This window comes from Peromyscus eremicus, chromosome 2 (genome assembly GCF_949786415.1).
Source record: "Peromyscus eremicus chromosome 2, PerEre_H2_v1, whole genome shotgun sequence".
Lineage (NCBI taxonomy): Eukaryota > Metazoa > Chordata > Mammalia > Rodentia > Cricetidae > Peromyscus > Peromyscus eremicus.
Window position 1 is genome coordinate 121747338 of NC_081417.1, and position 60019 is coordinate 121807356.

At 48.4% G+C, this 60019-nt stretch overlaps 2 protein-coding genes across 5 annotated transcripts; one reads left to right on the plus strand and one right to left on the minus strand.

Moving 5' to 3' along the window:
• Positions 1-622: 622 nt before the first annotated feature.
• Positions 623-16577, minus strand: Dio1 (iodothyronine deiodinase 1). Its single transcript, XM_059254644.1, has 4 exons — positions 16241-16577; positions 6871-7014; positions 3425-3624; positions 623-715 (listed from the first exon to the last, which is right to left on the minus strand). The coding sequence occupies exons 1-4, from the start codon at positions 16575-16577 to the stop codon at positions 623-625; spliced, it is 774 nt and encodes a 257-aa protein (XP_059110627.1).
• Positions 12206-48558, plus strand: Yipf1 (Yip1 domain family member 1). Of its 4 annotated transcripts, XM_059254642.1 has the most exons (10): positions 22472-22586; positions 22811-22879; positions 23841-23920; positions 28179-28342; positions 31383-31463; positions 31704-31791; positions 38209-38325; positions 41862-42028; positions 42366-42548; positions 48253-48555. In XM_059254642.1, the coding sequence occupies exons 3-10, from the start codon at positions 23890-23892 to the stop codon at positions 48340-48342; spliced, it is 921 nt and encodes a 306-aa protein (XP_059110625.1). In that variant the 5' UTR covers positions 22472-22586; positions 22811-22879; positions 23841-23889; the 3' UTR covers positions 48343-48555. The 4 variants fall into 4 exon arrangements, with proteins under 4 accessions (XP_059110626.1, XP_059110624.1, XP_059110625.1 ...); XM_059254643.1 differs by lacking the exons at positions 22472-22586; positions 22811-22879 and adding an exon at positions 12206-12316; XM_059254641.1 differs by lacking the exon at positions 22811-22879 and having other exon boundaries at positions 22460-22586; positions 48253-48554.
• Positions 48559-60019: the final 11461 nt, after the last annotated feature.

Sequence of the window (60019 nt, forward strand, 5' to 3'; positions counted from 1 at the left end):
AATTAGATATGTGTTGCTATGGAAACACCTATCGCTAACAATACCAATTGATTTCAATCTTTTGGCTAGAAAAGGGTCTCTGTGGTCTTTGGTTCCTACTTTCTCTGCCTTTAATTCATCATCTCTCATTAACAAGTAGAAATACATCCTCTGCTTGGTACTTAAAAAAAAAACTGTTCAGCATTTTAAATGACTGATTCTATGAGTGGCAAATTTGGTCAGCTGGATTGACTGAATGTAAAGGACGCTGTATCACAGCTCTTGACGTCATCAGAAGAGCCACTACACTTCAGAAGTCTTCCCAGGGAGCTTGAGTGCCCTCCCGGCAGGAGATGTTGTACACTGGGTTGTACTCAGTGTTGTACACTGGGTTGGTCTCTGCTGTGGGAGCAGAGCGGAGCTGGACATTCACTCTTCCTAACAGCTCAGTATTGCTTTATTTTCTGGTTGTAACAATTTGTGCTGGTTTTTGTGCTGTGACCTGCATTGCCTCCCTGGGATTTATTTGTTTAGATCAGAAAAATCTGAGCTGGTAATTCAGCTGGGAACACAGGTCAAAGATAAAAGACATCTGGACTGGGGTGAGGGAGCACCAAGCTTGGGGAGCCCTCTCGTTGGTTCTCTAGAGCTGAGCCATGTGTCCAGGTGAAGGGCAAAGCTTTTCCAGGACAGCGCGGACTTCCTCTGGATTGTAGTTCCAAGGGCCAGGTTTACCCTGCAAGAGAGATGAGTCAGATGTCATCGGTCCCACCCTACAACGCATGTCGCGTCTGGGGCTTGTCTGAGAGATCTGGGCTAATGATATCTACATGGGAATTGTCAGTGCAGGCAGATGCAGCCTTGAGGTAGGTCATGCCACTCAGGGAAATTGTGGAGAGTGCCACCAACATTTAACATGAATAGTGGGCAGGGAGTTAGGAGGGAGGCCAGAGGCAAAATGACAGAGGTTTAGGAGAAGGGGACCAAACCATAAGTTCTTACATCAGCCTTGACACTGAGTTCTTTCCATTCTATAGAATGACTCTGGCTCTCCAGACCCACTGTCCTTGCTCAGGCCTCTTCATCCCAATTTGGGAAACCACAGTACTTTCTGTGCTCGGTCCCTGTTCTCTTTGTCCTCTCTCCACAGACACCAGTGATTTTTCTAAAGTGCAGTTCTGATCAGATCATGCCTCATCTGTTCAAAACCTTCCTGTGGCTCTTCTTGGCCTTCAGAGTAAGATGAAATTCCCTGGTCCAGAACCAGATCCTGGCCATCTAAATGATTAATTCCCTTCCTCCTCATGCCTTACCCTAATGTGCCTCACACCTTACCCACCTGCTTCCTATATTCTCAGCCAACTTCCCTCCTCACAATGGCTTGCCTGAGTCCTTGCAGCTCAAGGCACAAGCCGGCCAGATCCTCGGAAAAGCCTGTCCTTCCCCAGAAGCTGGAAACCTGAAGTCTGAGAGCTAGATCAATTCTGACACCCACGCTCTTTCATTTGTATGGTGTCCTCAACAGCTCCGGTGTTCTGACAGCAGAATCGAATTGTTGGGGATTCAGAGACGTGGCTCATAAAGTAAAATATTTACTCTCTGACTCATCAACAGAAAAGCTTCCTTGACCCCTGCTCTGGAATCGTCCAGCACTTGGCTCAACCTTACCCCCTCCCCTCCCCCCTCGCTCTCTTCCTGTTCTCTATATGGAGCAAGTACTCATGGGGTCCAAAAGGAGGTATGAGAACCCCTGAAGCTGGGGTTATAGGTGGTTGTGAGCTGCCCGAACTGAACTCAGGTCCCCTGGAAGAGCAGAACAAGCTTTTAACTGCTGAACCATCTCTCCAGCTGTAACCTTGGTTTTTGAGACAGGGTCTCTCTCTGGTCTGGGGCTTACCAATTAGGTTAGACTTCCGGCCACAGAGCCCCAGGGATCTATCCGCCTGTCAGCAACCTTGGCATCAGTAATGATATCTGTGTGCTGGGATTAAAGGCATTTGGCGCTGCGCCGCCCCAGTAATGATGTCTGTATAAGAGCTGTCAATCCAGGATGGTTCCCATCTGTTTCCAATCCCTAGCACTGGAATTCCAAGGGCATGCCCTTGGGCTCAGCTTTTTCACGTGGGTTCTGGGTACCAAATTCAGGTCCCTGTGCCTGTGTGGCAAGCTCTTTAATGGCTGATCCATCTTTCCATCTCTCCTGCTCTTCTTTGTATCTTTCTTAGCCTCGACTATGGATGCTTTTGACATAAGTCAGGGGTCATTTTAAGTACATTCTCTATTTCTTGTACCTGCACAGGGCCTAACCCAGATTAGGGACTCAGTGCCCAGCTTGCCTCAATAGTGCCATTAAAAGATGAGGTCTCAGGGAGAAGGGAAGATGGGTCTTCAACTGTGACCCTTGCCCCCTGGGGCTCCGTCTGTAGGTTATTCTTTGTTTTACTGGCAGGGGGTAAAGCTAGCTTGTCATCTATGTGGCTAGGCATCCATAGTCCGTTCTCAAGGTTTGAAATCCCTTCAGAACCACACAATTTAGCTTCTACCCTCTGGGTAGGCTAATGGTGTCTGATGGGTCATGGCTATGATTACTTTCTTTATCCTAACCAGGCAGAAACCTTGAGGGGAAATGGTTGCTATGAGGCTGGCCTGACTCAGTTTCCAAGTCATTTTCCTGCCTCATTTCTAGCTTCTGTCACTCGGTCCTTCTTAGCAGTGACAGCTCCAGAGCCTTCCTCTTCTGCTTGCCTGGTGACCTTGGGCAAGCTCTCCCTTCTCTGAGCATCATGAAGAAAATGGAAACATTTTCCAACTCAGCTCAGTGGGTAAATGTGCCTGTTGCCAAGCCAGATGACCTGAGTTTGATTGTCAAGACTCACCTGGTGAAAAGAGAAACTGACCCCCACCAGTTACACTCTGACCCCCCACACACACTCACAGTGGCATGCATGTGCCTTCCTTCACACATGTGAGATCAATAAAAAATGTAATTAAAAAATTAAAAATAAAGGCTGGGCATGGTGGTACATGCCTTTAATCCCAGCACTTGGGAGGCAGAGGCAGGCGGATTTCTGTGAGTTCAAGGCCAGCCTGGTCTATAGAGTGAGTTCCAGGACAGCTGAAGTTATGTAGAGAGACCTTGTCTCAAAAACAAACAAGCAATAAAAGCTAAACAAGAAGAGATAAGGACTAGGCCAAACTCTGGATGCCGAGGCAGCCAGGAGATTGCAGCTCTAGTCAAATGCATGTGCGTGGACACGCTTCACTCTGCACTGGGTGGAGACCAATCTCATTTTGCAGAAGAGAAAACCAGAAGGTTATGAGGTGAAAGGACTCGCCCAGGTTACATGGTGAGAAGTAATGGAATACAGCGCTCCCTGGGCTGACATCCCCTTCTGCCCCCGTGACACCAACTCCATGCCCTTTCCCAGACCTCCCAGGTCACCACCTTGTAGCAGATCCTGCCCTCCTGTATAACATAGAGCCTCTCAGGCAGAGCTGCGTAGAGCTGGCTGCTCTGGTTCTGCATTGTGTCCGCCACCACAGGGCACTGGGGACTCCTGTCCAGCAGCCGGTGTGCAGCCTGCAGGCGGTCCTGGAGGCTTCGGTGCTGCCGGATGTCCACGTTGTTCTTGAAAGCCCAGCCATCTGCAGGAGGAAGGGTAGGCTGCAGCCCCACAGATGCGACATGCAGTTCCCATGGTCTAAGTCCCACCCACTTTTAACAGAAAGCTCCACATAGCAGTGCCCCTGTTAGAAACTGGCCAAGTCTCCTGTCAGAGGTGAAACGCAAGGACACATGGGGTCACCAGAACTCAAGTGCTACCTGGGATACTGACTGGCAGGGCAGGCCTCGGGTCTTCAATGAGACATAGTTGGACAAAGTGTTAGTGATTGTTAGCCTATGTTTGAGCCACTGGGGGCTTTGCTAGAGGAAGAGTCTCTCTAGGGGTCAGTGGGCGTGTAGCCCGCACCCAGGATGTCAAGGTTGCTGGTGCCTCAACTGCATGTAGGGGCAAAGGTCAGAGCAGTGGTTGTCCAGGTGTGTGGTGTGTGTGTGTGTGTGTGTGTGTGTGTGTGTGTGTGTGTGTGTGTCTCCCCACCACCACCCCCCTTCCCCAGGAGCTTCTTAGTCACCGGAATTCCCAGCCCTGCTCTAGGCCATAGAGGAACAGGCTCTGAGCTGTGTGTTTTCACAGCCTTCTCTATGATTCTAACGTGCAAGACAGTTGAAGGACTTCTACTCTGAGTGACTGAGCAATGGTGGTGCATGCCTTTAGTCCCAGCACTCTGTAGGCAGAGGCAGGCAGATCTCTGTGAGTTTGAGGCCAGCCTGATCTACAGAGTGAGTTCCAGGACAGCCAGGGCTACACAATGAAACCCTGTCTCGAAAGACCACCACCATCAACAATAACAACAATAATACTACTGTGGAAACTAGACAACCTCCCTCCCCTATTTCTCACCATGGTGTTCTTTCCAATATATAAATCTGTTGATGGTTGTTTTTTACCCTCCACCCAGCTCCCAAATAAATCTCACATGGAGGCTTTTTCTTAATTATAAATGTCCAGCCTTAGCTCGGCTTGTTGCTAACCAGCTTTACTTAACTTATCCTGGCTATCTTTGGCCTCAGAGGCTTTTATCTTTCTCTATTCATGTACACCTTTTCTTTCCTTCTTACTCCGTGTCTGGCTGTGTAGCTGCGTGGCTGAGTGGCTGGCCCTAAAGTCCTCCTTCCTCTCTCATTCCTTCTTTTCCCCCCAGATTTCTCCTTCTATATATCTTCTCTACCTGCCTGTCCCGCCTATCCTTTCTCCTGCCTTGACATTGGCCGTGTAGCTCTTCAATAGACCATCAGGTGTTTTAGACAGGCAAAGTAACACAGGCTTCACAGAGTTAGACAAAGGCAACGTAAACAAAAGTAATATATCTTAAAATAATATTCCTAACACATATCTGCCTTTGTCACTCTCCTGCCTAGATCTTTTGATGGGCCCCTATCACCCTCCAGCTCGATCCTGGGCTCCTTAATGCCTTTCAGCTCTAGATGTGAGCGCCTACAGGAAGGAGGAGCTGTGTGTGTCTTGTTTCACTCTTGCTGGGTCCAGCATGAGCTTGAGCAGAGACCCAGTGCTGGCTGAGTATGGCTGAGTGATTCTGCAAGGCAGCGGCTGTTGCTCTACTCTGAGGCAGAGAAACAAGTCTGAAAGTTGACTGAGGTTATATGACCAGCACATGCTAGAGCGGGAACTACACCCAGACTTTGCCTCAGACCCCTGAGCCCCTAGGATTGGTGGACTCTGGCTCTGCACACTTTCTTTCTGAAGTTCATGTCCAGTTCTGTCTGTCTCACAAAAACAAGCATGTCAGAGCAGGAGGTGGGGAGGAAGAACTGTCTGCTGGCGGGGAGCAAGACAAGGGTGACAGGGACAGGACAGCGCCAGGGAGCTTTTCCCCAGTGGCTCAGGTGGACAGGTCTGGGTTCTGGAAAGGGTGAGACTTGCTGGGCCTGACTTCAGGAAAAGCGCAGCAGGCATCAGAACCAGGCGTTGATGCTGGGGGTGATCGCGCCCCCTACTACAGCTAGAACTTGTTCTTTTGGAAATGAATTGCTGTGGGATGTTCTGTATGGCAAATGTATTGCTAATTAGTCAATAAATAAAACACTGATTGGCCATTGGCTAGGCAGGAAGTGTAGGCGGGACAAGGAGGAGAATAAAACTGGGAAGTGGAAGGCTGAGTCAGAGAGACACTGCCAGCCGCCACGATGAGAAACAGCACGTTAAGATGCCGGTAAGCCACGAGCCATGTGGCAAGGTATAGATTAATGGAAATGGATTAATTTAAGCTGTAAGAACAGTTAGCAAGAAGCCTGCCACGGCCATACAGTTTGTAACCAGTATAAGTCTCTGTGTTTACTTGGTCGGGTCTGAGCGGCTGTGGGACTGGCAGGTGAGAGAGATTTATCCTGACTGTGGGCCAGGCAGGAAAACTCCAGCTACAATGAATGCCGTCCTCTAGGTCAGCTCCTCCAAGTGTGGTCCCTGGGCCAGCTGCCCCAGCTCTACCTGACCACACCCTGGTACCCAATAGGGTCTCCAGGTAACCTTACGGAAGTTTGAGAAGTGCCACCCTAGGATCTAATCAGCTCTGGCTAAGCTCCAGCTGTCATCTTGGAGACCGTCAACGCCCTGTCTCTTCTCAGCTAGGGAGATTACAGATCTCAGTGGCTGCCCAGGACCTACCTCTCACAGGGATTCACTGTGCCTTGTGCTTGAGCTCCTGCTGCCCAAGCTGTTCCTAAAAATATATATATTCTGGAAAAGTTAAAATATGCATAAAACTACAGAGAAGCGCATGCTCGTACCCATGCACTTATTACCCCACGACATCTTAAGTTGTCCCCCAAATGTGAATGAGGAGAAGCTTCCTTGAGTAAGAGCTGTCCTATAGCAGTGTGTTCCTCTGAGTGTGGTCCTGAAACTCAACCCAGATCTGTGAAAGCATCTGCTTCAGCAAGGCCCCCAGGAGCATGGCAGCTGTGTTCCAGACAGGCCCTAATGTCCCTTTGATCTTAGGATATATCTGAATATAGCTATAGGGCAGCAGCCATTTTCATTTGAGACTCCTCACGTCTCAACGCCTTGAAAATGGGCTCAAACCAGCTGCCCTCCCTTGAACCTCCGCTTATCTATGTTCCTCTTCAGACTTCTGCTCTGCGTGCCCTGGCTGCAGCAGATGTGGAGAGAGAGGCAGAGGCAAAGCCAGTGCAGGGCTTCCCTGGCCCTCCCTCCTCGTCTCCCCCCCACACACACACACACTATAAGATGGGCTTGGGGGATGGGAGAAAGAAGAGGGTGGGAAGAGTAGAGGCAGAGAGTCCTTTCCTACCTGTCGCGTGAGCTTCTTCGATGTAGATGATGAGGAAGTCTGCCGTGGAGGCAAAGTCGTCTACAAGTCTCTTGAATTGGTCAAATTTCAGAAGAAATGAAGGTCAGGTGCAGCTTCCAAAATTCAGCACCAGCGGCCTGTTGCCTGCAGCAAAGGGACCATCAGGAGTTACGACCTGCTCGGTTTTCTCTTGCCTGTAACGTCTTCCCTCCTGCATTCAGATCTGTTCCTTCTGTCCCTATGGGGTGCATCCTGGGCACAGTGTAGAGCCCAAGCCTAGACAGCAAGGCTAGTGGGGGCTAAGGCTGGCTTTTGCCCCCTGAGACCAGAGGTTTTGTTAGGAGTTTCGATGACCACTGTAGATGCTAGATGGTAATTAAAATAATAGAAGAATCCCTTCCCCTCAGACTGAAGTTTATAAGGTAGACAGATATCCATCCTCTATGAGATATGATTCCTAGTATTCAGAGTGGGTAGTTACCCCCCCCCTTTTTTGAGACAAGGTCTCACTATGTAGCACTGGCTACCCTAGAACTCACTATGTAGACCAGGCTGGCCTTGAACTCATAGAGATCTGCCTCCTGAGTGCACCACCATGCCTGGCAGTTCTCTCTCATTCTCAGGAAGCATCTGAAGCTTATGCACTTGCTTCAGCACCCACACACAGCAGGTCAGCAGTGGAGTTCAAATGGACACTAGCTTTGGACTTGCACATCAGTGCTCTTTCTATAAAAAGTACCTCAGTTTCCTCCTCGTGTGCAATGGACACGATGGTGCGTGCTCTGCAGGGAGCTGGAACGGTAGCTCGGTGGTTTAGAGCACTTCCTGATCTTGCACAGGTTCTGTTCTCAGCACCCACATTAGGCGGTTCACCACCACCGGCAATTCCAGTTCCAGGGATTAGGCGCCCTCTTTTGGTCTCTGAGGCACCAGGCACACAGGTGGTGCACACACATACACACAGGCACACACATACAATAAAAAAAACGAGTCTTCAGAGAACACACACTTTACAGGATCGTTATGAAGATTAAGTAAACTAATGCCAATGAGGGCTTAAGCTGGCGCCTGGCACAGACGAGATGCTCAGTAAATGTTCACGATTGCGAGGAACTGGTGTCTGCCCCTTGAGCTCTGAGGTAGTGAGACAGTGTAGAGGATATCCCAGAGGGAGCAGGGATGGGACCTGCTGCCACATGAAATCTTCAGAAACGAAGCTGGCGCTGCCAGATTTGCTAAACAGATTCCTCGTGCCTTCTGCGGTCTCTCTCAGCACCTGGCCTGGTGTTTTAGTTAGCTGCTGTTTAATGCCATGCTCCCCTAAGCCCAAAGATATTGGAAGGGTGAGAGAGGCCCCCATAGTCACCGTGCAGCTCTGGGCTTTGCGTGTATCTCCCATCTCCTCCAGACCGAAACGCTCTCAGCCAGGAGGATAGAAGCGGAGGCAGAAGCTCCCCCTCCTGCCTGCCCGGCCTTCTTCCCACTGGGCATTGCCTCTTCTATTCCTGGGTGTTCCAGGGACCTCCATGGGGTAGAGGCTGACTGACAAGGAGCCTCTCCCTCCAGGTCTCTCCCAGTCACTTGCCACATTGCACACTGTCAATGCCGGGGACAGCACCCTGCCATGTGACACTGGGGAGGGGTGCCCCCACTAGATCCCACCTTTCCTGTTCAGTGATCTTCCCTCTTCTGGGGCAGAAAGTGGCAGCAGTCACTGCGGGAGCAGGAGGGCACAGCCAGTGATAGAAGAGTGAGTCTCAGAGGACATGTCTCAGACATTCAGAAAAAGGCTGTGCTTGTGTGGGCTGAGGGTTCAGGTCCTCAGAGCTCATCCGTTATCCCACAAGGCTTAACAACTAACTGTAGTTCCAAGGATGAAAACATGGCTGGACATAGTGGTACAAGCGTGTAGTCCCAGAACTGAGGAGACTGAGGCAGGTGATGGCTGTGAGTTTGAGACAAGTCATGTAGTGAGACCCTGTCTCACAAGCCCACCCTCCTAAAGATGAAACCATGAGGAATTTCATGCCAACTTCTGCAAAATACCAACTCCCAAGCGTGAGGCCCTTCTGAGTGTGGGACCCTGTGGGAGTCCCTGGTCTTAAGCCTGCCAAGCCAGCTCTAGGCAGGAGCCTTCTTAACTCCTCAGCCAAGGCTAAGGAAAGCCCTGGGGACCTACTACTGTACCCTGAGGTTTCTATGGCTGACGCTGAAACCCTCTTGAACCCTTGTCTATTGGAGGCTGGCTGGCCCTGCACAGTGACACAGGCTATGTGAGCAACCACAGCTCCCAAGCTGCTCCTTGCCCCTGAAGGGTTCATACTCATCTCCCCATTTTGAACACGCTTCACATTCTACCTATAAGCATTTATTCAGCATTCACAAACCCAGGCTGGCCGCCACTGGCGGATGTCAGTACCGAAGGAGGCCATCAGGAATCTGATTTAGCAGGGAGACTGGCCACAAGCAAGTAAACAGTCAGTGAGCCTTGTGAAACTGTGATAGTGTTAGGAAAGAGATCAGAAAGGAATGGCCCACTGCAGACAGGTGGGGCAGGGAGAGCCTCTGGAGAGCTGCCATTCAACGTGAGAGGTGAAGGACAGGAATGAACCAGCCCTGGGGAGAGGAAGAGGGGCATCCCAGGCGAAGCGAGTCAATGGACAAAGTCCTCGAGGAGGGGACAGAGCCCAGTTTAAGGACCTGCAAGACCACTGTCTGGAACCTGCCAGGGGAGCGCCAAGGGTGGAGTTGGTACAGACGGCAATGGACCAGAGCAAGGGCATTGGGTTTTATTCTAGCTGCAGTCCTGGAGCTATAAGGCAAGGGTGGTGGGCATATGCTATGATTCTTGCCCGCCTGGTTCCTTAGTCCCTTTTCTCATTTGGAATTCTGTGTATGACTGACAAGACAGTGCCCGGCTTTGCTATGTGGAAGACAGAAGAAGCAGGTATGCCCTCTGCCCCAGCAGCTGGGGTCGGGCAGCACTCCCCATCCAGGTCTTTGATTCTGGAGCCACTGAGATAGAAGAACTCACAGCCTGGTGGCGGTATTCAGGGATGGTGATGGACGTCCCAACTACGGTGACAGCAAGATCTGGTCTAAGTGTTGATGTTAAAGACGCCCCATACCCAAGTCTCCAGAGACCTTTAGTCTTGGGGAGCCCAAGCTCCTTCTCATATGTTCCTTTGCACTCACATGAGCATGCTATGTGTGTGTGTGTGTGTGTGTGTGTGTGTGTGTGTATGTATGTGGATGTGTGTGGATGTGTGTGGATATGTGTATGTGTATGTGTGGTGTGTGTGTGTGTATATGTGTGGTGTTGTGTGTATGTGTGGTGTGTGTGTAGGTGTATGTGTATGTATGTGTGTGTATGTATGTGTGTGTATGTGTGGTATGTGTGTGTATGTATGGTATGTGTGTGTATGTGTGGTATGTGTGTGTATGTGTGGTATGTGTGTGTATGTGTGGTATGTGTGTGTATGTGTGGTTTGTGTGTGTATGTGTGGTTTATGTGTGTATGTGTGGTGTGTGTGTATGTGTGGTATGTGTGTGTATGTAGGTGTGTGTATGTGTGGTGTGTGTGTATGTTGGTATGTGTGTGTATGTGTATGTAGGTAGGTGGATAGATGCCTGTGTGGAGGTCCGAAGATGACCACTTGCAAGAGTCTATTCTTTCTTGCTACCACGTGGGTCCTGAGGATTGAACTCAGGTTGTCTGGTTTGGCTATGGATGCTTTTACCCACTGAACCATTTTGCCAGCCCACAAATTATTCTCTGACCTCCACACATGCATCATGGCATACTTGTGGAACACTTGTGCTCACACACATATATGTATATGCACACATACATATATAAATGAATTAAAATATGTAATAAAAATTTTAAAGGAGACCAGAGTGAAGTCTGTTGCTTGCAGAAATCCCTAGCTTCATGTAGCAATCATATTCACACTTGAAAGGCATGCTGGCTGTTGTGTGGAGTGGGAAGAAGGTGGGCGGGTGGGGGGGGCAGCTGGACAGAGAAGGGGAGCGTCAGCTAATGCGCAGGCAGGGGACAGGCAGAACTGAAGGACATGCTGCTAGCTGGCAGAGGGTTCCTTGGCTGGCTCCTGCTTCATGTCATCAATTACACATCTTCCTGTTCTGCACAGGATTTGAAGCAGCTTGCACATATGTTAAAATAGCAAATAATGCCGGACGATGGTGGCGCATGCCTTTAATCCCAGCACTCGGGAGGCAGAGCCAGGCGGATCTCTGGGAGTTCGAGGCCAGCCTGGGCTACAGAGGGAGATCCAGGACAGCCTGGGCTACAGAGTGAGATCCAGGACAGGCACTAAAACTACACAGAGAAACCCTGTCTCACAAAAAACCAAACCAAACAAAACAAAATAGCAAGTAGTAACCGAGGGACGAGACCATGGCCGTCTGAGAAGTGTAGAGCAGGAGGGCAAACGGGCAAGCGGCCCCAGTTGCTCTGCGCCTTTTGAAACTCAGCTTAGTTTTTGGCAATGCTGGAGATTCAATCCAAGACCTCCAACGTGCTTGGCAAGAGTTCTACCACTGGGCTGTGTCCCGGCCACTGTGCATCCATTGTAACAGACCTGTGCACTTGACTTTGCATGTTCTAGGGGACAAGTAAAAGGAGACCCCCAAGTCGTTATAATTTCCTAATATGGGGCCAGCGAGATGGCTCAGAATTCAGGGTGCTTGCTGCCAAGCCTGACGACCTCGGTTTGATTCCCAGAGCCCACATGGTGGAAGGAGAAAACCTGCTCCTTCGAGTTGTCCCCTGACCTCCACATGTACACTGTGGCGTGTGCATGGGCACATGTATACACACACACACACACACACACAAATAAATAAATGAATAAATAAATGAATGAATGAATAAATAAATAAACAAAGCCCCAGATTCTCAGCCTTCAGTGTGAGGGTAGACATGCTGGGTTCTCTGCAGACACAAAGCGCTCCTCGTCTGGTTTGCAGACTGTTTTCCTAGGCGGCCCTGGGAGGTCCCAGAGTGGGGCCTCGTCTGGTTGATTGCATGATGATTCCTCACCACATGACAGGGAGGCCCAGGCCTTAGCAGGGGAGGCTCCGTGCTTAGCAGGGGAGGCCAGTCACTGACAAGCAGCTGGTCACTGGACTGTAATGACCCTGGAGAGCCGCTCTTCAGATAAGAAAGGTGCTTTCAGGTCAGGGCCAGCTCAAACTGTTAGCCGTCTGGAATTTGCTTTTAATGGGCAAAACTTCAACAGGCCCCAGAAGGGGCAGGACCATTTGTTTACTTATCTAGACAGTGGTCGTCATGGTGATGAGTAGCCAGGGCAAAGTCTACACTTGGTGCCATGCCGACCTGGCGGTAGAGAGACGGATGGGTGCTCATGACTGGCGCCCTGTTAGTGTCCACAGGCCACAGTCCACACTGTGAGGGTGTCAGGTAAGGACTCCAAGTCAGATCTGCTGTGTTGCATACATAGGAATCCAGTTCTAGAGCGCAGCGGGACTGGGCTCATGTTTGTGACTCCTGGGCCAGCATGCAAGCCTCTGGCCCAGGCTCTCTCCATAGAGAACCCCCTTTTATCGTTACTAGGTGATGCCTCCTCTGTGCACTTGGAGAGACTGCAGATCCAAGTTTGCTCTGTGCATGTGTGTGGTGCTCAGGAGTGTGCGCATACTGTGCGTGTGTGTCCTTGTTCAGGGCTGTGCAGAGGACTGGAGATGGAAAGAATCTCTCTGAGGCCCCAGGGTCCCATTGGACAGGAAAAAGCAGGCCAGAAGTACAAGCTCTTGCCCCCCACTCCACTGAGAACTGCTGTGTGACCCTGAACGGGTTCTTTACAACTCTGGCCCTTTGCATCTGAAACAGTGACGGGGTTGTTTAGATGATATTATCTGTAAGGACTCACTCGCCTGGCCTCCCATTCCGTGCCTTGAAAATGAGTTCAACGTTCATATCCAAAGCATCCTTCAGAGTGTTTCAAAGGCCTGGAAGGTTTCTGAAGTATTATGGGATGTCTTTGTAATGAATAATTATTCGGAAAACCTTCCACAAAAGGCACAACGCTGTCAGGAGTGTGTGTACCTCCGGGCAGGAGACGGGCCGCCCTCCAGCTCTGGTCCCTGGTGACCTCAGCAGCCTCCCCTTGTACCCAGTTTCTACCCGTGGGAACTCGACGGCCCCTCCCATCTCTCCTGCTCTGTTCCCTGATTCTTGTCCTCATCTGCCCCTGGTTCCAGGGCTGCTAGACTGTCAGCTCCCCAGTGTCCTCCTGGTAGCTTTCCCCAAGTCACTCAGGCACAGGTGCCTTTTCCAGAACTGTCTTCTCTTCTCCAGAACTCCATCTCCTCTCCCATTCTCTCTGTCCCTCTGGTGTGCTGGGGCGGAGGCCAGTAACATTCATTTCTATTCACCAATGCCAGTGACTTCAGGGCACACTGGGTTAATGTGCTGATAGTCAACTCCATTTTATAAATGCAGGGTAGGAGGTCTATCTCAGCCCCTCACATCCTTTGCTCTCTGATACAGCCCCAGAGGTCAGGGACAAACTGCACACTCCTTTTCCTTTTCTTAAAAAAGGATTTGTTCGCCAGGCGGTGGTGGCGCACGCCTTTAATCCCAGCACTCGGGAGGCAGAGCCAGGCGGATCTCTGTGAGTTCGAGGCCAGCCTGGGCTACCAAGTGAGTTCCAGGAAAGGCGCAAAGCTACAGAGAAACCCTGTCTCGAAAAAACAAAAAAACAAACAAACAAAAAAAAAGGGTTTGTTTATTTATTTTTGGTGTGTGTGTGTGTGTGTGTGTGTGTGTGTGTACATGTGTCTAGGTGTCTGCAGAGACTAGAAGAAGGAGGTGGATCCCATGGAGCTAGAGCTACAGGCAGCTGTGAACTGCCCAACATGGGTGCTGGGAACCAAACTCAGGCTTTCTGGAAGAGCAACAACCATTCTCAACTGCTGAGCCCTCCCTCCAGCTCACCACTTCCCACTTTCTTTATTTTAATCAGGGTCTCATGTACAACTCTCAAGGTAGCGTGACCTTGAACTTGTGATCCTCTTGCCTCGGCTTCCCAAGTTCTAAGATTATGGGTTCCGGTCACCATGCCTGATTTGTTCTTATTTCTGTTCTGAGGATCGAACCCACAGCCTCAAGTATGCTAGGCAAGCACCCCACCACGGAGCCATGTCCCCAGCCAGTAGTTTTTGATACAGTTCTCATTATATAGCCCGGGCTGGCTCTGAACTCCAATCCTCCTGCCTCTGCTTCCCTAGTGCTGGGGCAACAGGTATTTGCCTCCATGCCTGGAAAACTGAACTCTTGTTAACTAAGAGTGGACAGGTAACTGATACAAGCAGTTCCGTGAACTGGCCCCGAGGCAGGGTGGCTTCAGGGAACTATCTTTGATGGACACGCAGCACATTGTACTGGTCCTCCAGTGTCTGGTACACAGAAGACACAGCACAAAAGCTACTGTTGCCATGTCTTATTGCCAGCGCTCGTGGGCTGTTAGCTGGAGAAATTAAGGTCCTTTTCACGTTATAATTTGAAATCATTAATGAGGAGAGAGACTTGCCCTTCCTCTCCTACATTGAACATTATCCTTCTCAGCCTACAAAAATCATATTCATTAGTTCTAAACACACTTCCTCCAGGAAGCCTTCCAAGTCTTGCAGGAAGTCAGGCCCTCCCTGACCCCTGTATTTCACAGGAACATTGAATTTGCTTGTTCTGTTCTCCTGTGCTGTGGAGCCATAAAGCCCTTGAGCCTAGGAGCAGGGTCTTGCCTGGGCTCCTGATGTCTATCTGAGAAATGGGAGGAAGAGATCTGATCTTGAGTCTGATTGGCCACTCACTCACTCACTCACTCACTCACTCAGCTCAGCTCAGCTCAGCCTCTCAGTTCTCTCCATTCCCCTTCTAGGACAAGGAGACACAGTTAGGTCAACATTTCCCAAAGGGTGGTGTTGGGAATCAGCCGAGGCTCAAAGGCTTTCCTTGAAGACAGAGGACTGTGTGGGGGTGTGGGGTGGGGCTTATTTTACAGATTTGCTTTTTTTTTTTAAGCCTCAGAGCCTCTCTGGACCTGTCACAGGCCCACTTGTCCTGTGGCATCACAGGAGCTAACACGGGATGTGGGGGTTTCCACACTGGTTTGCCTGGGGAACTCTATGTAGTGAAGCTTTTCTGAGGGGATTGGGTTCCAAAGAACATACTTTGAAAAGCACTGTTATCCCCCTGTTTTGGAGCCCAGAGGGTTAACTGAGTCAGACACAGCTCTCCCCCCCCACCCCCCACTGAGAAGCTCAGCTAATGGGGAGCAGGGAGTGGTGGGAGCTGGGTAGGAAGTAGCATTTCTTTGAGGGGAGAGAAGGCTAGGTTCAGCAGGGAGAGAGCATCTCCCTCGATATAGCGATATAGCGATCTAAGGTGGAGTCTCAGAGGATGAGGCAGGAGAGCTGGGTCCTGGTGCAGAGGGGAAAGTGGCTGGCCATACAAAGGTGTTCCAAATCATTATGTAAGCAAAGGTTCATGGAAGCCAAGCTCAGGTGGGCAAAACCTCACATTGGTCTGTTGGAGTTAGCATGAAGGAATCTTGGAAATAGCGATGGGGTGAACATTCCAAGCTTGACCAGGGAGGACAGTGAACACCAGGCCGAGCCCAGGGCTCCTCTGAATGCAGATGTGTGGTACTGCAGGGTGCTATGCTGGGTGGTCTTAGGAAAAAGTGATCTGGCAGCCTTTAAGTGGAGTCTGAAAAGGACCTCAAGTAGAGAGTTCTGTCAAGGAGAGGAGCAGTGAGGACTAAGTAGGGTTTCCAGAACCCAAACAGACCATATGGTGGATGGGGAAGAGGATGGAGGACTGAGAGATCTTCAACTGCTACCATGAGCCCACATCGGACATGGAGCACTAGAGTTGGTTGGAGCTATGGTCCCCTCCTGTGGAATTTAGAGGCTAGTGAGGGTGGCAGGTGAAACTTAGGAACCCACGCATAACTGCAAACCTTGAATGTTGATAAAGCAAATTTTAGGATGCTAGTCAGCCTAGAACAAGGGTAACCTGGGGAAGTCAGGGCTGGCTTCTTGCAGGAAGTGGCCTTGTATGTCAGACTGGAGGCTGAGAAGGATTTCATCAGATAAAGACGAGCTGCCTACATCCAGGGGCTGTAAAGCCAGAGTGGACGGCTTGTGAAATGAACCCTGGCGAGATGCCAGCTGAGAGAGAAAACCTCCGAGAATCCCACCACTTAGCAGGAGGCCAAGAAGCAACCCGAGGGATGGTAGAAAATTTGGTGTTTTCCAATTTACTTCTCCACCCCACCTGCCCCCACTGCTCCAAGCCCCTGAGCCGAAACAACCTGCTGACCTTGAATGAAATCCCAGATGTTGCACTCTTGTCCCGAGAGGCGGACCACCGTGCAGTTGGGGGCCAGCCCCCCATACTCAGCCCTGTCCTCGAGTCTCTGCCACCGGACCTTCAGGACGAACCAGAAGTACTGGATGCTGAAGAAGGTTGGGACCCAGTTGTCAGGGGAGAATCGGGGATTCCTGGCCATCCCGGTCTTTTGGCCCATGGCCAGGATGTTCTGCTTGACTCTCTCTGGGAACAGTATCATTAGCACCTTGCCCACAGCCACTTCCACGGCTACCTGCAAGAATATTCCTAGCCGCTTCAGCCATAGCCCTAGCCAGGCCAGCCCCATCTCAGCAAGGGGTAGAACTGACTCTGAGGTGGATGGAGGCGGATGGACAGAGAGGCCCCAGCCAGACAAAACTGGGCGGAGCTGGACAAAGGTGCAGGGCATAGTAGAAAGCCCTGACAAGAGGACTGTGCCAGACAGAACAGCAGGTGTTTGCTGTCAATTGGATGGAAAATTCCAAACCACAGGCACAGAGGTCTCTTCAAGTTATTATCTTCCCAAGTTCTTTGCTACCTTTTGAGAGATGCTTAGTTTCCCTCTGGGTGATTTTTTTTTTCTTTTTTAACAAACACTTGAAAAAATTCATTGAAAGGGACCTTGTTAAATCATAATGAATTCCACTATTTTGTACAATTAATATTGTACAATAGAAAATAATACAGTCATTTTTTTTTAAATAACGAAAAAAGGACCCTGTTAAAGATCTCTTGCTGCTGTGGTGGCTCACGCCTTTAATCCCAGCACTCAGGAGGCAGAGGCAGGTGGATCTCTGAGAGTTTGAAAGCAGCCTGGTCTACAGTACAAGTATCAGGACAACAAGGGATACACAGAGAAACCTTGTCTCAAAACAAACAAACAAACAAAAAGTTGAAAATGCATTTAATGCAGTCAATTTATCAAGCACAATAGTAGTATATCACTTAAAATGAAATTACACTTATATACGTGTGTGTGTGTGTGTGTGTGTGTGTGTGTGTGTATGGCAGGGGCCATGAATGCTGTAGCACATGTGTAGAGATTAGAGGATAACTTTGGTAGTCAGTTCTCGCCTACCCTGTGGGTCCTAGGGATTGAACTCAGGTCACTGGGCTAGGTGGCAAACACCTTTACCCACATGTACATCTTGGCACCACAAAGTGGAGCGTTAGAAGTTCAGCAGTGTCTTTACCCTGGGATGAGGTACCGATCCCAGCTTTTGATTTTTATTTGTGGTGCTGGTGACTGAGCTGAGGATCTCGTGCATCCTAGGTCAGTTCCACCACTTGAGCTACGCCCACAGCCCTGTCTTCTGCCCCTTTTGAAGTCAGATGTCCATTTTCTTGTTGAGTCTTAGGAGTTCTTGGAATATTTTACATAAGATTCTTTTTCAGAAATGTCTTTTGCAAATGCCCTTTCCCAGTCTAGGCTTGTCTTCTCGTTCTCTTGATAATTGTTTCTTTCCTTCTTCCTTTCTCCCTTCCTTCCTTCCTTCCTTCCTTCCTTTCTCTCTCTCTCTCTCTCTCTCTCTCTCTCTCTCTCTCTCTCTCTCTCTCTCTCTCTTTTGAATAATTGTTTTTCATTTGTTTGTGTGTTTTTTTTTTTTTTTTTTTGGTTTTTCGAGACAGGGTTTCTCTGTGTAGCTTTGTGCCTCTCCTGGAACTCACTTGGTAGCCCAGGCTGGCCTCGAACTCACAGAGATCCGCCTGGCTCTGCCTCCCGAGTGCTGGGATTAAAGGCGTGTGCCACCACTGCCCGGCTTTGTTTGTGTTTTTGAGGCAAAGTCTCCCTATGGAGCCTAGGCTGGCCTCTCTACCCTTGTTTCCCAAGTGCTGGCATTGTAGGGGTGTGCACCATACCTAGAGATTACTGTATCTTTATAGTGAATCTTAAAGTTGAATAACATTAGTCCTCTGATTTTGTTCTCCTTAATTGTTATGATGACTATTCAGAGATCTTTTTCTGCTCCACAGAAAGTCTAGAATTGATTTGTGGATACTGTATCAGCACATAACTTCTTGGATGTAGCTCTAGGGTGTATTGAATCTGTAGGTCAACCTGAGAAGAATGAAAATCTTGGCAGCTGGGTCTTCCTGTCTCTGAAGATGGAAGACACACTGATTTCTCAGCTCTTTGATGTCTTTTGGCAGAGTTTTGTAGCTCTTGTTCACATGTGTTTAGGTTTATTCTAAGTTATTTTATTTTTTGGGGTGCTAATATAAATGATATTGTGCTTTTAATTTCATTATTCAGCTATTTGCTGATCTTAATTGTCAATTGAGAGAATCTAGGATCACTTGGGGGGGTGCTCTAGGTTTTCCTGTTGAAGGTTATCTTGCTTGCACTAAATGAGGTAGGAAGACCAGCCCACTGTGGGTGGCGCCATTCCCTGGCTGGGATCCTGACTGAAAATGGAGAAATGGAACTGAGCAACAGCATGCATTCATCCTGTTCTCCTTCTTGACTGTGGTTACAGTGTGACCAACTGCCTCAAGTCCCCGAAGCTGTGACTTCCTTATCATGATGGACTGTAACCTTGAGCTGGGAGCCAAAATAAAACCTTTCTCCTTTCCAGCCATGATGTAAGTAACACACACACACACACACACACACACACACACACACACACACACCGAGAGAGAGAGAGAGAGAGAGAGAGAGAGAGAGAGAGAGAGAGAGAGGAAGAGAGAGAGAGAGTTATATCCCCAATCTGTGTGTGTGTGTGTGATCAAGTGCGTGGCTGCCATTATTGTTTTGAATAAAAAAGTCAAAGGCCGGGTGGTGGTGGCGCACGCCTTTAATCCCAGCACTCGGGAGGCAGAGCCAGGTGGATCTCTGTGAGTTCGAGGCCAGCCTGGACTACCAAGTGAGTTCCAGGAAAGGCGCAAAGCTACACAGAGAAACCCTGTCTCAAAAAAACCGAAAAGAAAAAAAAAAAGTCAAACACTTTGCTTTGCTCTCACTTTCTCTAGCGCTGGTTTCTTTATGTAAAGCTGAGTTTCTTGCTGACATCATTCTCCTTCTCTATTAAGAAGTTCTTTTGACGTTTCTTTCAATATAAACACCATGGGCAACAAATTCTCTCAATATCTGTTTGCTTGAGAAATTATTTCTTCTTTATTTCTGAGGGTTAATTTCTTTTAAATATGCTGTTCTTGTTTTCTTCCTAAGGTGTGAAAATGTCACTGTTCTGTGTGAACTGTTTTTCTTGCTCCTTTAAATATCTTTACCTTGAATTATGCCTGTAACATACGAGGTGGTGGTGGTGGTGGTGGTGGCGGTGTGTGTGTGTGTGTGTGTGTGTGTGTGTGTGTGTGTGTGTGTGTTTATGGGTGCGTGGGTGGGGGGCAGGGGTCACATGATGTTCACGTGGCGGTCAGAGGACACCTGGAGGGGACAGTTCTCTTCTTCTACCATGTGGGTCCTCAGGTCGTCGGGCTTGGTGGCAAGCACAGAGCCATCTCACCAACACTGAACTTGTCTTTTATTACACGCCATCTTAATAATAGAAAGATAGTATGTTTTCTCATTCAGCCTAGAAAAAGCATCTATGAAATTCATTTGTTTGGCAGCTGGAGAGATGGCTCAGCGGTTAAGAGCACTGGCTGCTTTTCCAGTGGTTCAGAGTTCAATTCCCAGCAACCACATGGTGGCTCACAGCCACCTGTAATGAGATCTGGTGCCCTCTTCTGGCATAGAGCACCATATACCTAAAACAAATAAATCTTAAAAAATTTTTAAAAAATTCGTTTGTTCTATTTTAAAAAGAAAATCTTAAACTAGGCACAGTGACACATACCTTTAATCCCAATACTTCAGAGGCTAAGGGAGAATTTTGAGTTTCAAGCCTGCTTGGGCCAGTCAGGATCTTAGTGACCTTTGTCCAAAAAAAAATTATATATATGTATGAAATATATATAGTCATAAATATATATCTCATATATATTTCATATATATATGAGAAAAAAGAATAAATCTATCAATACCTCAAGAAAACTAAAATCAAGACAAAGCTTCATTAACTAGAGAACTAATCTCAAAACCCTGAGTAACCTTGCTTCAGAAATTGGTCAATTTAATTGTCAATTAATAAATTCTGTCTAGGAGCTGAGGAAATGGCTCAGTCGGGAAAGTGCTTGCCTTGTAAATATAAACATAATGTAAATATAAAGTACCAGAGTTTGATCCCCAGCGCCCACACAGAGATACCAGGTGTGGTGGAAGACACTTTTAACTCTAGCATTCGAGGCAGAGACATGAGGACACCTGGGGCTCACTGACCATTGGTGAGATCCAGTCCAGTGCAAAACCCTGGCTCAAAGGAGGTAGATGAGGAGGGCTCAAGAATGACACCTGGGATTGTCCCCTGGCCTCTACACATACATGTATGCACACTTATACATGCACCATGTGCACACTTACATTTAAAAAAAAAAGTATAACTAAGGGCCAGCAAGGTGTCTCAGCAGGTACAGGCAATTGTGTGAAAGTCTGAGGACCCGAGTCTGATTCCCCAGAACCCACGTAAATGTGGAGGGAGAGACCTGACCCCACAAACTGTCCTCTGACTTCCACCCACGCACCGTGGAGTGTGCGTGCATGCACTCACCCCCAATAATAAAAAAGGATAAAACTGGGCTTTTTTGAGACTTCTTCTTACTATGTAGCCCCAATTAGCTAGAACTTGCTGTTGACCGGGCTGACCTTGAACTCACAGAGATCTGCCCGTCTCGGCCTCCCAAGTATTAGGATTAAAGGCATCATGCCCAAAAGATAAAGATTTTTTTGTTTTGTTTCTTCGTTGTTTTTTGTTTTTAGTTTGCTGCTGTTCCTAAACATCTGGAGTCCTTCAGTTCCCATGATCATCTGCTCATCATCATGTCCCTGCTTCTCAGTCTGGGGGGGCCTATGAGGGTGCAATAAGCCAAGGAAAGCAGAGGACTCTGGATTGTCTGGGATGTGCTTAGTTCTTTTGAAATAGGGTCTTCCACGTCCCTTGAAATTCTGGTAGTCCTACCTCACCTCACTGGGGCTGGGGTTCCAAACATCACCACATCTGGTGCTAGAGATTAAACCTAGTGCTTTTGCAAGCAAGATAGCACTCTCCTAAGGGAGCTGTGTGCCCGGCCTCTGCTTGAGATTTCCTATTAAATTAGCATAATAAGGGCTAGAAAAAGCAGGGAAAACTAAATCAATGGCTCAGTAGTAAGATGAGATGCCACATCTGCTGACATCGGAATGTACACAAGGACCCTTGGAGTCATCTGTCTGTGAGAAAGTAGGAGCCGTTTTCCACTGGAGCTCATCTCTTAGTCCAAAGTCTCCCAGAGCAGGACATGATGGCACACTCCTGCAATCCCAGTTATCAACGATAATTAATAAGCAGGGTATGTTAGAAGTCAAAAGGGAAGTACCCTGTGTGGTGAGGCTAAAAACACTGGTTTCCTTGTGTGGATTATGAATCAAGTGTCTGCTGTGTATGCTGCTGCAACAACTCTCTATAGACCCTTTCAGTCTGTGTTAGAGTGCTGTGAACAGCCTTGGCTGGTCCTGGCCACGCAGAGAATACAATCATTCCAGGTCTCTGTTCTCAAAGTGTTAACCGGCTGGCAAAGATATAAAAACAGTAGCAATTCAGGTGAGCATTGCCAGGGCAGAGGGCAGCCCAGGGGATTAACACGGGAGGAGAAGGTAGCTTCCTCCATGAGGACCGCGGCGGAGACGTTGACCAGGCCCAGGCAGGAGACTGGCCACAAGGTCGCTTGCCAGACCACGCCAGTGTTGCTGAGTCCTGCTGTTTTCGAGGTGGCTGTCAGACGCCTGGGTGGCACAGCTGAGGGAGGCCATCCCTAGCCATCGCCCAGGTGAACAGTGATAAAAACTCCTTTTATTCACAAGCCAGACTGCTATGGACCGTTCCTCGCTGGTTAAATTTTCCAGAGAAACCTCGAATCGGTGATCTATTTTTTTTTTCCTTTCCTCAATTATTTTTCATTGCTCTGTTTTATATTTGCGTAAGAAGAAGATATAAATAATGAGTAAAACACTCCCGAACTCCTGAGAATGCTCCCGACTTGTGCCTGTCTCTTTAAGTCCCACGAGATGGGCGGAACCCGTCTCCCAGAGTCTCCATGCGGGAAGTCTTCCAAGGCTGCGCTTGCTTTAAGAGAGGGGGCGGGGCTCTGCCCGGAGGAGGCGGAGAAATCCCCCCCCTCCCCCCGGATCTCCGGCTTCCGGGAACCGGCTGGAAGGCCACTAGTGCTGAGCATCCCAGGCCCCAACCCTCCCTGGACAGCTGGACCCTCTCCCTGCGAGGTGAGGCCGTCGGGGCTTCTGGGCCAGTTGGGGAATCTCCTGCCCGCCCGGACCACTGCTGCTCAGCGCTCCCCCTCCCCCAAGTCTGCCTGTGCATCCCCGGGTCCCTGCGCAGGGTCGCCAGCCAACACTCAAGGGCTGCTAATTGCCTGGCTCTGCACTAAGCTCCTCACGGGCACTATCTTATAGAATGATCTAGACACCATCATGAACCCATTTTACAGATGAGGAAGCTGAGGCCTCGAGGAGCGCATACACAGCAGAGAAGCAACAGAATCGGGACTCAAACCCAGGTCTGTCTGACCACAGCATCTGAGACCTAACACCGGCTGCATTGGAGTGCCTTCCCCATCACCCCTCCCAATCCTAGGCTCCCTTCCACTTGCTCCCATCTCCAGGCTTCACCTGGTCCCCAAACATTCACACAGTGAGCGACCCCTGCAGCCAGGCTCTTCTGTGTTGATATGGGGCCTCTTGTAACCCACATTGGCCTCACCAAGTAGCATAGGACAACCTTAAACTTCCTGATCCTCCTGCCTCCACCTCCTCGGTGCTGGGATTACAGGCATACACTGGATTTTGCAGGTCCTGGGTATTGAACCCAGGACTTCCAACATGCTAGGCAAAGCACTCTCTCAAATGACCTGCAACCGCAGCCGTTCCTTTATAGCAGTTTTATTAATAGCTGATGCTTAGACGTAATCCTTACATAAACTATCAATCCCCACTGAAAATAGGCAAGGGAAAGCAGTTGTGCCAGGGAGATTGCTCAGCAGGTTAAAGGCAACTGTCCCCAGGTGTGGTCAGAGTCCATCCTGAGACCCCCATGGTGGGGGGAAAGAACTGACTCCCATCGCCACACAAGACAAAGGCATGTACATACATTTTTATTTTTTTTTATTTTTTTAAATTTTTTTTTGGTTTTTTTGAGACAGGGTTTCTCTATGTAGCTTTTGCGCCTTTCCTGGAACTCACTTGGTAGCCCAGGCTGGCCTCGAACTCACAGAGATCCGCCTGGCTCTGCCTCCCGAGTGCTGGGATTAAAGGCGTGCGCCACCACCGCCCGGCCCATTTTTAATTTTTAAGACAGGATCTCACTGTGCAGAGCAGGCTGGCCTTAAACTCATCGAGATCTGCCCGCCACTAGGGTTAAATGTGTGCACCACTCACCGCAGCTGGCTATGGACTTTTCTTTTGGTATGATTTCTTGCAGATTGTTCCGTTTTCCTAAGCTTATTTATTTCTTTGTTTTAGACCTCTGGAAATTCTCTTCCTCACCCCTGGGAACAGAGCCTCTGGCTGAATGGCAGCTGCAGATGACTTGCAGTTTGAAGGTATGGCATTTGGGTGCCCACCTTTATCTTTTTTTTTTTTTTTTTTTTTGGTTTTTTTCGAGACAGGGTTTCTCTGTGTAGCTTTGCACCTTTCCTGGAACTCACTCTGTAGCCCAGGCTGGCCTCGAACTCACAGAGATCCGCCTGCCTCTGCCTCTTGAGTGCTGGGATTAAAGGCATGCACCACCACTGCCCGGCTTCCACCTTACAACCATAGCTTCTGCTGCCAAGGCAGTGGATTTCATTATTGACGCAGAGGTTCAAGGATCTTATTTCAGACATCGTGGTAAGAGGCTGTTGGCCACACCCAGGTTTTTCTAATTTGGCCAATCAGCTGCTTATATTTCTCACAGAAGTCTTCTGATTGGCAGCAGACATCATGAACTGGGCATAGCCCTTGCCTTGTGTTTTCTAAGCACTTGCTGTGTGGATACTGTTGTAAACTTCTTGGGCAAACACTGTCACAGCCATGATTCTCCATCTTGTATTTGAGCACCCGTAAGAGCTGTTCCAGAGGACCTGAGTTGGGTTCCCAGCACCATCCATATCAGCCTGTAAATCCAGTTCCAGGGGATCTGACGCCCCCTTCTGACCTCCACAGGCTCCTGCACACAGGTGGCATACCCTCACCCGGACACACATGCATACACATATATAAAAACAAGCCGGGTGGTGGTGGCGCATGCCTTTAATCCCAGCACTCGGGAGGCAGAGCCAGGTGGATCTCTGTGAGTTCGAGGCCAGCCTGGGCTACCAAGTGAGTCCCAGGAAAGGCGCAAAGCTACACAGAGAAACCCTGTCTCGAAAAACCAAAAAAAAAAAAAAAAAAACAAGTATCCGGCTGTTCTTCACCATCCCATCAGGTTCAGGGTACAGTGTCGCCTTTGACACTGTGTGGGTCTAAATTATAGTCCAGCCTTCCTCGGCTCCTTGTTTCCCACCTCACTGGGAGTGGAAGCTTGGAAACCAGACTCCACTGACTACCTCTGATCTTTTCATTGTCTTCTCTTAGCTCGTGTCCTTTCCCACTCTTCCCCTGCCACATGGGGCTTGTGACCTCATAGAGTCCCAGCTTAGGGCCTTTGTGACTTCCAGAGAGTTCACACAGCTCCTCCTTGCTTTCTTCAGACCTTGCTTCAACGAAGAGCCCTTCGTTGGCCACGCTGTCTAGACATACAGTGCGAGGAAGTGCAAGCATTGTGAACAGTGTTTGCAAAGCCCCTGCCGAGGGAGGAAGACGGTTTAACTTCCTCTCTCTCTCCAGAGAGAGAGGCTAAAGGTTGGCCTGTGTTCCAGATCACAGACGGGCCAGCAGAGCTTGTTAGCCCAAGGTGACGTGAGAGGAGGCGGTCAGCGATGAAGATGACGCTATAAAAATGGTGTGAAGGACTTTGGGTTCAGAAAAGAGCACGTGGTACTGAGGATGGCCCGGAAGGCCGTCCTGGGGAAGAATGGTAGATGACAAGGTGGAGCTCAGGAGCCTTCTGGCAGAAGTCACTCTTCTTCCATCTGGAAGCAAAAGAGCTTCAGATAGGCCAGGATGTCGGGGCGGAAAGCATTACTGTCAGAAACCACCCCACCCCAGCCTTGCTCAACAGGCTCAAATTGACCTAGCAGAGGAGAGTATGTGGAATACACACCTTACACTCCAGAGGGCGCCACCTGCTGCCAGTCCACATGTGCACACTTCTTGTCTGCTCCTGGGTCCCTCTCGCTTTGTAAGACCAGGCTGGTCTGGAACTCACAGAGATCTGTCCACCTCTGCCTCCCGAGTGCTGGGATTAAAGGTGTGTGCCACCACCTCCACCCGCCTGGCAGTAGCCTGCCTCTTAAACGTTGTTGCTTTGATTTTCTGTATTCAGAAAAGTATTGAGAATACTCCATGAAGTATTCATGTTGCTGTGGGCACTAAGAGTGAGCTGAGCTAAGAGCTCCACTCCACTGCTGGAACCTGTGAGTTACAGTGTGGGTTACAGTGATGACCACTGCTGCTTCCGCAGGCCTTCAGAAGTTCAGAGGTAAGCTAGGTGTGGTAGTACCTGCCTGCACTCAGCACTCAGGAGGCAGGGGCAGGAGGATTGCAGGTTTGAGACGAGCCTGGGCTAAAAAATTTTAGTGCTGTCCTGAATTTCATTCAGCACAGCTAATCAGAGTGTTGGGGTGTTCAGAGAAGTTTCCATCGCTGCTGGTGGAAGTTAATGAGAAAGGTTCTTCTGGACAAATTTAGCAGTATAGTCCAAGAGTCTGAAAAAGCTGGCCTAGGGCTGGGGAGATGGCTCAGATGCCATGCAAGTGTGAGAACCTCATGAAGGAAGTGGGCAGGTGTGGTGGCTATCCAGAATCCCAGCCCTAGGGAGGCAGAGACAGGATTCCGTCAGGTAAGCCAGCTAGCTGATCTAGCCTGATGTCGTGGTTTGAATAGGTATGGCTCCCATGGACTCATGTGTTTGAATGCTTGGCCCATAGGGAATGATGCTATTTGGAGATGTGGCCTTGTTGGAGTAGGTGTGGCTTTGTTGGATGACAGGTGTCATTGTGGGGGCAGGCTTTGAGGTCTCATATATGCTCAAGCTGTGGCCAGTGTGGCAGACTGTTCACTTCCTGTTGTATGCGGATCAAGATGTAGAACTCTCAGCTCCTTCTCCATGCCTGCCTGCATGTCAGCATGTTTCCAGCTATGATGATAATAGACTAAACTTCTGAATCTGTAAGCTAGCCTCAATGAAGTGTTTTCCTTTATAAAAGTTGCTATAGCTCATGGTGTCTCTTTACAGCAATAGGAAACCCTAAGTCACCCAAATTGACAAATTTTGGGTTTAGTAAGAGTGCCTGCCTCAATAAAGAAAGTGGAGAAAGATGGAGGAAGATGCCTGATGTGAACTTTAGCTCCCCATACATATGCAGATATACATGTGCAGATGATTACACACCACACACACACACACACACACACACACACACAAGATGACTTAGTGGTTGTACTGATTAGTGATCATCTTGAGACTGTAGTCCCCAAAGTCTCATATTCTCTAATTTTCCTTTCTTTTCTTTTCTTCTCTCTCTTGTTCCTTTGTTTACTTATTTTTCAGGTTAGCTTGGGAAGTAATGGATGTCACCATGGCATCTTCATTCATATATACATATATACATATGTATATATGTATATATACATATATATATATATGTTATAGTGTGTTCTTTCCTGTAGTCGTCCCCTAAAAGCTTTGTCTACACTGTCATTTCTTGTATACTTAAAAAAAAAAAACTATTATAACATAAAGTCATTGTTAGCCGGGCAGTGGTGGCACATGCTTTAATCCCAGCACTCGGGAGGCAGAGGCAGGTGGATCTCTGTGAGTCTGAGGCCCGCCTCGTCTCCAGAGTAAGTCGCAAGACAGCCAGAGCTACACAGAGAAACCCTGCCTTGAAAAAAACAAAGACAAAAGGTCATTATTTCTATATAATCGCCAGTGTACAAAACAGGTTATAGAATTGTTTGTTAGATATTAGCACACCAAATAGCAGGACCTGGCACCCTGTCGGCTGAGTATTTATTGTATGACAGAGTGATCATCACTGGCAAAAATCTTGCTGTGCAAAGAAAGGAAGTCAACCAGGATCTCCTAGTGTTTGCCTTTGTGTGATGGAGCTGAGTGATCTGCTTTGTTTCCATTTTTCCAGACAGGGTTTCTCTGTATAAAAGTCCTGGCTGTCCTGGAACTCACTGTGTAGCCCAGACTGGCCTTGAACTCACAGAGTTCTGCCTGCTTCTGCCCAAGTGCTGGGATTAAAGGTATGCGCCACCGCCTCCCGGCTATAAGCTGAGTGATTTTTTATTCTATTATTTCCACTTTGTTTTGGTCCTCATGGTTTCTATGGTGATTATATAGGACTTAGTTGAGTCGGAGATGTTCAGGTGGATCGGGTACCCTACTGAAGACTTAGATAATACTCCCCACCCCTCCTTCACTGTGTTGTATGCTCAGGTGGATCTTGAACGAAACCCTCCAGCTTCAGCCTCCCTAGTGCTGAGCTTGTTTTCAAAGCCTCCTCGGCTTTGGTTCAGCTCCTCTGATAAAGTTCATGGCGGAGCTGAGATAGTCAAGAAGCATGAGGGCTGGAAGCCAGGTCCTTAGGCATGCTGGTCGTGTGCTCTACCACTGAGCTCCATCCTCAGCACCAGGGCTTCCCCCGGTGGCAAGCACCCAGCTGCCAGTGTGGGAAGGTCTCCAGGCCTTTGCGCTTTGCTTCGTTTCAGAATTTGGCGATGGAACCACTTTGCTAGCCGCAAACCCAGATGCTACCACGATAAGCATTGAGGATCCCGACGAGACTTCCAAACACCCAGCCAGACCCCGAGGAAGCTCGGGGAGAGAAGAGGATGATGAGCTGCTGGGGAACAATGACTCTGACGAGACCGAGGTTCGAGCTTGCCTTTCAGTTTTTTCCTTTTCCTGGCTCAGAGCTTAGCGTCCATGTGTTTACTTGTTATTTGTTGTGTTCCTGGTTCAGTGCCAGGCAGTGGTGACACAAAGGTGTGTGACCTGTGACATCCTCTTGGGGGAGACAGACAGGTAAACAGACCATCACCTGTGGGAAGCACTTGTGGGTGTGTGGGTCAGGGGAGCAGAGGAGGGTTAGGGAAGGCTTTCCGGGGTCAGTGACACTTTGTCTAAGAGGGAAGGTGTTGGGGGGAAGAAGATAGGCAGAGGGGATGGAGGCAAGGGGAAGGGTCTTAGTAAAGTCACGGAGGTGTGGAAGAGCGTGGTGCAGCCAGGAACAACCTCTGTCCTCTGCATTGGAGCGAAGGATGTGTGAAGGCTGGAGGTGAGGCTACAGACAGGCCAGGACCCAGTGAGTTTACATCCATCCGTCCATTCACAGTGAGTTCCCATACATTCTGAACATCATCGGGAGCCAGTGGACAATTTAGACCATGTATCTGGGTAAGTTTAAAGATAGCTTGTATTTGGTGGCCTTAAATATAAGTTGGAGGAAGACAGAGTAGAGTGCAGCCAGCCAGAGCCAAGCAAAATGGTCTTGACTGGAATCAGTGGGAGTGCAGTAAGCAGGGTTTGGGAGACGGTGTGGGTGAAGGAGAGACGTGGAGGCCTCCCTCCGATTGGGTGTGTGAGGGGAACAGTATTTCTTCAGCGTTCAGCGTGTTGAATTGTGCCCACAACCCACGAGAGGAACACTTTCTCAGTGTGTAGTAGTGGCTTCACTGCGGCTCTGGGGCACCATCGGCAGCCCCGTGGGTCCTTTGTCACAAGTGGGATGGAAACCAGCAGACTAACCCTGCAGTGAGGGGAAGGTGAGTCTGTTCTAGAAAAGCCATCCAGAAGACTGCAGAGCAGGCATTGGAGAAGTGGGCCGCAGGCTGCCCCGCTGGGAGAGTGGCCAGGAGCCAGGGGGTACATCTCACTCGGAGGGAAGGTTTGGAGTGTCTGTGTTCTCTAGGAAAGGACAGAAACTCAGTGCAGCTCCACAGCTCCGCTCATGGCTCAGCATGTGCTCGTGTGTGTGTGTGTGTGTGTGTGTGTGTGTGTGTGTGTGTGTGTTACAGCTCCCACTGACGTTTTACATCAGCCATGCAGTGAAGCTCAGGGAAGCCTGCGTGGTTGTATGTCCCCGAAATCGAGGCACTCCAGAGGATGAGGCAGGATGGTTAGGAGTTCAAGGCCAGCTTGGGCTACATAGTGAGACTCTATCTCAAATAAAAAGAGAACAAAACTGTAAAAGTCTAAGGACGGTCCTGTCTGTGGTCAGAGTGAGTGGCATATTCGTGGTCACTAGTCTTAACCCGTTTGCCCATAGCTTCCAGTTATTTCTCTTTGCTCGTTTGCAGGCTGCTTGTGGTTCCCTGTCTCACACTTTCCTTAGAGGTTTCCATGTCTAATTAGGGCGCCAGGAGCAGGCCTTGGCCTCTCGTCCCTCTTGTTGGACTGGGCTGGACTCAGCCCTTGAATGTTAGGTTTAGGTGGGATCCTTGTAACCTAGGAAACACAAACTGGGCCAAAAATGTTTACAGAGGCCAGGACTGAAGATGGGTTACCAACAAAATTACAGTTGTGAAAGGGCCAGCCTGACGGGATAGGAACCAAGTTCAGGGAACAGGGCAGTTTTCACTGCTGACCCAGTGGCCTTTGGGTATGTGACATAGTACCTAAAAAGAACCAAGTAGTCTAGAGAGAGGTGGCTCAGTGGTTAGAACACTTGCTGCTCTGCCAGAGGACTAGAGTTTGGTTCCTAGCACCCCTATCAGGGGACCCCAAACTACCTATAACTGCAACTTGAGGGGATCCAGCACCTTCTGGTCTCTGTGGGTACCTGCATGCCTGTGTGTGAACACACAGATACATACACATAAATAAAAACAGAATTTAAAAATCCGAAACGTTAACTGTTACTAAATGCAAAGCAATAGTTTAAGAAAATCTGTTCCTTTTTCAAAAAAGGTGTATTTATTTTTACTTTATGTGCCAGTATGTGTTTGTGCACCAAATGATTGCAATGCCCGAGGATGCCAGAAGATGGCACTGCATCCCCTGGGGCTGGAATTAGGGGCAGTTGTGAGCCATCATGGGAATGCTGGGAATTGAACCCAGGTCCTCTGCAAAGGTAGCAAGTCCTCATAACCTCAGAGCCATCTTTCCAGCCCCCCAAAAATCTATTCATTTAAACATTCAGGATAGATTTTAGTTTTATGCCAGTGTATTAAGTTTTAATCTTGGAAAATAGTTTTCAACAACCTTTAATTAAAAAAAAATGAATTTTTATGCTTATTGGTATTCTGTCTACCTATGTATACCTGGTGCCCAAAAAGGCCAGGATAGGTGGAGGTGGGCTCTGAGGTCTCATATATGCTCAAGCCACACGCAGTGAGACAGTTCATTTCCTGTTGCCTGCGAATCAAGATGTAGAACTCTCAGCTCCTTCTTCAGCACCATGTCTGCCTGTGTGCCACGATGTCCCACCATGATGGTAATGGACTGAACCTCTGAAACTGTAAGCTACTCCAGTTAAATGCTGTCCTCTATAAGAGTTGCCATGAGCCGGGCGGTGGTGGCACACGCCTTTAATCCCAGCACTCAGGAGGCAGAGGCGGGCAGATCTCTGTGAGTTCGAGGCCAGCCTGGGCTACAGAGTGAGTTCCAGGAAAGGCGCAAAGCTACACAGAGAAACCCTGTCTCAAAAAAACAAAAAACAAACAAACAAAAAAAAAAGTTGCCATGGTCATGGTGTCTCTTCACATCAGTAGAAACCCTAACTAAGTCACATGGGATCCGATGTCCTCTTTTGGTGTGCAGGTATACGTGCAGATTATATATACTCACATATATATGAAATATATGTATATACATATGAAATATAAATATATATGTATGTAAATAGTTAAAAGAAAAGGTAGAAGAAATTGGGAGTGTTTGGAGTTGACCTTGTTTCTTTTTCCCTCTGACAGTTACTGGCCGGCCAGAAGAAAAGCTCTCCCTTCTGGACGTTTGAATACTATCAGACATTCTTTGATGTGGACACTTACCAGGTCTGTGAACGGGCTTCGCTCTTTATTTTCTGTAAGGGGGACTTGTTTCTTCTGACGGAGCAAGCATCCTGTGAGAGCCTCTGTAATGGACGTGGTCTTCCCAAAGCACAGAGGCTTACTGCGTGTGAAAACTCTGCTACAAAAGCTCAAATAACCAACTTCCAGTTTTGGAGTAGTTGAATAGCTTAAATCCTAAGGAAAATTAACCTTCAGTGGAATTCCTGCTGTGTTGCCTTGCAGGTCTTTGACAGAATAAAAGGGTCTCTGCTGCCGGTTCCTGGGAAGAATTTTGTGAGGCTCTATGTCCGCAGCAACCCAGATCTCTACGGTATGTACAGTGCCTTTGGCTTCTCTGCCCCATCCTGGTAAGTTCCAGTAAACGGGAGGGTTGTCTGGACAGTTAGAGAATTTCACTGTTAGTAAGGTGTACAACGTTTTTAGTTGACTCTCTGAGATTTAGGGACAATCTTTGCAAAGAATTTGGTAGGGGAGGGGTACGGAATTTCATGTTACGTTGTGTCCTGCAGCTGCAGTTATTAGTCGTCCTTTGGAAGGCTCCAGGTGACGTCAGTGTCAGCTTGAGGAGGATGAAGCTTTCTGAGTGCTGTTGATTTTCCTCCACGGAGGACTGGGTGGTGTAGGGCGAGTGTGGAGTAGGTTTTTGTGGTTGTTTGACCGCACTCCACAGTCTCGGGCATTTGAACACTTGGTCCCCAGCTGGTGGTGCTGTTTGGGTAGAATTAAGAGGTATGGCTTTGCTGGAGGAAGTATGTCACTGGGGGCAGGCCTTAAGGTTTCAAAAGCCACATGCCATTTCCAGTTATGGTCCAACATGCGCGCTCTCAGCTGTTCTGCCTGCCAGCTGCTGCCACGCTTCACCACTGTGATGGCCATGGACTGTAAGCCCCGGCGAACCTTCTCTGAGTTGCCTTGGTCACGTGTTTTACCACAGCCATAGAGAAGTGACTGATCCAGTTCTTATACTTTGTCACTCATGTACTGAGTTCCTTCTCAGCTACCAGGGGGCCGAGGGGGGGGGCGGCGGCGTGTGTGTGGGGGGATGGCTTTCCATTGAGAGTCTAAAACAGAGATGGGCTAAGGAACGGTTGTGACCCCTGACTCCTTGGCTATCTGAGGAAAACGCAGAGGCTCACCCAGGGCTCCTGAGGAAAGGGCTGCACACCATGGCCTTTTGTATTTGAGGGGAGATGAGGCAAGCTGGCGACATTCTTCTTTCCTTGGACTCCCTGTGCTGGGCTGTCCATTCTGAAGGCAGCTCTTCTCCTTCAGTTAGTCTTTTCTGGAAATGTCCTCACGGTCGCCCAGAGGTGCGTTCCCTAGGTGAGTCTAAATCTAGTCAAAGTAACAATCAAGACCAGGCCGGCAAGATGGCTCATGGGTAAAAGTACGTGCTGTGCAAGGCTGATGACCTTGGTTTGATCTTGAAAACCCAGTGGAGGAAGGAATCAGCTCACAAAAGTTGTCATTTGACCTCATGTGTGTCCTTATTTGGGGCACTCCAGCCTGTATGTGAAGACTCAAAGTTGACATTAGGAGTCTTTCTAGGTTGCTTTTCACTTTGTTCTTTGAGGCAAACGGATCTCTGTAGTTCTTAGAGTGAGCTCTGTAAGCATCAACATGGATAGATGTCAGAATAATGACAAATGAAGAGGAAGCTGCTGAAGGCTATGAATGCTGTTTTGATATCATTGACAGTTGTGCACACTCCCATAGATGAGACCAGAGGTCAGTATGGGTGTCTTCCTCAGTTTCTCTTCACTTAATTATTTGAGGCAGGGTTACTGAGGCTGGAGCTTGTTGACCTGGCTAGACTGGCTGGTCATGGTCCCAGTCACCCTCCTGCCCATGTTTCCCCAGCACCCACTGGTCCCATTCCCCCTCTTACCCTGTCTCCCCAGAATCTATTAGTCCCAGGCCCCCTCTTACACAGTCTCCCCAGTACTGGGTTACAAGTGTGCATGGTTGTATTTGGCCTTTCACATGAGGGTAGGAGATGAAATTCAGATCCTTATGCTTTTACGTCAGATTCTTACCAAGCCATTTCCTCAGCCCTATTAAAAAGATATTTTTAAAGCAGTATATGCACATACACCTGTTCGTTTTATTATTCTTTGCTGTTTTCTCTGTTACAAATATTTCACAATATAAAATCAATCATATAATAATACATTAAATATTATCAACACTCTATTAATATACTATATATTAAAACATTGTATATAATAAAATTAATATATAATAATTTTAGAAATGCCCTTCATTATAAATTTAACCCAAATTTAGGTTTCATTCCACTTTCACCATGTCAGAGTTGGGATTTGGGAGGAGAAGGGGAGAGAGAAGGCAAAATGAAGGAACCTGGAAGAAGCTAGAGTGAGTGTATGCTGCATGACACTGGATCAGGTAGCTGGAAAAAAGGTTACTGAGCCTTGATCATCATGGGCCTTCTCTATCAGCCTGAGGGATTTAGATTTTGTTCTTAAGCAGTTGGGGGTTCATTCAAAGCCTGCAATGAGGAGAGAAGGAGTATAAAAATACGTCAGAAGACAGTTTAAAGCTAGGACAGGTTTCTTGCTTCTGTCCGAGGGTGAGTGCGTGCATCGGAGTTAAACAGGCAGAGTGGTAAGCAGGTATCCGTGGCCTTTTAGGCCTGAAGTGTCTGTGTTATTAGCTTAGGGCTCGGAACTGCCAAAGAATGGCAGGCAAGGCATCCATGGGTACAGTGGACTCCTTGTCCCTAGGATCTGATCTGTGATTCAACCCACCAGAGCTCAGGAGTAAGTTTGGGAAATGCTGCATCTGTGCTAACACACACAGGTCTTGGTCATCATCTCCAAATGGTCCAGTAGATGACCTCACACAGCACTGGCACTGCATTAGGTATTACAGGTAATCTGAAGGCGATGGAAGTGTGTGGGCGGCTGTGTGGAGATGATATGCAAACAGTCTATCAGTTTATACAAAAGGACTTGAGCATCCCATGATGTGCGTGTCCTTCAGCACCCGGGAGCCAATCCCTTACTCACACAGAGGGGTGGCTGCATAATTGCCTCCCACACCAGGTTTCCTCTTGCTGAAAGATAAATCCCTCTCTCAAACAGGACTCCTCGGGCCCTCCATGGTCTGGCCTTGTCCGTCTGCAACCTCTGGTTGTCCCCTTGACCTTGACAGTCTTTCCTTGAATTTGGCCTTTGTGCATGCTCTTCCCTGGCCCTGATTCAGCAGTCTTTTCTACCTCTTCACTTGAAACTCCTGCTCTTCTTTAGATCCAGCTGGGACAGGCCTGGCTCTAGGTTTGGCACCCTTCTGGTGTGTCCCCGGCAGACTCCTAAGACTAGATGTTGTACAGTACCTCGGTGTGGTTCCTGATGTACTGCAGGCAGGGACTATGTCCCTATCGCACATTGCTGTGTGCCAAGCGCCTAGCCCAGGGCCTAGCAGTAGTGTGTGTATTTAGTAAATACTGGCAGAGAGCATGCTGTGTATGTTCTGTGCTTTCAAGTCATATGACACTATACTGTTGGCCACTTGTGCTCTTATGCTTGGATGGCCTGGCAAAACTTTATTGTTATTGTTATTATTATTTTATTGTATGTGTATGGGTGTTTTGCCTGTGTATACATTGTGCATCACGTGCCTGCCTGGTGCCTGTGGAGGCCAGAGCATCAAGTCCCCTGGAACTAAAATTACAGACACTTGTGGGTGCTGAGATGGAACCTTGGTCCACTGGAAGAGCAGCCAGTGTTCTTAACCACTGAGCCATCTCTCCAGCCCTAGCAAAGCTTTTTGGTAGTGGAGGTTTCGTATGTTTTGTTTTGATTTTTATGTCTCTTGTGGTATAGTAAGCTAAAATAATACCGTGGGATTTACCCTGGACCGTGGCCCGGAGCCTGCACTCTGGTGAGGAAGCAAGTGGATTGTGGGAAGCTGGTATTGGTGGCCCCTTGAGAGTCATTGCCTCAGTTCCCTTTTCTACCTTCAGGAGTCAACACTTGCCTTTGAAAGGCCCTCATCCATCTGTGTGATTTTCCCCAGATGCAGTAATTTTATTAATTTTATGATATTTCAAGATGTCTGAAATTAGCTCCAAAGATACTGCCAAATATTAGTGAAAATGAAAAATTTAAATATCTCAATTTAAAAATCATTGTTTGTTCTACATAGTAAATTAATTTTTTTATGTGTGAGGTGTTGTGTATGTGTGTGGTATATGTGTGTTGTGTGTGCGTACATGCATGCATACACACATATGCATACCTGTGTGTTTGTGTGGAAATCTGGGTTGACACGGGTGTCTTTCCTTGACTACTTTCTACCTTCTTTCCTGAGGCAGGTTTCTCACTGAATCTGAAACTCATCTATTTGGCTAGTCTGACTGTTCAGGGAGCTTCAGAGATTTACAATTTCTGTTTCCTGCCCCTTCTCCCCAAGAATCTGCGGTTACAGCATGTGCTACCATGTGTGGTTTTTTTACATGGGTGCTGGGGAGCCAAATGCAGATTGTCAGTCCTGCATGGCAGGCTTCTTATTGACTGAGTCGTCTTCCAAGACCCATAGTACTTTAAAGAAAAATTGAGGCGGAGGGAGTGTGTGTGTGTGCAAGGTTTCTCTGTGTAGTCATGGCTGTCCTAGAACCCGCTCTGTAGACCAGGCTGGCCTTGAACTCACAGAGATCCACCCGGCTCTGCCTCCTGAGTGCTGGGATTAAAGGGGCGTGTGCCACCACTGCCCAATTTAAAAAAAAAAATTAAGATTTATTTGTTTTATTATATGTATGAGTATTTTGCCTTTCCATATGTATATGCACCACATACATACCTGGTGTATGCGGAGGTCAGAGAAGGGTGTTGGATCCCCCGGAACTTGAGTTATAGATGGTTGAGAACCACTATGTAGGTGCTGGGAATTGAATCCAGGTCCTCTGCAAGAGCAACAAGTATTCTTAACTGCTACACCATCTTTCCAGACCCCTTAATACCTTTTCTAGGTAAAAGGGGATAGGGATGGTGTTAAGAAATCAATCATGCCGTCAGTGATGGTGCACATTTTTAATCTCAGCACTTGGAGGCAGAGGCAGGGGGATCTCTGTGAGTTTGAGGCCAACCTAGTCTACAAAGTGAGTTCCAGGATAGCCAGGGCTACACAGAGAAACCCTGTCTCGAAAAAACAAAACCAAACAGAGCAAAAAGAGAAACCAAGCACACGATGAAAGGACTTGCTGTTTTCATGAGGAGCTGGGGGAGAGTCTCCAGGGGAGATGACGGTTAGAATAGAAAGGTGCACAGCCAGATGTGCGTCTCGTCATCTGTATAGCCTATGCACAGACATGCACATGCATGCACACACATATCCATCCACACCACTGCTCCTGTGTGTTGACTGTTTCTGGCAGGATTCACTAGAAACAGTGGGCGCTCTCAGGAGACACACGCAGAGCTGGGACCCGAGGGAAGGAAGCATGCTTGCTTTTCCCCTGTGTTCTCTTTGGACCTGGAACTATTATGTTATTGCTTGTGCAGGAGGGTTTTGTGGGCTGTCTGTCTGACTTGGCACTCACTGTGTAGACCAGGTTTGCATCAATCCTCCTGCCTCTGTCTCCCGAGTGCTGGGATGGATTACAGGCATGTGTGACTATGCCCAGCTGTGACTAATCACCTTTTCATTAGGAAGGGAAGGAGACAACTCCAAACACATGGTCACATGGATGGCCCTGGTTAAACTTCTAAACTTGGTGTAAAATAAAACAAAAGGACACAAATGTGAGAAAGATTTGTAGGGGACAGAGGGACAGACAGCTGTTGTAAGGAGACAGGAGAGGGTGGGATGTGAGAGTGGTCACTGTACATTATATACATGTGTAAAACTTTAAAAATATAAGTTTGTCCAAAAAAAAAGGAAAGGAAAAATGACAGCATTTACCTGTGTCTCTCCAGCTCTGTCTCTCTGTCTCTGTATGTCTCAGGCATGCACAAACACATGGGTATGTGCACATACTTGCACACACAATGATGGTGATTAAGTACGTTATGGACTTTTTTCCCTTAAGATTTATTTATTTTTCTCATGTATGTATGAGTGTTTCGCCTTCATGTATGTGTGTGCACCACATGTGTACCTGGTGCCTGCAGAGGTCAGAAGAGGGCATCTGAGTCCCCTGGATCTGGAGTTATGGGCAGTTGTGAGCCAATGTGTGGGTGCTGGGAATCGAACCCAGGTCCTCTGGAAGAACAGTCAGTGCTCTTAAACGCTGAGCCATCTCTCCAGCCCCCAAGTTGTCTCTTGACCGAAGTCTTCTCCTTGCACTTTTCCTCGTTTATAATACAGAAGGACCTGGCTGATTCAGCTATGTGTCCTCTGATCTTAACTTGGGTGCTTGGGGACAGGAAGTAATCTTTGCTTCTTGTGTTCTGAAGGCTTAACAAAAACGCTTGTGCATGTTTGGTCCTTTACTAAGGGAAACCATACGTCAATATCTTCATTCACCTGGTTGTGGACTGTGTTTTGGCCATGGATTCTGATTGCCCTTGCTTTTTAGGCTTCTAATTACTGAGCTGTGTTTTGACCTTTTGAAAGTGAACATTCCCATTAAGTGAGTGTCGATTACATCCAAACTTCTTTTCCTCTTGCCTGTCTGATGAGGAAGAGGCTGGTGAGAAATGGTTCTGAAGGAGTCTAACAGCAAGTGCCTCATTTCCGCTCTTGGCATCTTCTGGTTGCTTTGCAGGCCCCTTTTGGATATGCGCCACCTTGGTCTTTGCCATAGCAATTAGTGGGAACCTTTCCAACTTCTTAATCCATCTGGGAGAGAAGACATACCATTACGTGCCCGAATTCCAAAAAGGTAGGTGAATAGTATGACTTGTGTCGGATGTGGACTGTTCATAACCGAGCTCTTACCCTCTGAGCACACTGTCCAGTCTCTAGACACTGCACCCCGGCTCTCAAATACAGCTCCCACCTCAGAGTTCTCCACCTCACATCTGTATACCCACAGTCCTCCTCCCCACCGTGGTAAGATGCTATTGCATATAACCTTCCATCCTAAATGTATATTGTTCACTGGCACACATACATCCACAGTGTCGTAAATCTATGTGATTTTTAGGGAAGCTCTCAGACTGAATAGTGAGTGATTGGAGTTTATTCTAAAAATATACAAAATGGCTAAAGCGGTGTGCCTGAGGTCCTGACTGTAGCAGTGTTTGCATTATCCGGGGACTACAAACAACAGAGGCATTGTTCTTTAAGTTCGGATGGCTCAGCTAGCTGAGATGCCTGTAACCACTAATTATAAAGCACCTAGAGCATCGTGGGAAGCCAGTCACTACGCCAAACGGGTGCCTGTGACGCTGGCAGTTTTGCTAATGACAAATATGCAGTGGTCGAGACTTGGAGAGGACCACACAGAACGGGACCCCAGCGTGGGCTCGTAAATGACATTCTGGCTTTAAAATGTCCTTCTTTCTTTCTCCTACTCTTCTTTGACTTGTGTGTGTGCATGTGTGTGTGTGCGAGCATAAGCCCGTATATAAGTGTGAACACATGTGTCACATTTCACATGTGGAGGTCAGTGGACACCCTGGGTGTTGGTCCTCGCTACCTTGTTTGAGGTGAAGTTATCTGTTGGCTGCTGCATGCTCCAGACTAGCTGGCCTGTAAGGTTCCAGGGGTCCCCTGCCTCCGCCTCCACATAGGAGCACGAGGGTCCCAGATTCACACCGCTGTATTCAGCTTTAATGGCATCTAGGGAATCCTGACTCAGTCCTCACCCTCACCATAAGTGCTTACCCCCTGAGCTGACACCCGTCACTAAACTTCTTATCTTAAACAATGACAACCACTGTTGGCAGTAAAGAGGAAACAGGTTACAGGGACTTGCAGGTGACATCCAGTCCAGAGTGGAGGAAGGTTGGCCTGGTTAGAGTTTGCCAAGGCCTGGTGTCCTTCCCTACCACCCTGCTAGGAGGCCGTGCGCAGCCTGGATGAGAGCCCAGGCTCCGGAACTGAACACGGGCCGCAGGTCCCAGCCCTGCCCCTAACTCCCCTCTTAGGCAATGTTCCGAGTCTCAGATTCCTCATTGGCAAACGGAAATGATAATACTCACAGTATAGGGCTATTCTAAGAACCAAGAGTCAAGCCAGATGTGGTTGCTCATTCATGTAGAAGTCAGGGGAGAAGAGTCTAAGGTTAGCCCAGACAGTGAGTTCTAGGACAACATGAGCTACACGGTGAGACCCTGTTTCAGGAAAAAAAAAAAAGAGTTTTTGATGTGTAATGAGGTTGGAATAGTGGTATATAGGAAACAAATTCAATAACTATAATTATTGTCATGTTTATGTGTATGTATGTATAAAGGCATGTATTTATGTGAGTGCATTCATGTATTCTTCCTTTTCTTTTTCTCCTTTACTCTGTGTAAATGTGTGTGAGAGAAGTGTGTGTATGTGTGTGTGAGAGAGAGAGAGAGACAGACAGACAGACAGACAGAGAAAGCCAGAGTCCATGTATCTTTCTATTTCTCTCTTTTTACCTTTTTTTGTTTGTTTGTTTGTTTTGAGACAGGGTTTCTCTGTGTAGTCCTGGCTGTCCTGAAACTCCCTCTGTAGACCAGGCTGGCCTAGAACTCGGAGATCCACCTGCCTCTGCCTCCCAAGTGCTGGGATTAAAGGTGTGTGCTATCACCATCTGGTAGTCCTGTTTATTTATTTATTTTTATTTTATTTTTTGGTTTTTTGAGACAGGGTTTCTCTGTGTAGTTTTGGTGCCTGTCCTGGATCTTGCTCTGTAGACCAGGCTGGCCCCAAACTCACAAAGATCTAACTGGCTCTGCCTCCCAAGTGCTAGGATTAAAGGTGTGGGCCACCACCACCTGGCCTCTATGTTTAATCCAATGGCTTTTTCTGTCCTCTGATCTTCAGGCAAGTTTTATTAGGGTACACAATATATCACCATAGGAAACGGAAACAGGAAGGTTTAGTAACTCTCCACCTGGAGTTGCTTTGCCTAGGATTAGAACCTTGACTTGGAATCTGCTTTGCCTCAGACACCGCATTGCCTCTCGTAAAGCTCTAGAGTGCAGGGTCTGATGTCCAGCCAGTGCTTAATAAGCAGTAGCTACAGCCAGGGTAGAATTTCCTTCCCCTTCCCTTCTCCACCCAAGGAAAAGGGATTATGTTAGCAGAGCTGCATGTGGCTCAAAAAGGGCATATTCCAACATGAGAAAAAGCTGCCATGGGGCCCTCCAAGGTTCTGGACAATGGCATGCTTTAATCAGAGTCTGGCTGTAATTGCTAGGAGGGGCCTGTTTTTGCAGGAGGTGCTAATTGAATTGTTCACTGATTTTCACGTTGGAAGGGTGGGTGCCTTGCCTTAGCATGCTCTAGGATTGTCACTCCAGAAGCAGGAAGACAGTCTTGGGAGTGCTGCTCTTTAGGAGAGGCGAGGAGACCAGGAGACCTTCCCGTGATGGTTCCCAGGAGCTGCTAACAAGCGTGTCTGCTGCCGCCGACGCAGAGTTATTTATGTGGGGAAGAAACTAGTGTGAGGTTAGTTCAGGCACTCCTGAGCTAGAAGTCTGTATTTTAGAGACAGATCACTAGACAGCATGCAGAGCAGGATAATCTGTACCCAGGGCATTTTAATACATTTGCTAAAGAAATTAGTGTCAGCTCTTGTTTTGCTAGGGAGGAAAACGTGTTCTTCCAGGGGAATAGTTGGATTTTATTTGATCCAAAAGTTCAGCGTACTTAGACATGTTTTGGTATGGCTCTCTGAAGTATTTCAGTTACGTAATTCAGTTGTTTCAGTTAGTAGTTTTTAGTCACTGAGTCCTATAAAACCATATAGGAGACTGGTCACTACCACAAAGATGCATGCTAAGGAATCATTAGATCAGCAAATATTTATAAAGCACCTACTATGTGTCAGGTGCTGTGCCAGGCCCAGGAAATACAGAGCAGAAAAAGGGTGTGAAGCAGCTGGGTGGAGGTGGCACATAACTTTAATTAATCCCAGCACTTGGGAGGCAGAGGCAGATGGATCTCTGTGAGTTCGAGGCTAGCCTGGTCTACAGAGGGAGTTCCAGAACAGCCAGGGCTACACAGAGAAACCCTGTTTCAAAAAACAAAACAAAATCCGGGCGGTGGTGGCTCGCGCCTTTAATCCCAGCACTTGGGAGGCAGAGCCAGGCGGATCTCTGTGAGGCCAGCCTGGGCTACAGAGTGAGTTCCAGGACAGGCTCCAAAGCTACACAGAGAAACCCTGTCTCGAAAAAACAAAACAAATAAACAAACAAACAAACAAAAAAAACCCATGAAGCATCCTGACAGTGTGCTTGCTAAAGGCTTGATGGAGACAGAACTGTCTGTCATTTGCAGTGTCCATAGCGGCCACCATCATCTATGCCTATGCCTGGCTCGTGCCTCTGGCTCTCTGGGGCTTCCTCATGTGGAGAAACAGCAAAGTGATGAACATCGTTTCCTACTCGTTTCTGGAGATCGTGTGCGTCTACGGCTACTCGCTCTTCATTTATATCCCCACAGCAGTGAGTACCATGCCAAGTGGAGTAAGCGGAGCTGTTTGGGGTGGAAGATTCACCAGAGTATTCCACGGGGGCCTTGTTATTTCCATCCTGCTGCTCCCACGCCCCTGGAGGTTCCTTTTGATTGTGAAGTGCAGGATGAATGAGTGCGGGGAAGGCAAGGGCTCTGGCTGTGTCAGGAGCCCTGGGTTAGGCCATCCATCGGCATGCTGGTGGAGTGCTCTGCGAAGCCACATAGCAGTTCGTGTCCCGCTGCTGAGCGGCTCAGGGGCTTGTGGACATAGGTGCTGGGGATGGACAGACACCTCTGAACACTCCCTCATGCTCTCGCCTTGTCCAGGTGCTGTGGATCATTCCCCAGAGAGTTGTTCGTTGGGTCCTAGTCATGATTGCCTTGGGCATCTCGGGCTCTGTGCTGGCAATGACATTTTGGCCAGCTGTTCGTGAGGATAACCGGCGCGTCGCCTTGGCCACCATTATAACGATCGTGTTGCTTCACGTGCTGCTGTCCGTGGGCTGCTTGGTATGTCCTTACTGTGCCCTCGGGGGGTGCTTTTAAACGTTTATTTCTTGTGGATGTACCGGTGTAGGCACGTGCATGTGGAGGTCAGTCAGTTCTCTATTTCCATCACATGGGTTCTGGGGATGAAGCTCGTTCCATTAGCCTTCCCTGCAAGCATCTTTATCTGATGAACCATCTCTCCAGCTCTCTGGGTGTGTATCATACACAAATGTCAACACTTTGCAAAATCCTCAAGCTGTTAGACTCAGTAGCGCTCTCTTTCTCTCTCTCTCTCTCTCTCTCTCTCTCTCTCTCTCTCTCTCTCTCTCTCTCTCTCTCTCTCTCTTTCTTTTTTCTTTCTTTCCTTTTTTTTTTTTCTCCCCCAGACAGGGTTTCTCTGTGTAGCCCTGGCTGTCCTGGATCTCACTCTGTAGACCAGGCTGGCCTTGAACTCACAGAGATCCGCCTGCCTCTGCCTCCCAAGTGCTGGGATTAAAGGCATGCGTCACCACCGCCTGACCACTGTGGTTCTTTTAAAACTGACACTGTGACCCAGACATCAAGACTGTCCCGGAAGGAAGGTGGCAAAGGTGTGAGGATTGGATTGTAGTGTGTGGCTTTCCTGGCGTCTGTGATGTGGTTAAGATTCAATGTCTGGCCCGAGAGGTATGAGTGGCCACATGTCTCTCTACAGGGCGGGGAACAGGATGGGGGACTCTGCCCGCTGCTACCTTTTTGGTTTTCTGTCCATGGCTAGATAGATGTTGGACATTTAAAGTTTCCTGGCTGGTTAGAATGAAGGAAAAAAAAAAGATTTCATGGGTGGGAAGCTTAAGATTGGAGTCAATTATAGACAAGTGGATTGTTTCTAAGGCACATAGTATTTGAAGGCTGTTGGGTGTGCCTGAGTGTCCTTTCAGGAGGAGCGTATGCTTTTGAGTCGTGCAGGCCTGGTAGAAATTTTATTTATTTACTTATTTATTATTTTTTAGTTAAAAGGGAGGTTTATTTTGTGGGGTAACTTACAAGTAAGGGATTGGTTACAGGGTCTGAGAAAGGTGTAGCACAGTCCAGCAGTGTTCTCTGGAGAACTCTGCTCAGTCTACCTCCAGCGTGCAGGACCCAGGAACCAAGAGAGCCGGCCCATCAGGATCTCGGGTCTTGAGCGTCCTCTCTCGGCTCTGCCTTGTAGGTGTGACGGTTACCGAAGCCTCAATGGGGGTGGTAGTTCCAGGTCAAAGCTGAACCGGCTACCCACTACAAGGAAGTGTCATTGTCATTATTAAGGACACATTTCAGGGGGCTGGAGAGATGGCTCAGCTTTCAGAGCATGGGCTGCTCTTGCAGAGGACCTGGGTTCAGTTCTTAGCACCCACAGGGAAGGTCACAACCATCTGTAACTTCAGTTCCAGGGATTCAGTGTCTTCTTCTGACCTCCATGAGCTCCAGGCACACACATAGTACACATACATACATGCAGGCAAAACACTTTTACACATGAAGTAAATAAATATTAAAAAACAAACAAGCAGGGGGTGGAGAGATGGCTCAGAGGTTAAGAGCACTGGCTGCTCTTCCAAAGGTCCTGAGTTCAATTCCCAGCAACCACATGGTGGCTGAAAACCATCTGTAATGAGATCTGGTTCTCTCTTTGGTCCTGCAGAGATACATGCAGGCAGAACACTGTATACATAATAAATAAATAAATATTTCTAAAAAAAATCCATTTTGGAGGGATGAGGATGTGACCTAATGTGTAAACTCACTTGCTCTACAAGTGTGAGGACCTGAATTTGAATTCCCAGCACCCACATAAAAAGCTAGGCATGTGGACATGGTGGCATGCATCCTTCAGCCCTAGCTCTTGGGAGGCAGAGGCAAGCAGATCTCTGTGAGTTCCAGGTCAGCTAGAGCTACATAGACCCTGCCTGACTCACGGGTGAGAAAAAGCTGGGCATGACTCCATGTGCCTGTGACTCCAGCGTTAGGGGTTGGAGACAGGTTGATCCTGGGAGCTCACTGGCCCATCAGCCTTACTGAATGGCAAACTTCCACTTCAGTGAGGGATCCTATCTCAAACCAATAAGGTGGAAGGTATGTGATGTTTCGCCCTGTTTTCTACTTGAACATAACATTGTGAATCTGTACACTCATTGCATATCACACACACACCCACACACACACCCACACACACCCCAAATCAAATCAAATTAAATGGTAAAAGGACCCATTTTGGGGTTGGGGCATAGCTCTGTTGATACAGTGCTTGCTTATCCTGCACAGGGTCCTGGGTTTGTTCCCTGGACCACATAAACTGGGTGTCGTGGTGCACACCTGTAATTCTCTTGCTTGGGAAGTCGAGGCAGGAGGAGGGAAGCTTCAACATCATCCTCAGCTACATAAGGAGCTGGAGGTCAGACAGACCTTACCTAAAAAAAAAAAAGTCTGTGGTACCTGTGCCAGGACCTGCAGGGTCTTTTACTGCCCGAGACACTCCCTTCTCAGGTAATGGTACTGAAGGTGGAATTTCCCTGCCCATCTTGCTGCTCAAGAATTTTCTAGAAGAGAGCCAATGATGAGATGGCTTAGTGGGTAGAGATGCTTGCCGCCAAGCTTCATGACCTGAGTTCAAGCTCCAGGACCCACCTGATGGAAGGAGCAAACCAGTTCCTTCACATTGTCCCCAGATCTCCACACGTGCTCTGTACCTCTCGTGCTCGCCCCTACACTAATAAATACAATTTAAAGGTAAAATACTTTTCTAAAAGAGAGCATCATTATGAAATGGAAAGAGCTCTGACCTGGGAGGTGCTCAGTGATGTAAACTGAGGCAGCTTAGCCGTCACAATCTCAGTTTTCCTTTCTTTCCGGGCTTCAGTGAGAGTCAGCACAGGGCAGGAAACCCCTCCTCTCCTGGGAAGGGTTCTTCAGGTCAAAGGCATCAGCAGAAGTTCCCAGGGCCACTCTGCTGCAAATTGTAACCTAATGCTCTCCCAGGAGTGACCCAAGGTCACACAGCTCATAAACTGACTCGGGCTCTTGTTTCACACTGTGACCCTGGCCTTAGTTGGTCCTCTCCCTGGGCCATCTGTGACCTGGACTTGTCACATCGAATACTCAGCTAAGGCGGGGGAGAGGCAGAGGTAGGAGGAAGGCACATTCCACTCAGCTCTGAAGGTCTCCCGATCCGGGCGCCTTGGACTGTGGGCAGAGGTGTCCACCAGGAGAGGGGCCCTTCTGGTGGAGAAGTTGCTGTGTTCTGGACAGAGGGAGGGAGCCCTCAGTGGTCAGATGTTGAGCCAGGGCCCTGTGTTGGACATGGCTTCTCTCTCCTGGGGGAGGGGTCATCAGAAGAGAGGAAGCCAGGGATCCAGTCCTGCTCACCCACCCCGGCTTTGGTCATTTCCCTACTCTGGACTCCTTTCTCTTCCCGTAGGTAAAGGGGCCGATCGTGCACATCATAGTACTGTCTGCCTGGTTGGGAGGACTGGATGAGATATGCAGCATGAGAATTATGACAAGTTAGCCGGGTCTGGTGGCTCACATCTGTCATCCCAGTACTTGGGAGGCTGAGGCAAGAAGAGGGCCACCAGCGTGTGGCCTGTCTGGGCCTCACAGTGAGCTCTATGCCATTCGGAGGTCTGCAGCAAGACCCTGACTTATGAACAAGGAGCTGCTGGGAGGATGGCTCAGTTGACAAGGTGCTCCCAGAGGACCCAGTTCAGTCCCCAGAACCCATTTAAAAAGAGCTGGGCGTGGGATCCCAGGCCTGGGGGAATGGAGACAGGTGGGTCCCCGAGGCTCACTGTCAGGCAGCTTAGCCTACTTGTTGAGTTCTAAATTAGTGAGAGACTTGTGTGTTTTTGAAAGAGGAGGAGGAGGAGAGTGCCAGAGGAATAAACTTGAGCTTGGGCTCTGACCTGCACACACATGTTCACGTGTATCTACACACCACATACAGGAGAACATGTACATAGACACACATATACAGAAAAGGAGAGAAAGAAAACTATATCTCTTCATGTAATCAGAAGACATCATTATTATTGAAAGTGGGAGGAGGAGTTGGCTGGAGTCACTTGGGCTGAGGGGTGGTACCAGCTGAACCAGACAGCCTAGCCTGGCCTTCCCACTTTCCCTTGGGAAACCCGGGCTGGTGTTTTTGTCTGAGTGCGGTGATGTGTGTGGCAGCCCCACACCCGCTGAGGTTCCCCCAGGACTTGTCTTGAAAGTGATCTCCACACACACCTGGCGGGGACAGCGGAGGAAGCATCCAGAGGGTGGGTCCTCAGTGGGGTGTTCGAGAGTCGACAAGCCTACGTTTGAATGAGTCCTGCTGCCCTCAGAGAGACCGGAGCATCCTGGCTCACAGTGCCTCAGGATGGGCTGGGCCGGGCTCAGACACTGTCAGATCACAGGCTGTGTAGACACTAGAAGAGAGTGCCTTTTAGAGACCGTCTTATCAACCTTTTTACAGACAAAACGGAAGAGGTAGGGAGGCCGTTCTGGAGCCACAGTGACAGTGGCTAGTGCCGATGAGGGACCTGGGCCATCCAGCCCTGAGGCTCAGATAATCCTGAGGAGGGTTTCCTCCAGTGGTCGGAAGAAATCATTCCTTCCCTTGCTGACCTACTCAGTGCTCCTGGAAGAGGTCCTGAGGAGCCCAGGATAGTATGGGTACCCTGGCCTCTGACTCACTCATGTCCCCCAAACAGAGGAATTTCCTCTCTTTGTGCCAGAAAACAGCTATAAGAAAAGCCTTTAAAAGTAGGTTTGCCCTGGGGACGTGATAAGCTAGAAGGAATATATGGGATAAGGCAAAGAGAAACTGTAAGAGATCTGTTAGGAGTGTCAAGGTTGGAACAGTCTGGGAAACCCGAGCATGTCGTGTTGGCGCCCTCTTCTGGCTCAATAAGGGCAGAGCTGCTGGAAAGAGTTCTTAGCTTTTTTAACCTTTGCACCTTCCTGAGCCACCAATGCCAAGGGCATCCTGAGCCTCCGGTAGCCCTTGGTATAGTAACAGTTTCACCTTCCCTTTGAAGGGAAGCTCAAGGCTAACAAGATGGGTGTTTTTCGAGGCTAACGCTAGCATCCTCGGACCTCAAGGCAGGAGGGAAGATCTTTGCTGCCTTCTCTCTCCCACCACCCGATTCCTGACAGCTAAACCGGGTGGTGAGTGGAAGCGCTCCTCACACTCTTCATTTCCAAGTACTAGGGAGTGAAGCGAGCCCAGCCCTTTCTTTTCAAGGTCCCTGCATCTCTCCTCAACCAACTGCTTTAGCAACAGTTGGCTCCTAAGCCTCTGTCTGCTTACTATCATGCCAACCCCGATGAGACGCAGGGAACACAGTCAGTCCCTGTGTGACACAGTAGTTGCAAAGGTGAGCTTTGGAGTCAGGTGAGCACAGCTGTGAGCCCTGGCTCCCTGCTCCTCCGTGCCTACTGATGATCCAAGTCTCTGTGAGCCTTGGTATCTGCACCTGTCAGGTGGGGATCATTGTAACGGCCCCTCAAGGTCGTTAGGAAGATTCAGGTGTACAACATAGCACACCCAGTGAACGGGAACTAAGCTTTAAAAGGTTGAGTGAGATAGACAGACATACAGACTGGTGGCTGCAGTTTGGTGTGATGACAGATGTGACGGGGGAGGGGACCCCCGAAGACTGTTAACGTGGCTCCTGGAAGAACGCTCACCTGGCTTCCTGCTGTCTCTCTTTTCCGGCAGGCTTACTTCTTTGACGCCCCAGAGATGGATCACCTCCCAACGACTACAGCCACTCCCAACCAGACAATCGTGGCCGCCAAATCCAGCTAACAGGGAACGCAGTTTTCATCGTCTCGTGTGGTACGTTACAAACGGGCAGGAGCATCAGCTCTGCGTTAGCATGAAGGACAGGAGGCTAGACCCTGTGTCTTTCTGCACACCTTCGTGTGGGTATGTTTCTGTTGTTGAAGATTGCGTTTTGAAGTCCACGTCCTGTCTTCCTGCAGAGCTGGGAAGCGTGGGCTCTTAGATCCCGGGCAATGGAGTCTCTGCTGTCATTATACTTACTTTCTCTACTTCCTGTGTACTTTCCAGTGGCACAGGAGGCTTTCTTCATTTCTTAACTGTCCCAGTGATTTTTCCGTATCTCTCTGACTTCTCAGGCTGGCCTCTGAAACCTGTGTTGCGATCTCTTGAATGACCTTCTGGAGTCTCTAAAGGCCTCTGAATTTTTCTGCCTCATTTCTTCAGGGCCTCTGAGGTTCTCCCTCCATGAATGTTAGCTGAGTGGGTTAGAGTGCAAGGAAAAGATCCAGCGTCATAACATAGGCTTTGCTTCCTGTTCTTCCTCCTTAGTGGACCAAGGCTGGGCCTTTTTTTGGTTGACAAGTTCCCATGTAGCCCAGGCTAGCCTCTAATTCACTGCGTAGCCAAGGATGACCTTGAACTCTTGCTCCTCATCCTGCTGCCTCTGGTTTTCAAATGCTGGCATTACAGCTGTGTGTGTCATCATGCCCAGTATGCCTTCCCCCACTTCCCTCTGGGTGAGGATTAAACCCAGAGCCTTGTACAAGCTAAGCAAGTCTGTTATCATATACATTCCATGGTGAACTTTGGCAGGGAAGGGCAATAGTTAGGATGCAATTTCTCATGCCAAGCATCTGGGTCTCCACCTATATTTGAGTTTTACAGAGTAACACACATTAGTGGACGGGTAAGGAAGGCTGAGAATCGACACTTAACGTTTTTGTCTGTTTCTTGAGTTTTCGAAGTTCGTGAGCTTCTCCACACTTCAGTGACTTTCCTATCCAACATTGTGCTATCTTCTTCCAGATGACAAAACAAGGTGGAAGATCTCCCACTTTTTTTTTCTCTCCTCTCCTAGAGAGACGGAGATGAATGCGTGATCAATGGCATTTACATACTTACGTTATGAAAGAAATTAAACCTTTAGTCAAGAGGAACATTTGAAAGATATCAAAAAGAAAAGGTCAGGTCGTAAAACAAAACTGTTGCTGTATGGTAACTGTCGAAACTGAGTGAAGAAATATAAATGGAAGTTCTAGTATTTTCTTTCCACTCTTCAGTGGGTTGGTGTGGAGCCTCTTACTTTAGCGTGAACACACAGTGGCTCTTTTGTATCATGACTTCATTGTCGCTCACTCAGGTAATCTGCAGACGGACTCTTCTAATGTTAATGAAGAAGGTCTTGGCAGGGCAGGTCCCTTCCTTAAGCCAAGGTTCTCGGGAGTTGGACGGAATCTTCGTGGACTTGGCCTCTGTAGGGCTTGGCCTGGCTGGCTTGAACAGCACAGGCGACTGGTGCATGCTGGGAGGGTGAGCCAGCACTTGTGAGACGAAGGCCTACAAGGATGATGGTTTCCACGCTGAGCTCATTACTACTCATATACTCACTGAGGAGGTTCTGTGAGACTTAGAAAGCAGATCTTGTCTCTGCCTCAAGGATCCTCAGTCTGATGGGTTGATCCAGCCTAACAGGTCACACAACATGGTGTGAGAGAGTAGTTACTGAGGTAGGTGGTCAGCTGGGCCCTGTAGGGCACAGGAGGGAATGACCAAGGCTTCACAGGACGGGCTTGTTTGGACTGTGTTCTGAAGGTGAGTACAGCAGCTAGTTACTCACTTCCGAAGGAGTAGTCCACATCCCACGGCTTGGGAAAGGGGACAGTCTAGGCTGTTCAGTGGGACACAGTGATGCCCCAGAGGTACACATCTCTCAGAAGGAGAAACTCTGAGTCCAGCTAGAGAGGGACAGACAGAGCACAGGGATCCTTTGCCTGTGTCCTTGGCCTAAGTTACCCGACATCAAGCTCGTGAGGGCTCTGTTGACTGACTCCAGAGCAGAGACTTAAGGCTCTTTCTACATTTCACAGCCAAGGAGCTAGACACACTAACTCTGGTGCTATAACCCTCCAGAGAGTTGGTGCGGGGTCCAGGAAGTGATTCCCCAGCCTGGCCTACACAGAGCTGGCACCTCTGGGCCATGCACAGATCTGTGAGCTGGGCTAGCTCCATTTCCGTGTCAAGTCTCCAAATGAGATAGTGATGAACGGCTTCTTTGCAGCCTCTGTGGCAGAGCATCCATTGCTTTGCCAATAAGAGGGGCCGCTCAGAGGCCCGGGCACTGCAGATTTATGAGCTGGCTGTGCCTTCTACTGTAAGCTCTGGGCTCCTAGCTTTCACTGGAGAAAAATGGCTTCAGATCTCCACAATAACCTTCCCTGCATAAATCTGTGCATGCGGACAGCTTAGCGTGGAATGGGTTCTTCTGAGAACATTAACCTCTTCCCTTCTGGGAGCACTGGGATCCGAGGGGAGCCTCTAATTACCGGTAAGCAGGGAAGCTGCCCCAGAATCAGTCACTAAAGTCGGTAACTGCAGCCATCCTTTCTTGTTACCCGAGTGTCGGGGCTGTTTCTCCTGCGGCAAGCCCCTGGGGAGGTCTGCTCTGGCTTGTGGGATTGTATGGAAGACCACACCCGGGCTGAGGTGCCTTCCCGCGGGCAGTGACAAGTATGTGTGTCCAGGGGAGAGCAGCCAGCGGCCCGTCACACTGCAGTGTGGCGAGTGCTTTAATAATAGATGAACAGAGGGTTTCTGGCGAGGCCTTTGTAACTAGAATCCTCCTGACTGGACACATGGGTTGTTTATAAGCTGCCATCTTGAGTCTGTCTTGTTACGAGCACTGACTTCTTTTTCTTTTTGAACATGTCTCTGTGTGTGTGTGTGTATGTGTGTGTGTCTGTGTGTGTATGGTGTGGGTGTACGTGTCATGGCACATGTGTGGGAGGCCAGAGGACATCCTGAGGGAGCTGTCTCTCTTTTTCTACCATGTGGGTTCCAGGAATGGAACTGATAAAGGCAACAAGTTCCTTTATCCTCTGAGCCATCTTGCTGGCCCACGAGTGCTTATTTCATAAGTTAAAAGGTACAAACTGCCGGGCGGTGGTGGCGCACGCCTTTAATCCCAGCACTCGGGAGGTAGAGCCAGGCGGATCTCTGAGTTCAAGGCCAGCCTGGGCTACCAAGTGAGTTCCAGGAAAGGCACAAAGCTACACAGAGAAACCCTGTCTCGAAAAACCAAAAAAAAAAAAAAAAAAAAAAAAACAAAAAAACAAAAAAGGTACAAACCATTTCCCAGGTTTCTACACATTAGTACTTTTTAAATCAGCTTTGACTTTGTGCAGCAAGCTCCCTGAAACCATTAAAAAAAAATAGTTGGGTGTGCCTTTAATCCAAGCAGTTGGGGGTGGGGGTATAGATACAGGTAGATCTTTATGAGTTCAAGGCCAGCCTGGTCTACACAGCAGGTTCCAGGCCAGCCAGGGCTATATAGTGAGACCCTCTCTTGAAAATAAATTAAAACATACTATTTTAATTAATTCCTTGAGAATTGTATACATTTGGTCATATTCACGCTCCACTTCTCCTGACCCCTCTCAGGTTCACCCTCCCTGAATCCCCCTTTGACATATCCTCCAGCCTGTGTGGCTGCACCCCATCACCCACACCGTAGCCTGTCCCTCCCACACCAGACACATCAGCAGTGCCCTGCCCGGAAAATCTCTTTCCACTCCTTGGGCTGTTGCTTTCTCAATTTTCTCCTTTGTTCCCTTTCTTTGAGGTAGATTGGAGGCCCCGGGATGCTAGCTGGGTCAGCCCTGTCCACTGGGCGGTCTCCCTGACCTTCGTCTCAGGTCTCAAGTCTCTCCATGACTGATTCATGGCTCCTCAATGGTGCCACAGAGACGTAGGTGGAGGAGGAGTGAACAAAGTTTGGGGATCCAGGTCGGAGACGGTCAGCCGTGGTTCTAGGAAAACAGAGGAAAAGCTCAGGCCTGGCCGTACCCCTCCGGCAGCGATCTCCGCATCAAGTGCAGAACTCAGGACCAAGTTCAGGATCTGTGGGGTGGGGGTGGCGGGCGGTCCTGATACAGAAGTTGAAGATCCTTGCTGCTGCTTAGCTCCGGGGATCTTTATCTTAAACCTCACTTTTTTTTTTTTTTCAGTTCTCTCACGTTTGGTGGTGTGTGGCTCTTCTGGACACAACGTCCGCCGCCAGAAACCTGGATGGGCAACGTCAGCAGGGACCTGCTGTTGCCTTGAAGCCTCGTCCCTGTTTAACAAAAATTAAGTGTTGGTTTGGGGGTGTCAGTCACATGATAGAATCTTGCCTGGTGTCTGTGAGGCCCTGAGAGTCCAACCCTGGAAATAAAATGCAGCGGTGTTTGACACGTGTCTTTCAGCTGTTCCTTCCCACGCACTGATCATCACTGTGATCACTGGGACTGAAAGGTGAGGGAGTGGGATAGGCAAGGGAGGGCTGAGGTGGGGACCACTGAGTCCAGGAGTTGGAGACAAGTCTGGACAACAGAGTAAGACCTTGACCCCCCAGTCCCTCTCCTAACCCCAGAACAATGTATAGAGAGGGCACACCTCATACCTGGGGGAAATCCTCACAGAAATCAGCATTTAGACATAATCTAGTAGGACAAATGGATTTTTGTTTTATTTTATATTTTTGAGACAGAACCTTGCTGTGCAGCCCAGGCTAGCCTTAAACCTATAATCTTCTTGCTTCAGCCTCCCAAGTACTGTGATTACAGATGTGTCCCATGCGCCCAGTTGAAAGTTGATACTAGAATCTACTTTAAGCAGAGTCATAAAGGGGTTTGAAGGTAGAGTCCACCATAAGCAGAGGCACCATAAGAACAGAACACAACATGTTTGGGGGCCATAGGGGGTATGCATGCAGGTAAGTTTTAGTTTCTTTAAAAAACGTTTTAAGCTGGGCAGTGGTGGCGCACGCCTTTAATCCCAGCACTTGGGAGGCAGAGCCAGGCGGATCTCTGTGAGTTCGAGGCCAGCCTGGGCTACCAAGTGAGTCCCAGGAAAGGCGCAAAGCTACACAGAGAAACCCTGTCTCGAAAAACCAAAAAAAAAAAAAAGTTTTAAATTTTCTGTGTATGAGCCTTCCCTGTATAGATGTCTGTGCACAAAGTGTGTGCCTGGTGCTCTCAGAGGTCAGAAGAGGGTGTCGGGTCTCCTGGAACTGGAGTTACACACAGTTGTGAGCCCCCATGTGGGTGCTGGGAATTGAACCCAGGTCCTCTGGAAGAGTAGCTAGTGCTCTTAACCACTGAGCATCTCTCGGGGACCCCCAGTTTCAGTTCCTTAGACCTCTACTTCTTGTCTTAGTCCAGTGCCCAACAACAGCATGTAGCTGAAGTTATCCTGTTCCTGCCCGGCTCCCATGGCCCTCAGACTCAAATAAACACACAGATGCTTATATTATTTAAACTGTTTGGCCTAATGGCTCAGGCTTCTTGCTATCTAGATCTTACATCTTAAATTAACCCATTCCTATTAATCTATAAGTTGCCACGTGGCTCGTGGCTTACCGGTATCTTAACATGTTGCTTCTCATCACAACAGCATGTCAGCTGAACGCTAGTGGCCAGTTCTTCAAGGTGCACTGGCTGAATGCCGGTGAGGACAGGGTGGCCAATGGTAAGTCTTGTGTACCGGACAGAAGCACCTAGCGCAGTGCCTGGCTCTACTCCTTGCTTAGTGAGTGCTGGTGGATTGAAGGAAAGCGACACACAAAATGAGTTCAAGAACTTAAGTCTTGACCTGGACCAGCAGGTTCTTCAGTGACTGTAGACACGGAAGTTTCTCTGGCCCAGCGCCAGCCCCAAGGTCCGGACAAATCTCTCCCACCTGCAGTCTGCAGCCACTTATAAAATAACCACTCAGAGGCTTATATTAATCATAAACTGTATGGCCTATGGCTTCAGCTTCTTGCTAGCTAGCTCTTATAACTTAAATTAACCCATTCCTATTAATCTATATGTTACCACGTGGCTGTGGCGTTACTGGTCTGCCTGTATCTTGTTGCTCCTTCAGCGGTGGCTGACTTCTCCCCTCACTCTCCTTTCTTCTCCGTCTCTTCAGTCAGAATGTCCCACCTAACCTTATTCTGCCCTGCCATTGGCCCAACAGCTTTATTTATCAACCAATCAGAGCAACACATACTCACAGTGTACAGAAAGACATCCCGCAGCACGTGACAGGTTCCTGAGCGGGAGGACCAGGGAATCAGTGAAGGAGACAGGAAAGCTGGGGTCAGGAGGTCTTGCACAAGCTGTGCCTTATGCCGAGCGAGCGAGTTTATTAAGAAGTACAGCGTCTTAGAATCAGTTTGCAGGGGGAATGGGGCAGAGTCAGCAGAGAGCTATCGTGCAGTGGGATGAAGTGAGCAGGAAGCTAAACAAGCAACATTCCACAGAAGGACGGGCCATCTCCAGTGTGTTACAGACGGAGCACACAGTGGCCTTGGGACTGATAACTCTGGCCTCCGCAGAGGAAAGAGCCAGGTTCCCAGGAACCAAAACCTTACCTCCTTTGAGGCCCTGTCCCCAGTCCCAGACTGGACTTTGCTAAGTCTACCCCTGGGCAAGGACACAGATCTAGTGTTCTCGCTGCCCTTTCATCAAGGGCTCTGAGCGAGCCTTAGATCGGTCTGGCTCCCAGCAGAGTTTTCTGAGTTTGTTAGCGTTGTTTGAGAGGGCACTGTGTTATTTTATGACACCCACCAACTCCCAAGTGTTAGCTTAAAACATCGCTGTTGTAGTTCTTGTTCATATTACAAATTCATCACAAGTTGATGGGGAGGTGGTTCCTTCCATCACTCAGATACTGGGGCAAGGGGTACTACCGGTTCTAAAATCTTTGTGGTCACCGTGTCAGAGGAAAAGACCTCTGGGGCATCTCACAGTGGCAACGAAGTCTGCAGCTGTAAATGACTCATGGCACTCCTGCTCATAAGAACTCACAGGGCCATGCCGACAGGTTACTTGAAAGGTGGGTGACAGGGCTGGGCTCAGCGTCAGTGCATTAGTGGAAATAAACAGAATTCACTACTGTCCCCCTTTTTACAGTTGAGGGACCATGCTGACTTGAGTGACTTGTTCAGGCTCACCGGCTGTCTGCAGGGCACTGGGATGCATTTTCCCTGCTTTTGCTGCACTCCAAGCCGTCACCTGTGGCCCGTATACTCTCGAGTGTCCAACGGATGGAGAGCTCTGGTGCGGCCTCTCTCTCATACCTCCAGATGAGATGCTGTTGGCCGTGCTCTCCACCTATGGGTCTCATTTGACCGTCTGAAAAGGGTGAAAATCTATGTGTGCAGCCTGGATTACACGCTTTGCTCATCTTACATGGGTTTCCCCGTGGTTTGCTCTTCATTGGTTGTCCTCATGAGTTCTGACGCCCAAGAAGCAGACAGCAGAGACGGCCCTGCCACATAGCCACAATGAGTGCAACCTGGGCACGGGGAAGAGGGAGGAGCCTGAGCTTGCCTCTCAGTGGACTGAATCTTTCAGAGTCTTCCCCCAGGCTGGTCTTTAAAAAACAGTGGCTTGCTCTGATCGCCCGGTGTTTCAATTCCTTTTGCTCTGTTGACTAAATGTGGTTGCACAAGAGATGCTGGGTATCCGAGCAGCTGTTTGTCGAAGCAGACGCCTTTTATTTTCCTTTTGCAAAGACTAATTTCTTTTCTTTTCTTTTTTTTTTTAGGTTTTTCGAGACAGGGTTTCTCTGTGTAGCTTTGCGCCTTTCCTGGAACTCGCTTTGGAGACCAGGCTGGCCTCGAACTCACAGAGATCCACCTGGCTCTGCCTCCCAAGTGCTGGGATTAAAGGCGTGCACCACCACCACTTGGCTACAAAGACTAATTTCATTAAGAGCTGGTAGCCTGCGTTCTGAAAAGGACTGAATCTGAGGCTAACCAGATGGGCAGAAGGAAGGGTTATTTGCCAGGCCAACCCTTGTATTTTACAAGCTTATAAAATATAAAAATCTATACCATTGAAGAATTCGAAATGATTCAGTAATTTTTTTTAATATTTTAAAAGTACTAAAGAAATTTAAAAAACAAAAAAATTCCCACATTTCTGTGTGTTGCTGGGTGGTTTAAGATGAGGTTCAAGATTTTCAGGAGCTTCCATTATTCAGAGGTTAGATCTTTGCCTAACTTTTCTATTACTCGCTTTTATTTTTTAAAAATGTATGCTTCTCTGTTAGTCACTTAAAAACATAAAATATTTATTTTTATGTGTATGGATATTTTTTTCTGCAAGTGTATCTGTGTACCATGTGTATGCAGTACCCTTGGGGGCCAGAAGGGGGCGTTGGATCCCTGGAACTGGAGTTACTCGTAGTCATGAGCCGCCATGTGGGTGCTGGGAATCAAGCATTGGTCCTCTGGAAGAGCAGTCAGTTCTCTTAATCACTGAGCCATCTCTCCAGCCCTTTTCTTTTCTTTTTTTAATTTTTATTTATTTATTTTTTTTCAAGACAGGGTTTCTCTGTGTAGCTTTGGGCCTTTCCTGGAACTCACTCTGTAGCCCAGGCTGGCCTCGAACTCACAGAGATCCGCCTGGCTCTGCCTTCCGAGTGCTGGGATTAAAGGCGTGCACCACCACCACTTGGCTTCTCCAGCCCTTTCTTAGTCACTTTTTTTATTTGTTTCTATTAGTTACTTCTATATTTTTGGTTGTCAACCTAGCCTTTAACTACTGAGCCATCTCTCCAGCCCCCTATTAGTCACTTTAATAAGTTATTTATATATTTTCATTTTATGTGCATTGGTGTTTTGCTTGTGTGTATGTCTGTGTGAGGGCGTCAGATCCCCTGGAACTGGAGTTATAGACAGTTGTGAGCTGACCTGTGGGTGCTGGGAATTGAACCTGGGTCCTCTGGAAGAGCAGCCAGTGCTCCTAACCGCTGAGCCATCTCTCCAACCTCCTATTAGTCACTTTTAGAAATCCTTTTTATTCCTTTATGATTAAAAATTATTTTGCTGTACTTTTACTGTTGTGTTTTTTAGCTCTTGAGTTTCTTCTAGTTCAAATTCCATTTATGATTTTTCTTTTATTTTAATTTCTTCCCTAAATTCTATCACATAATTGTTGAGCTTTTATAACACTCATTGGTGTGATTCTTTCACATCACATATGTTAGTTGATTTTATTTTGTCCCGGGGGGTTGGTGGTGGTGGTGTTATAGTTTCACATGTCTTGTGCACATTTTCTGAATTGTCACTTGTCTGAAGGGACACCCCTCCGTGTTCGTTTTCCCAGGGAGGGAAAGAGAAAGACTTCGCCGCTCTGGAGTGGCCGAGGAGTTCCTTACATCTGTCGTCACCTAACCGAGAGCCTGTAACTTTCTATAGTGTACCAGATAATTTCTGAGCAAAACCTCATTCAATACAACATCTTACAACGTGGTTTCGTGATTGGCGAGGAAACCGGGGCTCAAACAGCTACTGCAAATGGTTGTGGGTGCTTGTGACAATTTCAACCACGTCAGGCGACTAGTTAGCTCAGTCCCTGACTGACAGCTGCGGTGGTCTGGGAGCATCTCCCTCCGCAGCTCAGCCCTGAATGTGGCCTCACTGGGTGTGTGTGGGGAAGTAGTGGCCTCCTGTATTTGGGCAGTGACTCTCCCGCTCCGTCCTACAATCTGTTCCACATTACATATTTCTTTGAATTAGATATCAAAAATTGTTCTGAATGGACATTTTATGATACACTCAATTTCTTTTGTTGTACTCATTATTTTGTCAATTTAATAAGCATTCTTGGACTTTTACTAATATGACAAGCACTTTAGAAACAATAAGAAGCAAGACAGAGTCCCTGCTTTTGTGAGGGTTAGGAACCAGTGGGCAGTCAGACAAAAGGAGTAAATGAATACTTACAAAAGATGACTTAAGAATATGATAAACATGGGCACAATGTCCCAGGCCTGTAATCCTAGCACTGAGTAAGCTGAGGCAGGAGGATTATAAAATGAAGGGCAGTCTGGACTAAACAGCAAGACCCTGCCTCAAAAGTCCAAGCAAGCCGGGCGGTGGTGGCACACGCCTGTAATCCCAGCACTTGGGAGGCAGAGGCAGGTGGATCTCTGTGAGTTCGAGGCCAGCCTGGTCTACAGAGCTAGTCCAGGACATGCTCCAAAGCTACAGAGAAACCCTATCTCGAAAAACAAAAACAAAAACAAAACAAAACAAAAAGTCCAAGCAAAGTTAAATAATATAAGAAAACCTATAAAAAGTAAAAATGGCTTGACCAAGAAGATTTCATCTTTCCTGTGTAAACTGAGTCAGGGGGTGAAGTCAGGTTTCCCTGGACTGGTGTGGTTGCTCAACCTTTAAACCCAGTGGTTTATTTTTCCACAGTACCCTCTTCCTGTGGTGCAATACGATGCTAATACTCAAGCATGCCCCGAATCCAGGCAGATGAATGGAGGGAGGGATTAAGAGGTGAAGGCCAAGTACCGACTCACTGAACTTGATGTCTGAGCAGCTGCCATGCAGGACTTTGATTACAGCACTGGCCTGAACTCAATTGCTTGGCCACACACAAGCGCAGGATGGGTATACATTCGCCGTATCAACCTTTTCAAATTGGGATTCTACAACTGACAAAAGAGGAGGCTGCTGAAGTGGACCCACAGAGTCTAACCTCCGACTTCCTGGAACCTGAGGGGTGCTTCTGGAAATTCATTTAGGCTGATTTAAAAATATATATTTGTAAAGCTATTTATTGGCTACTCCTTCCAACCCTTGTCCCCTGCTCCATCACCATACTCAGAGTAGTGAGTCAGTGTAGAGGTGGAGAATTCAGAGTTTCAGATTTTAACTCACTGCTGATTCTGTCAACGGGTTAGTCCATTGGTGAATTCATAATTTAATGTCAGTGTTGGAAGACAGTGGAGATTAGGAGGAGAATTAGCTAAGGGAAGTAGGTCTTACCCTACCTGTCCGCTTCCCAACCCCCTTTGAGGTGAGCAGCTTTCTTCCCACTACATGCTCTCTTCACTCCCACAATGCTCTGTTTCACCAAGCCTAAAAGCATGGCGTCAGCTGGCCATAGACCAATACTTCTGAAACCACACATCCAAACAGACGCTCTCTCTCTTAAATATTTTTCTGACTTATTGTAAGTTGATTCTTTAAAAGTTTTTTTCTCCGTGACTGGTTCAGAAAAAGGTTTGTTTCTTCTTGGCAGAGACTGGATCAACGAGATATAGCCCGTTTATCTTGCAGTGCTCCAGGTGTGGTTGATATTAGTGTAATTTTGGGATGTAATAGAATCTTAAATAAGCCAAGAAGCCAAACGGTTCAGAGCAGCCTTGTGTCCTCTCAGGGTCTCTCAGTAGCCTATGAGTTTCCTCAGAGTCAGCAAGACACCGTGTCTACTGACTTCCCTGCCTTTCTAGGGTATGGAATGTTGGCAGGGCATGCAAATGAGTACAAAAATGTGTTCACAGTGCTCACCCGGGCCTTTCAACTGAGGCCAGAAGCAACCAGAGAAGGGAAAGGGGAACTCGAGTTAGTGAGAAGCTCTGTGTGTGTGTGTGTGTGTGTGTGTGTGTGTGTGTGTGTGTGTGCATCTCCACCTTGCTTCTCTCCCCATCTCCA

Bases quoted from the DNA above. Each gene is read 5' to 3' on its own strand.
- Yipf1 (XM_059254640.1), top strand. From the start codon at position 25,899: ATGACCACTGCTGCTTCCGCAGGCCTTCAGAAGTTCAGAG. The intron at 25,939-28,178 runs GTAAGCTAGGTG...GCTTCGTTTCAG, and splicing joins AGGCCTTCAGAAGTTCAGAG to AATTTGGCGATGGAACCACT. The intron at 31,464-31,703 runs GTCTGTGAACGG...GTTGCCTTGCAG, and splicing joins TTGATGTGGACACTTACCAG to GTCTTTGACAGAATAAAAGG.